Below are 72,089 nucleotides of genomic sequence, written 5' to 3'. Positions count from 1 at the left end.
CTGGATTTATGAAAAAGTTTCAAAATGTGAGTAAATGTTTTAAGGTGACTATATGTCTTCAATAGTTTATTAAAGATGTGTAATTCACATGCTAAAAACTCAACAGTGAATATTTGTTGAATCCGTGGTGCGTGTACCGTTTTCGGAACACGGAATGTTACGGTGATGGTATCTATGAAAATGAGATGTCTATTGGATAGAACATGCACCAAGAGAAATTCTCTGCGAAAACTGCCTGATTTTCGAAACTGATTTTAGGAAAAATCTGCAAAATCTGAGGAAATATTTCTAGGTGAAATTATGCCTCGTTTGGTGGACGAAAGTTCGGTAATCCACATGCTCATACTCCCTAAAGAATGTTTGTCGAATCCGTGATGCATGTAACTAGTTCAGATCACGGAATGTCATGGTGAGTGAAAGTATTTAACTTACATATCTTTTGGGTAGAACTCGCTCCAAGAGACTTTTTCTGTGAAATCTGCCTCATTACCAAACCTGGCGTCAGGAAAAACCTGAGAAATCTGAGAAAATACTTCTAAGTGTCAATATGCCTTGAATGGGGAATGAAAGTCCGGTAATCCACATGTGAACAACTAAGTCGTGAATAGTTTTTGAATCCGTGATTTATTTAGCGTGTCCGGAACATGGAATTTCATTGTAGTGAAACTTTGTAAATTACAATTCAATTGGGTAGAACTAGCTTGAATAGAATTTTTCAGCGAAAATTGCATGATTCTCGAATGGGATGTTTGGATAAAACTTCGAAAAGAGAGTAAATATTTCTAGGTGTAAATATGCCTTTATGTTGGAAAAAAGTTCGGTAATCCACATTTTCACAACATATTAAAGAATCTTTTTCTAATCCGTGATGCGTGTACCAAGTAGGGTACGTGGAATTTCACGGTGATTGAAACAATGTAAATTACTTCTCTATTGGGTAGAACTCGCTCCAAGAGAATTTTTCTGCGAAAACTGCTTCATTTTTGAAACTGTCTTTTGGAAAAGGCTGCAAAATATGAGAAAATATTTCTAAGTGTCAATATTCATGGTATAGTAATGAAAGTTCGGTAATCCACATGCTAACAAATCTGGAGTGAATATTTGTCGAATCAATCATGCATGTAGCATGTTCGGTACACGGAAATTCACGGCCAGGGAATTTATGTAAATTACATTTCTCTTGGTTAAAAATTGCTCCAAGAGTTTTTTCCCCAGAAAACTGCGTGATTTTAGAAACTGGTGTTAGGAAAACTATGCGAACTCAGATTAATAGATTCTCTGTGTAAATATGCCTGGTATGGTGGATCAAAGTCCTGTAATCCGCATGCTAACTACACTTTAGTGAATATTTCTCGAATCCGAGATACATGAAGCGTGTTCGGAACACAGAAAATCACGGTGAGCGAATCAATGTAAAATATATGTCCCTCGGGTAGAACTCGCTCCAAGAGATTGCTCTGCAAATTCTGCCTCATTTTCGAAACTGGCATTTGAAAATCTCTGCAAAATAAGAGAAAATTATTCAAAGAGTCAATATGCATTTATTGTGATAGAAGTTCGTAAAAACACATGCAAACAAATCTGTGGTGAATATTTGTAGGAAGCGTTATGCATGTAGCGTGATTGTATCACAGAAATTCCTGGCGATGGAATCTATGTAAATTACACGTCTACTGGTTAGAACTCGCTCCAAATTTTTTCCTGAGAAAACGGCCTGATTTTCGAAACTGGCATAAGGAAAAAGCTGCAAATTAACAATTAATGTTTCTAGGTGTAAATATGACATGTATGGTGGATGAAAGTTCTGTAATCTACATGTTCACAACTCATTGGGGAAAGTTTGTTGAAGCCTTGATGCATGTAGCGTGTTCAGAAATTGGAATGTCACTGTGAGGGAAACTATGTAAATTACAATTCTATTGGGAAGTACTCGCTCCACGAGAATTTTTCTGCAAATCTGCCTCATTTTCAAAACTGGCATGAGGAAAGTCATTCAAAATATGATAAAATGCTTCAAAGTGTCAATATGGTTTTATGGAGGATGAAATTTCGTTTATCCTTATGCTAACAAGTCTGTAGTGAATATTTGTCGAATCAGTGATGCATGTAACTTTTTCGGAACACAGAATGTCACGAAGATGATTTCTATGTAAATTGCATATCTATTGGGTAGAACACGCTAAAAGAGGATTTTTCTGCAATAGCTGCATGATTTTAGAAACTGACATTAGGAGAAATCTACTAAATCAGTATAAATCTTTCTATGTATAAATATGCATTGTAAGGTGGATGAGAATTCGGTAATACACATGTTCACAACTCATTAAAGAATGTTTGTTGAATCCATGATGCATGGAAGGTGTTCAGAACACGGAATGTCACAGTGAGTGAAACTAGGTAAATTACACATCTTTTGGGTAGAACTCGCTCCAAGAGCATTTTCCTGCCAAATCTGCCTCATTATCACAGCTGGCGTTAAAAATAAGTTTGAAATCTGAGAAAATCCTTCAAAGAGTCTGTAAGCCTTGTATGGTGTATGAAAGTGTGGTAATCCACATGCTAACAACTCCGTAGTGAATATTTCTCGAATCCAAGATGCATGTAGCGTGTTTGGAACACGGAATTTCACGGTGAATGAATCCATGTAAATGTCTATTGGTTAGAACCCGCTCCAAGTGTTTTTTGCCGTGAAATCTGCCTCATTTTCTAAATTGGCATTTGGAAAGCTCTGTGAAATCAGAGAAAATTCTTCTAAGCTACAATATGCCTTGTTTTGTGATGAAAGTCCTGTAATCCACATGCAAACAACTATGTAGTGTATTTTTTCGAATCCTTTCTGCATGTAGCATGTACGAAACAAGTAATTACAGAGCGGGGGAATGTATATAATTTACATATCTATTGGGTAGAACACGCTCCAACAGTTTTTTCCTTTGAAAACGGCCTGATTTTCGAAACTGCTATTAGGAAAAAGCTGCGAACTCAGAGTTAATGTTTCTAGGTGTAAATATGCCTTGTATGGTGGATGAAAGTTCTGTAATACACATGTACACAACTCATTAAAAAGGTTTGTCAAATCCGTGTTGTATGTAGAGTGTTTGTAACACGGACTGTCACGGTGATGGAAACTATTTAAATTACATATCTATTGGTTAGAACCCGCTACAGGAGCATTTTACTGAAAAATCTGCCTCAGTTAGGACACTGGATTTATGAAAAAGTTTCAAAATGTGAGTAAATGTTTTAAGGTGACTATATGTCTTCAATAGTTTATTAAAGATGTGTAATTCACATGCTAAAAACTCAACAGTGAATATTTGTTGAATCCGTGGTGCGTGTACCATTTTCGGAACACGGAATGTTACGGTGATGGTATCTATGAAAATGAGATGTCTATTGGATAGAACATGCACCAAGAGAAATTCTCTGCGAAAACTGCCTGATTTTCGAAACTGATTTTAGGAAAAATCTGCAAAATCTGAGTAAATATTTCTAGGTGAAATTATGCCTCGTTTGGTGGACGAAAGTTCGGTAATCCACATGCTCATACTCCCTAAAGAATGTTTGTCGAATCCGTGATGCATGTAACTAGTTCAGATCACGGAATGTCATGGTGAGTGAAAGTATTTAACTTACATATCTTTTGGGTAGAACTCGCTCCAAGAGACTTTTTCTGTGAAATCTGCCTCATTACCAAACCTGGCGTCAGGAAAAACCTGAGAAATCTGAGAAAATACTTCTAAGTGTCAATATGCCTTGAATGGGGAATGAAAGTCCGGTAATCCACATGTGAACAACTATGTCGTGAATAGTTTTTGAATCCGTGATTTATTTAGCGTGTCCGGAACATGGAATTTCATTGTAGTGAAACTTTGTAAATTACAATTCAATTCGGTAGAACTAGCTTGAATAGAATTTTTCAGCGAAAATTGCATGATTCTCGAATGGGATGTTTGGATAAAACTTCGAAAAGAGAGTAAATATTTCTAGGTGTAAATATGCCTTTATGTTGGAAGAAAGTTCGGTAATCCACATTTTCACAACATATTAAATAATCTTTTTCTAATCCGTGATGCGTGTACCAAGTAGGGTACGTGGAATTTCACGGTGATTGAAACAATGTAAATTACTTCTCTATTGGGTAGAACTCGCTCCAAGAGAATTTTTCTGCGAAAACTGCTTCATTTTTGAAACTGTCTTTTGGAAAAGGCTGCAAAATCTGAGAAAATATTTCTAAGTGTCAATATTCATGGTATAGTGATGAAAGTTCGGTAATCCACATGCTAACAAATCTGGAGTGAATATTTGTCGAATCAATCATGCATGTAGCATGTTCGGTACACGGAAATTCACGGCCAGGGAATTTATATAAATTACATTTCTCTTGGTTAAAAATTGCTCCAAGAGTTTTTTCCCCAGAAAACTGCGTGATTTTAGAAACTGGTGTTAGGAAAACTATGCGAACTCAGATTAATAGATTCTCTGTGTAAATATGCCTGGTATGGTGGATCAAAGTCCTGTAATCCGCATGCTAACAACACTTTAGTGAATATTTCTCGAATCCGAGATACATGAAGCGTGTTCGGAACACAGAAAATCACGGTGAGCGAATCAATATAAAATATATGTCCCTCGGGTAGAACTCGCTCCAAGAGATTGCTCTGCAAAATCTGCCTCATTTTCGAAACTGGCATTTGAAAATCTCTGCAAAATAAGAGAAAATGCTTCAAAGAGTCAATATGCATTTATTGTGATAGAAGTTCGTAAAAACACATGCAAACAAATCTGTGGTGAATATTTGTAGGAAGCGTTATGCATGTAGCGTGATCGTATCACAGAAATTCCTGGCGATGGAATCTATGTAAATTACACGTCTACTGTTTAGAACTCGCTCCAAATTTTTTCCTGAGAAAACGGCCTGATTTTCGAAACTGGCATAAGGAAAAAGCTGCAAATTCACAGTTAATGTTTCTAGGTGTAAATATGACATGTATGGTGGATGAAAGTTCTGTAATCTACATGTTCACAACTCATTGGGGAAAGATTGTTGAAGCCTTGATGCATGTAGCGTGTTCGGAAATTGGAATGTCACTGTGAGGGAAACTATGTAAATTACAATTCTATTGGGAAGTACTCGCTCCACGAGAATTTTTCTGCAAATCTGCCTCATTTTCAAAACTGGCATGAGGAAAGTCATTCAAAATATGATAAAATGCTTCAAAGTGTCAATATGGTTTTATGGAGGATGAAATTTCGTTTATCCTTATGCTAACAAGTCTGTAGTGAATATTTGTCGAATCAGTGATGCATGTAACTTTTTCGGAACACAGAATGTCACGAAGATGATTTCTATGTAAATTGCATATCTATTGGGTAGAACACGCTAAAAGAGGATTTTTCTGCAATAGCTGCATGATTTTAGAAACTGACATTAGGAGAAATCTACTAAATCAGTATAAATCTTTCTATGTATAAATATGCATTGTAAGGTGGATGAGAATTCGGTAATACACATGTTCACAACTCATTAAAGAATGTTTGTTGAATCCATGATGCATGGAAGGTGTTCAGAACACGGAATGTCACAGTGAGTGAAACTAGGTAAATTACACATCTTTTGGGTAGAACTCGCTCCAAGAGCATTTTCCTGCCAAATCTGCCTCATTATCACAGCTGGCGTTAAAAATAAGTTTGAAATCTGAGAAAATCCTTCAAAGAGTCTGTAAGCCTTGTATGGTGTATGAAAGTGTGGTAATCCACATGCTAACAACTCCGTAGTGAATATTTCTCGAATCCAAGATGCATGTAGCGTGTTTGGAACACGGAATTTCACGGTGAATGAATCCATGTAAATGTCTATTGGTTAGAACCCGCTCCAAGTGTTTTTTGCCGTGAAATCTGCCTCATTTTCTAAATTGGCATTTGGAAAGCTCTGTGAAATCAGAGAAAATTCTTCTAAGCTACAATATGCCTTGTTTTGTGATGAAAGTCCTGTAATCCACATGCAAACAACTATGTAGTGTATTTTTTCGAATCCTTTCTGCATGTAGCATGTACGAAACAAGTAATTACAGAGCGGGGGAATGTATATAATTTACATATCTATTGGGTAGAACACGCTCCAACAGTTTTTTCCTTTGAAAACGGCCTGATTTTCGAAACTGCTATTAGGAAAAAGCTGCGAACTCAGAGTTAATGTTTCTAGGTGTAAATATGCCTTGTATGGTGGATGAAAGTTCTGTAATACACATGTACACAACTCATTAAAAAGGTTTGTCAAATCCGTGTTGTATGTAGAGTGTTTGTAACACGGACTGTCACGGTGATGGAAACTATTTAAATTACATATCTATTGGTTAGAACCCGCTACAGGAGCATTTTACTGAAAAATCTGCCTCAGTTAGGACACTGGATTTATGAAAAAGTTTCAAAATGTGAGTAAATGTTTTAAGGTGACTATATGTCTTCAATAGTTTATTAAAGATGTGTAATTCACATGCTAAAAACTCAACAGTGAATATTTGTTGAATCCGTGGTGCGTGTACCATTTTCGGAACACGGAATGTTACGGTGATGGTATCTATGAAAATGAGATGTCTATTGGATAGAACATGCACCAAGAGAAATTCTCTGCGAAAACTGCCTGATTTTCGAAACTGATTTTAGGAAAAATCTGCAAAATCTGAGTAAATATTTCTAGGTGAAATTATGCCTCGTTTGGTGGACGAAAGTTCGGTAATCCACATGCTCATACTCCCTAAAGAATGTTTGTCGAATCCGTGATGCATGTAACTAGTTCAGATCACGGAATGTCATGGTGAGTGAAAGTATTTAACTTACATATCTTTTGGGTAGAACTCGCTCCAAGAGACTTTTTCTGTGAAATCTGCCTCATTACCAAACCTGGCGTCAGGAAAAACCTGAGAAATCTGAGAAAATACTTCTAAGTGTCAATATGCCTTGAATGGGGAATGAAAGTCCGGTAATCCACATGTGAACAACTATGTCGTGAATAGTTTTTGAATCCGTGATTTATTTAGCGTGTCCGGAACATGGAATTTCATTGTAGTGAAACTTTGTAAATTACAATTCAATTGGGTAGAACTAGCTTGAATAGAATTTTTCAGCGAAAATTGCATGATTCTCGAATGGGATGTTTGGATAAAACTTCGAAAAGAGAGTAAATATTTCTAGGTGTAAATATGCCTTTATGTTGGAAGAAAGTTCGGTAATCCACATTTTCACAACATATTAAAGAATCTTTTTCTAATCCGTGATGCGTGTACCAAGTAGGGTACGTGGAATTTCACGGTGATTGAAACAATGTAAATTACTTCTCTATTGGGTAGAACTCGCTCCAAGAGAATTTTTCTGCGAAAACTGCTTCATTTTTGAAACTGGCTTTTGGAAAAGGCTGCAAAATCTGAGAAAATATTTCTAAGTGTCAATATTCATGGTATAGTGATGAAAGTTCGGTAATCCACATGCTAACAAATCTGGAGTGAATATTTGTCGAATCAATCATGCATGTAGCATGTTCGGTACACGGAAATTCACGGCCAGGGAATTTATGTAAATTACATTTCTCTTGGTTAAAAATTGCTCCAAGAGTTTTTTCCCCAGAAAACTGCGTGATTTTAGAAACTGGTGTTAGGAAAACTATGCGAACTCAGATTAATAGATTCTCTGTGTAAATATGCCTGGTATGGTGGATCAAAGTCCTGTAATCCGCATGCTAACAACACTTTAGTGAATATTTCTCGAATCCGAGATACATGAAGCGTGTTCGGAACACAGAAAATCACGGTGAGCGAATCAATATAAAATATATGTCCCTCGGGTAGAACTCGCTCCAAGAGATTGCTCTGCAAAATCTGCCTCATTTTCGAAACTGGCATTTGAAAATCTCTGCAAAATAAGAGAAAATGCTTCAAAGAGTCAATATGCATTTATTGTGATAGAAGTTCGTAAAAACACATGCAAACAAATCTGTGGTGAATATTTGTAGGAAGCGTTATGCATGTAGCGTGATCGTATCACAGAAATTCCTGGCGATGGAATCTATGTAAATTACACGTCTACTGGTTAGAACTCGCTCCAAATTTTTTCCTGAGAAAACGGCCTGATTTTCGAAACTGGCATAAGGAAAAAGCTGCAAATTCACAGTTAATGTTTCTAGGTGTAAATATGACATGTATGGTGGATGAAAGTTCTGTAATCTACATGTTCACAACTCATTGGGGAAAGTTTGTTGAAGCCTTGATGCATGTAGCGTGTTCGGAAATTGGAATGTCACTGTGAGGGAAACTATGTAAATTACAATTCTATTGGGAAGTACTCGCTCCACGAGAATTTTTCTGCAAATCTGCCTCATTTTCAAAACTGGCATGAGGAAAGTCATTCAAAATATGATAAAATGCTTCAAAGTGTCAATATGGTTTTATGGAGGATGAAATTTCGTTTATCCTTATGCTAACAAGTCTGTAGTGAATATTTGTCGAATCAGTGATTCATGTAACTTTTTCGGAACACAGAATGTCACGAAGATGAATTCTTTGTAAATTGCATATCTATTGGGTAGAACACGCTAAAAGAGGATTTTTCTGCAATAGCTGCATGATTTTAGAAACTGACATTAGGAGAAATCTACTAAATCAGTATAAATCTTTCTATGTATAAATATGCATTGTAAGGTGGATGAGAATTCGGTAATACACATGTTCACAACTCATTAAAGAATGTTTGTTGAATCCATGATGCATGGAAGGTGTTCAGAACACGGAATGTCACAGTGAGTGAAACTAGGTAAATTACACATCTTTTGGGTAGAACTCGCTCCAAGAGCATTTTCCTGCCAAATCTGCCTCATTATCACAGCTGGCGTTAAAACTAAGTTTGAAATCTGAGAAAATCCTTCAAAGAGTCTGTAAGCCTTGTATGGTGTATGAAAGTGTGGTAATCCACATGCTAACAACTCCGTAGTGAATATTTCTCGAATCCAAGATGCATGTAGCGTGTTTGGAACACGGAACTTCACGGTGAATGAATCCATGTAAATGTCTATTGGTTAGAACCCGCTCCAAGTGTTTTTTGCCGTGAAATCTGCCTCATTTTCTAAACTGGCATTTGGAAAGCTCTGTGAAATCAGAGAAAATTCTTCTAAGCTACAATACGCCTTGTTTTGTGATGAAAGTCCTGTAATCCACATGCAAACAACTATGTAGTGTATTTTTTCGAATCCTTTCTGCATGTAGCATGTACGAAACAAGTAATTACAGAGCGGGGGAATGTATATAATTTACATATCTATTGGGTAGAACACGCTCCAACAGTTTTTTCCTTTGAAAACGGCCTGATTTTCGAAACTGCTATTAGGAAAAAGCTGCGAACTCAGAGTTAATGTTTCTAGGTGTAAATATGCCTTGTATGGTGGATGAAAGTTCTGTAATACACATGTACACAACTCATTAAAAAGGTTTGTCAAATCCGTGTTGTATGTAGAGTGTTTGTAACACGGACTGTCACGGTGATGGAAACTATTTAAATTACATATCTATTGGTTAGAACCCGCTACAGGAGCATTTTACTGAAAAATCTGCCTCAGTTAGGACACTGGATTTATGAAAAAGTTTCAAAATGTGAGTAAATGTTTTAAGGTGACTATATGTCTTCAATAGTTTATTAAAGATGTGTAATTCACATGCTAAAAACTCAACAGTGAATATTTGTTGAATCCGTGGTGCGTGTACCGTTTTCGGAACACGGAATGTTACGGTGATGGTATCTATGAAAATGAGATGTCTATTGGATAGAACATGCACCAAGAGAAATTCTCTGCGAAAACTGCCTGATTTTCGAAACTGATTTTAGGAAAAATCTGCAAAATCTGAGGAAATATTTCTAGGTGAAATTATGCCTCGTTTGGTGGACGAAAGTTCGGTAATCCACATGCTCATACTCCCTAAAGAATGTTTGTCGAATCCGTGATGCATGTAACTAGTTCAGATCACGGAATGTCATGGTGAGTGAAAGTATTTAACTTACATATCTTTTGGGTAGAACTCGCTCCAAGAGACTTTTTCTGTGAAATCTGCCTCATTACCAAACCTGGCGTCAGGAAAAACCTGAGAAATTTGAGAAAATACTTCTAAGTGTCAATATGCCTTGAATGGGGAATGAAAGTCCGGTAATCCACATGTGAACAACTATGTCGTGAATAGTTTTTGAATCCGTGATTTATTTAGCGTGTCCGGAACATGGAATTTCATTGTAGTGAAACTTTGTAAATTACAATTCAATTGGGTAGAACTAGCTTGAATAGAATTTTTCAGCGAAAATTGCATGATTCTCGAATGGGATGTTTGGATAAAACTTCGAAAAGAGAGTAAATATTTCTAGGTGTAAATATGCCTTTATGTTGGAAGAAAGTTCGGTAATCCACATTTTCACAACATATTAAATAATCTTTTTCTAATCCGTGATGCGTGTACCAAGTAGGGTACGTGGAATTTCACGGTGATTGAAACAATGTAAATTACTTCTCTATTGGGTAGAACTCGCTCCAAGAGAATTTTTCTGCGAAAACTGCTTCATTTTTGAAACTGTCTTTTGGAAAAGGCTGCAAAATCTGAGAAAATATTTCTAAGTGTCAATATTCATGGTATTGTGATGAAAGTTCGGTAATCCACATGCTAACAAATCTGGAGTGAATATTTGTCGAATCAATCATGCATGTAGCATGTTCGGTACACGGAAATTCACGGCCAGGGAATTTATGTAAATTACATTTCTCTTGGTTAAAAATTGCTCCAAGAGTTTTTTCCCCAGAAAACTGCGTGATTTTAGAAACTGGTGTTAGGAAAACTATGCGAACTCAGATTAATAGATTCTCTGTGTAAATATGCCTGGTATGGTGGATCAAAGTCCTGTAATCTGCATGCTAACAACACTTTAGTGAATATTTCTCGAATCCGAGATACATGAAGCGTGTTCGGAACACAGAAAATCACGGTGAGCGAATCAATGTAAAATATATGTCCCTCGGGTAGAACTCGCTCCAAGAGATTGCTCTGCAAAATCTGCCTCATTTTCGAAACTGGCATTTGAAAATCTCTGCAAAATAAGAGAAAATGCTTCAAAGAGTCAATATGCATTTATTGTGATAGAAGTTCGTAAAAACACATGCAAACAAATCTGTGGTGAATATTTGTAGGAAGCGTTATGCATGTAGCGTGATCGTATCACAGAAATTCCTGGCGATGGAATCTATGTAAATTACACGTCTACTGGTTAGAACTCGCTCCAAATTTTTTCCTGAGAAAACGGCCTGATTTTCGAAACTGGCATAAGGAAAAAGCTGCAAATTCACAGTTAATGTTTCTAGGTGTAAATATGACATGTATGGTGGATGAAAGTTCTGTAATCTACATGTTCACAACTCATTGGGGAAAGTTTGTTGAAGCCTTGATGCATGTAGCGTGTTCGGAAATTGGAATGTCACTGTGAGGGAAACTATGTAAATTACAATTCTATTGGGAAGTACTCGCTCCACGAGAATTTTTCTGCAAATCTGCCTCATTTTCAAAACTGGCATGAGGAAAGTCATTCAAAATATGATAAAATGCTTCAAAGTGTCAATATGGTTTTATGGAGGATGAAATTTCGTTTATCCTTATGCTAACAAGTCTGTAGTGAATATTTCTCGAATCAGTGATTCATGTAACTTTTTCGGAACACAGAATGTCACGAAGATGAATTCTTTGTAAATTGCATATCTATTGGGTAGAACACGCTAAAAGAGGATTTTTCTGCAATAGCTGCATGATTTTAGAAACTGACATTAGGAGAAATCTACTAAATCAGTATAAATCTTTCTATGTATAAATATGCATTGTAAGGTGGATGAGAATTCGGTAATACACATGTTCACAACTCATTAAAGAATGTTTGTTGAATCCATGATGCATGGAAGGTGTTCAGAACACGGAATGTCACAGTGAGTGAAACTAGGTAAATTACACATCTTTTGGGTAGAACTCGCTCCAAGAGCATTTTCCTGCCAAATCTGCCTCATTATCACAGCTGGCGTTAAAACTAAGTTTGAAATCTGAGAAAATCCTTCAAAGAGTCTGTAAGCCTTGTATGGTGTATGAAAGTGTGGTAATCCACATGCTAACAACTCCGTAGTGAATATTTCTCGAATCCAAGATGCATGTAGCGTGTTTGGAACACGGAACTTCACGGTGAATGAATCCATGTAAATGTCTATTGGTTAGAACCCGCTCCAAGTGTTTTTTGCCGTGAAATCTGCCTCATTTTCTAAACTGGCATTTGGAAAGCTCTGTGAAATCAGAGAAAATTCTTCTAAGCTACAATATGCCTTGTTTTGTGATGAAAGTCCTGTAATCCACATGCAAACAACTATGTAGTGTATTTTTTCGAATCCTTTGTGCATGTAGCATGTACGAAACAAGTAATTACAGAGCGGGGGAATGTATATAATTTACATATCTATTGGGTAGAACACGCTCCAACAGTTTTTTCCTTTGAAAACGGCCTGATTTTCGAAACTGCTATTAGGAAAAAGCTGCGAACTCAGAGTTAATGTTTCTAGGTGTAAATATGCCTTGTATGGTGGATGAAAGTTCTGTAATACACATGTACACAACTCATTAAAAAGGTTTGTCAAATCCGTGTTGTATGTAGAGTGTTTGTAACACGGACTGTCACGGTGATGGAAACTATTTAAATTACATATCTATTGGTTAGAACCCGCTACAGGAGCATTTTACTGAAAAATCTGCCTCAGTTAGGACACTGGATTTATGAAAAAGTTTCAAAATGTGAGTAAATGTTTTAAGGTGACTATATGTCTTCAATAGTTTATTAAAGATGTGTAATTCACATGCTAAAAACTCAACAGTGAATATTTGTTGAATCCGTGGTGCGTGTACCGTTTTCGGAACACGGAATGTTACGGTGATGGTATCTATGAAAATGAGATGTCTATTGGATAGAACATGCACCAAGAGAAATTCTCTGCGAAAACTGCCTGATTTTCGAAACTGATTTTAGGAAAAATCTGCAAAATCTGAGGAAATATTTCTAGGTGAAATTATGCCTCGTTTGGTGGACGAAAGTTCGGTAATCCACATGCTCATACTCCCTAAAGAATGTTTGTCGAATCCGTGATGCATGTAACTAGTTCAGATCACGGAATGTCATGGTGAGTGAAAGTATTTAACTTACATATCTTTTGGGTAGAACTCGCTCCAAGAGACTTTTTCTGTGAAATCTGCCTCATTACCAAACCTGGCGTCAGGAAAAACCTGAGAAATCTGAGAAAATACTTCTAAGTGTCAATATGCCTTGAATGGGGAATGAAAGTCCGGTAATCCACATGTGAACAACTATGTCGTGAATAGTTTTTGAATCCGTGATTTATTTAGCGTGTCCGGAACATGGAATTTCATTGTAGTGAAACTTTGTAAATTACAATTCAATTGGGTAGAACTAGCTTGAATAGAATTTTTCAGCGAAAATTGCATGATTCTCGAATGGGATGTTTGGATAAAACTTCGAAAAGAGAGTAAATATTTCTAGGTGTAAATATGCCTTTATGTTGGAAGAAAGTTCGGTAATCCACATTTTCACAACATATTAAATAATCTTTTTCTAATCCGTGATGCGTGTACCAAGTAGGGAACGTGGAATTTCACGGTGATTGAAACAATGTAAATTACTTCTCTATTGGGTAGAACTCGCTCCAAGAGAATTTTTCTGCGAAAACTGCTTCATTTTTGAAACTGGCTTTTGGAAAAGGCTGCAAAATCTGAGAAAATATTTCTAAGTGTCAATATTCATGGTATAGTGATGAAAGTTCGGTAATCCACATGCTAACAAATCTGGAGTGAATATTTGTCGAATCAATCATGCATATAGCATGTTCGGTACACGGAAATTCACGGCCAGGGAATTTATGTAAATTACATTTCTCTTGGTTAAAAATTGCCCCAGAAAACTGCGTGATTTTAGAAACTGGTGTTAGGAAAACTATGCGAACTCAGATTAATAGATTCTCTGTGTAAATATGCCTGGTATGGTGGATCAAAGTCCTGTAATCCGCATGCTAACAACACTTTAGTGAATATTTCTCGAATCCGAGATACATGAAGCGTGTTCGGAACACAGAAAATCACGGTGAGCGAATCAATGTAAAATATATGTCCCTCGGGTAGAACTCGCTCCAAGAGATTGCTCTGCAAAATCTGCCTCATTTTCGAAACTGGCATTTGAAAATCTCTGCAAAATAAGAGAAAATGCTTCAAAGAGTCAATATGCATTTATTGTGATAGAAGTTCGTAAAAACACATGCAAACAAATCTGTGGTGAATATTTGTAGGAAGCGTTATGCATGTAGCGTGATCGTATCACAGAAATTCCTGGCGATGGAATCTATGTAAATTACACGTCTACTGGTTAGAACTCGCTCCAAATTTTTTCCTGAGAAAACGGCCTGATTTTCGAAACTGGCATAAGGAAAAAGCTGCAAATTCACAGTTAATGTTTCTAGGTGTAAATATGACATGTATGGTGGATGAAAGTTCTGTAATCTACATGTTCACAACTCATTGGGGAAAGTTTGTTGAAGCCTTGATGCATGTAGCGTGTTCGGAAATTGGAATGTCACTGTGAGGGAAACTATGTAAATTACAATTCTATTGGGAAGTACTCGCTCCACGAGAATTTTTCTGCAAATCTGCCTCATTTTCAAAACTGGCATGAGGAAAGTCATTCAAAATATGATAAAATGCTTCAAAGTGTCAATATGGTTTTATGGAGGATGAAATTTCGTTTATCCTTATGCTAACAAGTCTGTAGTGAATATTTGTCGAATCAGTGATGCATGTAACTTTTTCAGAACACAGAATGTCACGAAGACGATTTCTATGTAAATTGCATATCTATTGGGTAGAACACGCTAAAAGAGGATTTTTCTGCAATAGCTGCATGATTTTAGAAACTGACATTAGGAGAAATCTACTAAATCAGTATAAATCTTTCTATGTATAAATATGCATTGTAAGGTGGATGAGAATTCGGTAATACACATGTTCACAACTCATTAAATAATGTTTGTTGAATCCATGATGCATTGAAGGTGTTCAGAACACGGAATGTCACAGTGAGTGAAACTAGGTAAATTACACATCTTTTGGGTAGAACTCGCTCCAAGAGCATTTTCCTGCCAAATCTGCCTCATTATCACAGCTGGCGTTAAAACTAAGTTTGAAATCTGAGAAAATCCTTCAAAGAGTCTGTAAGCCTTGTATGGTGTATGAAAGTGTGGTAATCCACATGCTAACAACTCCGTAGTGAATATTTCGCGAATCCAAGATGCATGTAGCGTGTTTGGAACACGGAACTTCACGGTGAATGAATCCATGTAAATGTCTATTGGTTAGAACCCGCTCCAAGTGTTTTTTGCCGTGAAATCTGCCTCATTTTCTAAACTGGCATTTGGAAAGCTCTGTGAAATCAGAGAAAATTCTTCTAAGCTACAATATGCCTTGTTTTGTGATGAAAGTCCTGTAATCCACATGCAAACAACTATGTAGTGTATTTTTTCGAATCCTTTCTGCATGTAGCATGTACGAAACAAGTAATTACAGAGCGGGGGAATGTATATAATTTACATATCTATTGGGTAGAACACGCTCCAACAGTTTTTTCCTTTGAAAACGGCCTGATTTTCGAAACTGCTATTAGGAAAAAGCTGCGAACTCAGAGTTAATGTTTCTAGGTGTAAATATGCCTTGTATGGTGGATGAAAGTTCTGTAATACACATGTACACAACTCATTAAAAAGGTTTGTCAAATCCGTGTTGTATGTAGAGTGTTCGGAACACGGACTGTCACGGTGATGGAAACTATTTAAATTACATATCTATTGGTTAGAACCCGCTACAGGAGCATTTTACTGAAAAATCTGCCTCAGTTAGGACACTGGATTTATGAAAAAGTTTCAAAATGTGAGTAAATGTTTTAAGGTGACTATATGTCTTCAATAGTTTATTAAAGATGTGTAATTCACATGCTAAAAACTCAACAGTGAATATTTGTTGAATCCGTGGTGCGTGTACCGTTTTCGGAACACGGAATGTTACGGTGATGGTATCTATGAAAATGAGATGTCTATTGGATAGAACATGCACCAAGAGAAATTCTCTGCGAAAACTGCCTGATTTTCGAAACTGATTTTAGGAAAAATCTGCAAAATCTGAGTAAATATTTCTAGGTGAAATTATGCCTCGTTTGGTGGACGAAAGTTCGGTAATCCACATGCTCATACTCCCTAAAGAATGTTTGTCGAATCCGTGATGCATGTAACTAGTTCAGATCACGGAATGTCATGGTGAGTGAAAGTATTTAACTTACATATCTTTTGGGTAGAACTCGCTCCAAGAGACTTTTTCTGTGAAATCTGCCTCATTACCAAACCTGGCGTCAGGAAAAACCTGAGAAATCTGAGAAAATACTTCTAAGTGTCAATATGCCTTGAATGGGGAATGAAAGTCCAGTAATCCACATGTGAACAACTATGTCGTGAATAGTTTTTGAATCCGTGATTTATTTAGCGTGTCCGGAACATGGAATTTCATTGTAGTGAAACTTTGTAAATTACAATTCAATTGGGTAGAACTAGCTTGAATAGAATTTTTCAGCGAAAATTGCATGATTCTCGAATGGGATGTTTGGATAAAACTTCGAAAAGAGAGTAAATATTTCTAGGTGTAAATATGCCTTTATGTTGGAAGAAAGTTTGGTAATCCACATTTTCACAACATATTAAATAATCTTTTTCTAATCCGTGATGCGTGTACCAAGTAGGGTACGTGGAATTTCACGGTGATTGAAACAATGTAAATTACTTCTCTATTGGGTAGAACTCGCTCCAAGAGAATTTTTCTGCGAAAACTGCTTCATTTTTGAAACTGTCTTTTGGAAAAGGCTGCAAAATCTGAGAAAATATTTCTAAGTGTCAATATTCATGGTATTGTGATGAAAGTTCGGTAATCCACATGCTAACAAATCTGGAGTGAATATTTGTCGAATCAATCATGCATGTAGCATGTTCGGTACACGGAAATTCACGGCCAGGGAATTTATGTAAATTACATTTCTCTTGGTTAAAAATTGCTCCAAGAGTTTTTTCCCCAGAAAACTGCGTGATTTTAGAAACTGGTGTTAGGAAAACTATGCGAACTCAGATTAATAGATTCTCTGTGTAAATATGCCTGGTATGGTGGATCAAAGTCCTGTAATCTGCATGCTAACAACACTTTAGTGAATATTTCTCGAATCCGAGATACATGAAGCGTGTTCGGAACACAGAAAATCACGGTGAGCGAATCAATGTAAAATATATGTCCCTCGGGTAGAACTCGCTCCAAGAGATTGCTCTGCAAAATCTGCCTCATTTTCGAAACTGGCATTTGAAAATCTCTGCAAAATAAGAGAAAATGCTTCAAAGAGTCAATATGCATTTATTGTGATAGAAGTTCGTAAAAACACATGCAAACAAATCTGTGGTGAATATTTGTAGGAAGCGTTATGCATGTAGCGTGATCGTATCACAGAAATTCCTGGCGATGGAATCTATGTAAATTACACGTCTACTGGTTAGAACTCGCTCCAAATTTTTTCCTGAGAAAACGGCCTGATTTTCGAAACTGGCATAAGGAAAAAGCTGCAAATTCACAGTTAATGTTTCTAGGTGTAAATATGACATGTATGGTGGATGAAAGTTCTGTAATCTACATGTTCACAACTCATTGGGGAAAGTTTGTTGAAGCCTTGATGCATGTAGCGTGTTCGGAAATTGGAATGTCACTGTGAGGGAAACTATGTAAATTACAATTCTATTGGGAAGTACTCGCTCCACGAGAATTTTTCTGCAAATCTGCCTCATTTTCAAAACTGGCATGAGGAAAGTCATTCAAAATATGATAAAATGCTTCAAAGTGTCAATATGGTTTTATGGAGGATGAAATTTCGTTTATCCTTATGCTAACAAGTCTGTAGTGAATATTTGTCGAATCAGTGATTCATGTAACTTTTTCGGAACACAGAATGTCACGAAGATGAATTCTTTGTAAATTGCATATCTATTGGGTAGAACACGCTAAAAGAGGATTTTTCTGCAATAGCTGCATGATTTTAGAAACTGACATTAGGAGAAATCTACTAAATCAGTATAAATCTTTCTATGTATAAATATGCATTGTAAGGTGGATGAGAATTCGGTAATACACATGTTCACAACTCATTAAAGAATGTTTGTTGAATCCATGATGCATGGAAGGTGTTCAGAACACGGAATGTCACAGTGAGTGAAACTAGGTAAATTACACATCTTTTGGGTAGAACTCGCTCCAAGAGCATTTTCCTGCCAAATCTGCCTCATTATCACAGCTGGCGTTAAAACTAAGTTTGAAATCTGAGAAAATCCTTCAAAGAGTCTGTAAGCCTTGTATGGTGTATGAAAGTGTGGTAATCCACATGCTAACAACTCCGTAGTGAATATTTCTCGAATCCAAGATGCATGTAGCGTGTTTGGAACACGGAACTTCACGGTGAATGAATCCATGTAAATGTCTATTGGTTAGAACCCGCTCCAAGTGTTTTTTGCCGTGAAATCTGCCTCATTTTCTAAACTGGCATTTGGAAAGCTCTGTGAAATCAGAGAAAATTCTTCTAAGCTACAATACGCCTTGTTTTGTGATGAAAGTCCTGTAATCCACATGCAAACAACTATGTAGTGTATTTTTTCGAATCCTTTCTGCATGTAGCATGTACGAAACAAGTAATTACAGAGCGGGGGAATGTATATAATTTACATATCTATTGGGTAGAACACGCTCCAACAGTTTTTTCCTTTGAAAACGGCCTGATTTTCGAAACTGCTATTAGGAAAAAGCTGCGAACTCAGAGTTAATGTTTCTAGGTGTAAATATGCCTTGTATGGTGGATGAAAGTTCTGTAATACACATGTACACAACTCATTAAAAAGGTTTGTCAAATCCGTGTTGTATGTAGAGTGTTTGTAACACGGACTGTCACGGTGATGGAAACTATTTAAATTACATATCTATTGGTTAGAACCCGCTACAGGAGCATTTTACTGAAAAATCTGCCTCAGTTAGGACACTGGATTTATGAAAAAGTTTCAAAATGTGAGTAAATGTTTTAAGGTGACTATATGTCTTCAATAGTTTATTAAAGATGTGTAATTCACATGCTAAAAACTCAACAGTGAATATTTGTTGAATCCGTGGTGCGTGTACCGTTTTCGGAACACGGAATGTTACGGTGATGGTATCTATGAAAATGAGATGTCTATTGGATAGAACATGCACCAAGAGAAATTCTCTGCGAAAACTGCCTGATTTTCGAAACTGATTTTAGGAAAAATCTGCAAAATCTGAGGAAATATTTCTAGGTGAAATTATGCCTCGTTTGGTGGACGAAAGTTCGGTAATCCACATGCTCATACTCCCTAAAGAATGTTTGTCGAATCCGTGATGCATGTAACTAGTTCAGATCACGGAATGTCATGGTGAGTGAAAGTATTTAACTTACATATCTTTTGGGTAGAACTCGCTCCAAGAGACTTTTTCTGTGAAATCTGCCTCATTACCAAACCTGGCGTCAGGAAAAACCTGAGAAATTTGAGAAAATACTTCTAAGTGTCAATATGCCTTGAATGGGGAATGAAAGTCCGGTAATCCACATGTGAACAACTATGTCGTGAATAGTTTTTGAATCCGTGATTTATTTAGCGTGTCCGGAACATGGAATTTCATTGTAGTGAAACTTTGTAAATTACAATTCAATTGGGTAGAACTAGCTTGAATAGAATTTTTCAGCGAAAATTGCATGATTCTCGAATGGGATGTTTGGATAAAACTTCGAAAAGAGAGTAAATATTTCTAGGTGTAAATATGCCTTTATGTTGGAAGAAAGTTCGGTAATCCACATTTTCACAACATATTAAATAATCTTTTTCTAATCCGTGATGCGTGTACCAAGTAGGGTACGTGGAATTTCACGGTGATTGAAACAATGTAAATTACTTCTCTATTGGGTAGAACTCGCTCCAAGAGAATTTTTCTGCGAAAACTGCTTCATTTTTGAAACTGTCTTTTGGAAAAGGCTGCAAAATCTGAGAAAATATTTCTAAGTGTCAATATTCATGGTATTGTGATGAAAGTTCGGTAATCCACATGCTAACAAATCTGGAGTGAATATTTGTCGAATCAATCATGCATGTAGCATGTTCGGTACACGGAAATTCACGGCCAGGGAATTTATGTAAATTACATTTCTCTTGGTTAAAAATTGCTCCAAGAGTTTTTTCCCCAGAAAACTGCGTGATTTTAGAAACTGGTGTTAGGAAAACTATGCGAACTCAGATTAATAGATTCTCTGTGTAAATATGCCTGGTATGGTGGATCAAAGTCCTGTAATCTGCATGCTAACAACACTTTAGTGAATATTTCTCGAATCCGAGATACATGAAGCGTGTTCGGAACACAGAAAATCACGGTGAGCGAATCAATGTAAAATATATGTCCCTCGGGTAGAACTCGCTCCAAGAGATTGCTCTGCAAAATCTGCCTCATTTTCGAAACTGGCATTTGAAAATCTCTGCAAAATAAGAGAAAATGCTTCAAAGAGTCAATATGCATTTATTGTGATAGAAGTTCGTAAAAACACATGCAAACAAATCTGTGGTGAATATTTGTAGGAAGCGTTATGCATGTAGCGTGATCGTATCACAGAAATTCCTGGCGATGGAATCTATGTAAATTACACGTCTACTGGTTAGAACTCGCTCCAAATTTTTTCCTGAGAAAACGGCCTGATTTTCGAAACTGGCATAAGGAAAAAGCTGCAAATTCACAGTTAATGTTTCTAGGTGTAAATATGACATGTATGGTGGATGAAAGTTCTGTAATCTACATGTTCACAACTCATTGGGGAAAGTTTGTTGAAGCCTTGATGCATGTAGCGTGTTCGGAAATTGGAATGTCACTGTGAGGGAAACTATGTAAATTACAATTCTATTGGGAAGTACTCGCTCCACGAGAATTTTTCTGCAAATCTGCCTCATTTTCAAAACTGGCATGAGGAAAGTCATTCAAAATATGATAAAATGCTTCAAAGTGTCAATATGGTTTTATGGAGGATGAAATTTCGTTTATCCTTATGCTAACAAGTCTGTAGTGAATATTTCTCGAATCAGTGATTCATGTAACTTTTTCGGAACACAGAATGTCACGAAGATGAATTCTTTGTAAATTGCATATCTATTGGGTAGAACACGCTAAAAGAGGATTTTTCTGCAATAGCTGCATGATTTTAGAAACTGACATTAGGAGAAATCTACTAAATCAGTATAAATCTTTCTATGTATAAATATGCATTGTAAGGTGGATGAGAATTCGGTAATACACATGTTCACAACTCATTAAAGAATGTTTGTTGAATCCATGATGCATGGAAGGTGTTCAGAACACGGAATGTCACAGTGAGTGAAACTAGGTAAATTACACATCTTTTGGGTAGAACTCGCTCCAAGAGCATTTTCCTGCCAAATCTGCCTCATTATCACAGCTGGCGTTAAAACTAAGTTTGAAATCTGAGAAAATCCTTCAAAGAGTCTGTAAGCCTTGTATGGTGTATGAAAGTGTGGTAATCCACATGCTAACAACTCCGTAGTGAATATTTCTCGAATCCAAGATGCATGTAGCGTGTTTGGAACACGGAACTTCACGGTGAATGAATCCATGTAAATGTCTATTGGTTAGAACCCGCTCCAAGTGTTTTTTGCCGTGAAATCTGCCTCATTTTCTAAACTGGCATTTGGAAAGCTCTGTGAAATCAGAGAAAATTCTTCTAAGCTACAATATGCCTTGTTTTGTGATGAAAGTCCTGTAATCCACATGCAAACAACTATGTAGTGTATTTTTTCGAATCCTTTGTGCATGTAGCATGTACGAAACAAGTAATTACAGAGCGGGGGAATGTATATAATTTACATATCTATTGGGTAGAACACGCTCCAACAGTTTTTTCCTTTGAAAACGGCCTGATTTTCGAAACTGCTATTAGGAAAAAGCTGCGAACTCAGAGTTAATGTTTCTAGGTGTAAATATGCCTTGTATGGTGGATGAAAGTTCTGTAATACACATGTACACAACTCATTAAAAAGGTTTGTCAAATCCGTGTTGTATGTAGAGTGTTTGTAACACGGACTGTCACGGTGATGGAAACTATTTAAATTACATATCTATTGGTTAGAACCCGCTACAGGAGCATTTTACTGAAAAATCTGCCTCAGTTAGGACACTGGATTTATGAAAAAGTTTCAAAATGTGAGTAAATGTTTTAAGGTGACTATATGTCTTCAATAGTTTATTAAAGATGTGTAATTCACATGCTAAAAACTCAACAGTGAATATTTGTTGAATCCGTGGTGCGTGTACCGTTTTCGGAACACGGAATGTTACGGTGATGGTATCTATGAAAATGAGATGTCTATTGGATAGAACATGCACCAAGAGAAATTCTCTGCGAAAACTGCCTGATTTTCGAAACTGATTTTAGGAAAAATCTGCAAAATCTGAGGAAATATTTCTAGGTGAAATTATGCCTCGTTTGGTGGACGAAAGTTCGGTAATCCACATGCTCATACTCCCTAAAGAATGTTTGTCGAATCCGTGATGCATGTAACTAGTTCAGATCACGGAATGTCATGGTGAGTGAAAGTATTTAACTTACATATCTTTTGGGTAGAACTCGCTCCAAGAGACTTTTTCTGTGAAATCTGCCTCATTACCAAACCTGGCGTCAGGAAAAACCTGAGAAATCTGAGAAAATACTTCTAAGTGTCAATATGCCTTGAATGGGGAATGAAAGTCCGGTAATCCACATGTGAACAACTATGTCGTGAATAGTTTTTGAATCCGTGATTTATTTAGCGTGTCCGGAACATGGAATTTCATTGTAGTGAAACTTTGTAAATTACAATTCAATTGGGTAGAACTAGCTTGAATAGAATTTTTCAGCGAAAATTGCATGATTCTCGAATGGGATGTTTGGATAAAACTTCGAAAAGAGAGTAAATATTTCTAGGTGTAAATATGCCTTTATGTTGGAAGAAAGTTCGGTAATCCACATTTTCACAACATATTAAATAATCTTTTTCTAATCCGTGATGCGTGTACCAAGTAGGGAACGTGGAATTTCACGGTGATTGAAACAATGTAAATTACTTCTCTATTGGGTAGAACTCGCTCCAAGAGAATTTTTCTGCGAAAACTGCTTCATTTTTGAAACTGGCTTTTGGAAAAGGCTGCAAAATCTGAGAAAATATTTCTAAGTGTCAATATTCATGGTATAGTGATGAAAGTTCGGTAATCCACATGCTAACAAATCTGGAGTGAATATTTGTCGAATCAATCATGCATATAGCATGTTCGGTACACGGAAATTCACGGCCAGGGAATTTATGTAAATTACATTTCTCTTGGTTAAAAATTGCCCCAGAAAACTGCGTGATTTTAGAAACTGGTGTTAGGAAAACTATGCGAACTCAGATTAATAGATTCTCTGTGTAAATATGCCTGGTATGGTGGATCAAAGTCCTGTAATCCGCATGCTAACAACACTTTAGTGAATATTTCTCGAATCCGAGATACATGAAGCGTGTTCGGAACACAGAAAATCACGGTGAGCGAATCAATGTAAAATATATGTCCCTCGGGTAGAACTCGCTCCAAGAGATTGCTCTGCAAAATCTGCCTCATTTTCGAAACTGGCATTTGAAAATCTCTGCAAAATAAGAGAAAATGCTTCAAAGAGTCAATATGCATTTATTGTGATAGAAGTTCGTAAAAACACATGCAAACAAATCTGTGGTGAATATTTGTAGGAAGCGTTATGCATGTAGCGTGATCGTATCACAGAAATTCCTGGCGATGGAATCTATGTAAATTACACGTCTACTGGTTAGAACTCGCTCCAAATTTTTTCCTGAGAAAACGGCCTGATTTTCGAAACTGGCATAAGGAAAAAGCTGCAAATTCACAGTTAATGTTTCTAGGTGTAAATATGACATGTATGGTGGATGAAAGTTCTGTAATCTACATGTTCACAACTCATTGGGGAAAGTTTGTTGAAGCCTTGATGCATGTAGCGTGTTCGGAAATTGGAATGTCACTGTGAGGGAAACTATGTAAATTACAATTCTATTGGGAAGTACTCGCTCCACGAGAATTTTTCTGCAAATCTGCCTCATTTTCAAAACTGGCATGAGGAAAGTCATTCAAAATATGATAAAATGCTTCAAAGTGTCAATATGGTTTTATGGAGGATGAAATTTCGTTTATCCTTATGCTAACAAGTCTGTAGTGAATATTTGTCGAATCAGTGATGCATGTAACTTTTTCAGAACACAGAATGTCACGAAGACGATTTCTATGTAAATTGCATATCTATTGGGTAGAACACGCTAAAAGAGGATTTTTCTGCAATAGCTGCATGATTTTAGAAACTGACATTAGGAGAAATCTACTAAATCAGTATAAATCTTTCTATGTATAAATATGCATTGTAAGGTGGATGAGAATTCGGTAATACACATGTTCACAACTCATTAAATAATGTTTGTTGAATCCATGATGCATTGAAGGTGTTCAGAACACGGAATGTCACAGTGAGTGAAACTAGGTAAATTACACATCTTTTGGGTAGAACTCGCTCCAAGAGCATTTTCCTGCCAAATCTGCCTCATTATCACAGCTGGCGTTAAAACTAAGTTTGAAATCTGAGAAAATCCTTCAAAGAGTCTGTAAGCCTTGTATGGTGTATGAAAGTGTGGTAATCCACATGCTAACAACTCCGTAGTGAATATTTCGCGAATCCAAGATGCATGTAGCGTGTTTGGAACACGGAACTTCACGGTGAATGAATCCATGTAAATGTCTATTGGTTAGAACCCGCTCCAAGTGTTTTTTGCCGTGAAATCTGCCTCATTTTCTAAACTGGCATTTGGAAAGCTCTGTGAAATCAGAGAAAATTCTTCTAAGCTACAATATGCCTTGTTTTGTGATGAAAGTCCTGTAATCCACATGCAAACAACTATGTAGTGTATTTTTTCGAATCCTTTGTGCATGTAGCATGTACGAAACAAGTAATTACAGAGCGGGGGAATGTATATAATTTACATATCTATTGGGTAGAACACGCTCCAACAGTTTTTTCCTTTGAAAACGGCCTGATTTTCGAAACTGCTATTAGGAAAAAGCTGCGAACTCAGAGTTAATGTTTCTAGGTGTAAATATGCCTTGTATGGTGGATGAAAGTTCTGTAATACACATGTACACAACTCATTAAAAAGGTTTGTCAAATCCGTGTTGTATGTAGAGTGTTTGTAACACGGACTGTCACGGTGATGGAAACTATTTAAATTACATATCTATTGGTTAGAACCCGCTACAGGAGCATTTTACTGAAAAATCTGCCTCAGTTAGGACACTGGATTTATGAAAAAGTTTCAAAATGTGAGTAAATGTTTTAAGGTGACTATATGTCTTCAATAGTTTATTAAAGATGTGTAATTCACATGCTAAAAACTCAACAGTGAATATTTGTTGAATCCGTGGTGCGTGTACCGTTTTCGGAACACGGAATGTTACGGTGATGGTATCTATGAAAATGAGATGTCTATTGGATAGAACATGCACCAAGAGAAATTCTCTGCGAAAACTGCCTGATTTTCGAAACTGATTTTAGGAAAAATCTGCAAAATCTGAGTAAATATTTCTAGGTGAAATTATGCCTCGTTTGGTGGACGAAAGTTCGGTAATCCACATGCTCATACTCCCTAAAGAATGTTTGTCGAATCCGTGATGCATGTAACTAGTTCAGATCACGGAATGTCATGGTGAGTGAAAGTATTTAACTTACATATCTTTTGGGTAGAACTCGCTCCAAGAGACTTTTTCTGTGAAATCTGCCTCATTACCAAACCTGGCGTCAGGAAAAACCTGAGAAATCTGAGAAAATACTTCTAAGTGTCAATATGCCTTGAATGGGGAATGAAAGTCCAGTAATCCACATGTGAACAACTATGTCGTGAATAGTTTTTGAATCCGTGATTTATTTAGCGTGTCCGGAACATGGAATTTCATTGTAGTGAAACTTTGTAAATTACAATTCAATTGGGTAGAACTAGCTTGAATAGAATTTTTCAGCGAAAATTGCATGATTCTCGAATGGGATGTTTGGATAAAACTTCGAAAAGAGAGTAAATATTTCTAGGTGTAAATATGCCTTTATGTTGGAAGAAAGTTTGGTAATCCACATTTTCACAACATATTAAATAATCTTTTTCTAATCCGTGATGCGTGTACCAAGTAGGGTACGTGGAATTTCACGGTGATTGAAACAATGTAAATTACTTCTCTATTGGGTAGAACTCGCTCCAAGAGAATTTTTCTGCGAAAAGTGCTTCATTTTTGGAACTGTCTTTTGGAAAAGAATGCAAAATCTGAGAAAATATTTCTAAGTGTCAATATTCATGGTATAGTAATGAAAGTTCGGTAATCCACATGCTAACAAATCTGGAGTGAATATTTGTCGAATCAATCATGCATGTAGCATGTTCGGTACACGGAAATTCACGGCCAGGGAATTTATGTAAATTACATTTCTCTTGGTTAAAAATTGCTCCAAGAGTTTTTTCCCCAGAAAACTGCGTGATTTTAGAAACTGGTGTTAGGAAAACTATGCGAACTCAGATTAATAGATTCTCTGTGTAAATATGCCTGGTATGGTGGATCAAAGTCCTGTAATCCGCCTGCTAACTACACTTTAGTGAATATTTCTCGAATCCGAGATACATGAAGCGTGTTCGGAACACAGAAAATCACGGTGAGTGAATCAATGTAAAATATATGTCCCTCGGGTAGAAATCGCTCCAAGAGATTGCTCTGCAAAATCTGCCTCATTTTCGAAACTGGCATTTGAAAATCTCTGCAAAATAAGAGAAAATGCTTCAAAGAGTCAATATGCATTTATTGTGATAGAAGTTCGTAAAAACACATGCAAACAAATCTGTGGTGAATATTTGTAGGAAGCGTTATGCATGTAGCGTGATCGTATCACAGAAATTCCTGGCGATGGAATCTATGTAAATTACACGTCTACTGGTTAGAACTCGCTCCAAATTTTTTCCTGAGAAAACGGCCTGATTTTCGAAACTGGCATAAGGAAAAAGCTGCAAATTCACAGTTAATGTTTCTAGGTGTAAATATGACATGTATGGTGGATGAAAGTTCTGTAATCTACATGTTCACAACTCATTGGGGAAAGTTTGTTGAAGCCTTGATGCATGTAGCGTGTTCGGAAATTGGAATGTCACTGTGAGGGAAACTATGTAAATTACAATTCTATTGGGAAGTACTCGCTCCACGAGAATTTTTCTGCAAATCTGCCTCATTTTCAAAACTGGCATGAGGAAAGTCATTCAAAATATGATAAAATGCTTCAAAGTGTCAATATGGTTTTATGGAGGATGAAATTTCGTTTATCATTATGCTAACAAGTCTGTAGTGAATATTTGTCGAATCAGTGATGCATGTAACTTTTTCGGAACACAGAATGTCACGAAGACGATTTCTATGTAAATTGCATATCTATTGGGTAGAACACGCTAAAAGAGGATTTTTCTGCAATAGCTGCATGATTTTAGAAACTGACATTAGGAGAAATCTACTAAATCAGTATAAATCTTTCTATGTATAAATATGCATTGTAAGGTGAATGAGAATTCGGTAATACACATGTTCACAACTCATTAAAGAATGTTTGTTGAATCCATGATTCATGGAGGTGTTCAGAACACGGAATGTCACAGTGAGTGAAACTAGGTAAATTACACATCTTTTGGGTAGAACTCGCTCCAAGAGCATTTTCCTGCCAAATCTGCCTCATTATCACAGCTGGCGTTAAAACTAAGTTTGAAATCTGAGAAAATCCTTCAAAGAGTCTGTAAGCCTTGTATGGTGTATGAAAGTGTGGTAATCCACATGCTAACAACTCCGTAGTGAATATTTCTCGAATCCAAGATGCATGTAGCGTGTTTGGAACACGGAATTTCACGGTGAATGAATCCATGTAAATGTCTATTGGTTAGAACCCGCTCCAAGTGTTTTTTGCCGTGAAATCTGCCTCATTTTCTAAACTGGCATTTGGAAAGCTCTGTGAAATCAGAGAAAATTCTTCTAAGCTACAATATGCCTTGTTTTGTGATGAAAGTCCTGTAATCCACATGCAAACAACTATGTAGTGTATTTTTTCGAATCCTTTCTGCATGTAGCATGTACGAAACAAGTAATTACAGAGCGGGGGAATGTATATAATTTACATATCTATTGGGTAGAACACGCTCCAACAGTTTTTTCCTTTGAAAACGGCCTGATTTTCGAAACTGCTATTAGGAAAAAGCTGCGAACTCAGAGTTAATGTTTCTAGGTGTAAATATGCCTTGTATGGTGGATGAAAGTTCTGTAATACACATGTACACAACTCATTAAAAAGGTTTGTCAAATCCGTGTTGTATGTAGAGTGTTCGGAACACGGACTGTCACGGTGATGGAAACTATTTAAATTACATATCTATTGGTTAGAACCCGCTACAGGAGCATTTTACTGAAAAATCTGCCTCAGTTAGGACACTGGATTTATGAAAAAGTTTCAAAATGTGAGTAAATGTTTTAAGGTGACTATATGTCTTCAATAGTTTATTAAAGATGTGTAATTCACATGCTAAAAACTCAACAGTGAATATTTGTTGAATCCGTGGTGCGTGTACCGTTTTCGGAACACGGAATGTTACGGTGATGGTATCTATGAAAATGAGATGTCTATTGGATAGAACAAGCACCAAGAGAAATTCCCTGCGAAAACTGCCTGATTTTCGAAACTGATTTTAGGAAAAATCTGCAAAATCTGAGTAAATATTTCTAGGTGAAATTATGCCTCGTTTGGTGGACGAAAGTTCGGTAATCCACATGCTCATACTCCCTAAAGAATGTTTGTCGAATCCGTGATGCATGTAACTAGTTCAGATCACGGAATGTCATGGTGAGTGAAAGTATTTAACTTACATATCTTTTGGGTAGAACTCGCTCCAAGAGACTTTTTCTGTGAAATCTGCCTCATTACCAAACCTGGCGTCAGGAAAAACCTGAGAAATCTGAGAAAATACTTCTAAGTGTCAATATGCCTTGAATGGGGAATGAAAGTCCGGTAATCCACATGTGAACAACTATGTCGTGAATAGTTTTTGAATCCGTGATTTATTTAGCGTGTCCGGAACATGGAATTTCATTGTAGTGAAACTTTGTAAATTACAATTCAATTGGGTAGAAATAGCTTGAATAGAATTTTTCAGCGAAAATTGCATGATTCTCGAATGGGATGTTTGGATAAAACTTCGAAAAGAGAGTAAATATTTCTAGGTGTAAATATGCCTTTATGTTGGAAGAAAGTTCGGTAATCCACATTTTCACAACATATTAAAGAATCTTTTTCTAATCCGTGATGCGTGTACCAAGTAGGGTACGTGGAATTTCACGGTGATTGAAACAATGTAAATTACTTCTCTATTGGGTAGAACTCGCTCCAAGAGAATTTTTCTGCGAAAACTGCTTCATTTTTGAAACTGGCTTTTGGAAAAGGCTGCAAAATCTGAGAAAATATTTCTAAGTGTCAATATTCATGGTATAGTGATGAAAGTTCGGTAATCCACATGCTAACAAATCTGGAGTGAATATTTGTCGAATCAATCATGCATGTAGCATGTTCGGTACACGGAAATTCACGGCCAGGGAATTTATGTAAATTACATTTCTCTTGGTTAAAAATTGCTCCAAGAGTTTTTTCCCCAGAAAACTGCGTGATTTTAGAAACTGGTGTTAGGAAAACTATGCGAACTCTGATTAATAGATTCTCTGTGTAAATATGCCTGGTATGGTGGATCAAAGTCCTGTAATCCGCCTGCTAACAACACTTTAGTGAATATTTCTCGAATCCGAGATACATGAAGCGTGTTCGGAACACAGAAAATCACGGTGAGCGAATCAATGTAAAATATATGTCCCTCGGGTAGAACTCGCTCCAAGAGATTGCTCTGCAAAATCTGCCTCATTTTCGAAACTGGCATTTGAAAATCTCTGCAAAATAAGAGAAAATGCTTCAAAGAGTCAATATGCATTTATTGTGATAGAAGTTCGTAAAAACACATGCAAACAAATCTGTGGTGAATATTTGTAGGAAGCGTTATGCATGTAGCGTGATCGTATCACAGAAATTCCTGGCGATGGAATCTATGTAAATTACACGTCTACTGGTTAGAACTCGCTCCAAATTTTTTCCTGAGAAAACGGCCTGATTTTCGAAACTGGCATAAGGAAAAAGCTGCAAATTCACAGTTAATGTTTCTAGGTGTAAATATGACATGTATGGTGGATGAAAGTTCTGTAATCTACATGTTCACAACTCATTGGGGAAAGTTTGTTGAAGCCTTGATGCATGTAGCGTGTTCGGAAATTGGAATGTCACTGTGAGGGAAACTATGTAAATTACAATTCTATTGGGAAGTACTCGCTCCACGAGAATTTTTCTGCAAATCTGCCTCATTTTCAAAACTGGCATGAGGAAAGTCATTCAAAATATGATAAAATGCTTCAAAGTGTCAATATGGTTTTATGGAGGATGAAATTTCGTTTATCCTTATGCTAACAAGTCTGTAGTGAATATTTGTCGAATCAGTGATGCATGTAACTTTTTCGGAACACAGAATGTCACGACTATGAATTCTATGTAAATTGCATATCTATTGGGTAGAACACGCTAAAAGAGGATTTTTCTGCAATAGCTGCATGATTTTAGAAACTGACATTAGGAGAAATCTACTAAATCAGTATAAATCTTTCTATGTATAAATATGCATTGTAAGGTGGATGAGAATTCGGTAATACACATGTTCACAACTCATTAAAGAATGTTTGTTGAATCCATGATGCATGGAAGGTGTTCAGAACACGGAATGTCACAGTGAGTGAAACTAGGTAAATTACACATCTTTTGGGTAGAACTCGCTCCAAGAGCATTTTCCTGCCAAATCTGCCTCATTTTCAAAACTGGCGTTAAAACTAAGTTTGAAATCTGAGAAAATCCTTCAAAGAGTCTGTAAGCCTTGTATGGTGTATCAAAGTGTGGTAATCCACATGCTAACAACTCCGTAGTGAATATTTATCGAATCCAAGATGCATGTAGCTTGTTTGGAACACGGAATTTCACGGTGAATGAATCCATGTAAATGTCTATTGGTTAGAACACGCTCCAAGTGGTTTTTGCCGTGAAATCAGCCTCATTTTAAAAACTGGCTTTTGGAAAGCTCTGTGAAATCAGAGAAAATTCTTCTAAGAAACAAGATGCCTTGTTTTGGGATGAAAGTCCTTTAATCCACATGCAAACAACTATGTAGTGTATTTTTCGGAACCTTTCTGCATGTAACATGTTCGAAACACGTAATTACAGAGCGGAGGAATCTATATAATTTACATATCTATTGGGTAGAACACGCTCCAACAGTTTTTTCCTTTGAAAACTTCCTGATTTTCGAAACTGCTATTAGGAAAAAGCTGCGAACTCAGAGTTAATGTTTCTAGGTGTAAATATGCCTTGTATGGTGGATGAAAGTTCTGTAATACACATGTACACAACTCATTAAAAAGGTTTGTCAAATCCGTGTTGTATGTAGAGTGTTCGGAACACGGACTGTCACGGTGATGGAAACTATTTAAATTACATATCTATTGGTCAGAACCCGCTACAGGAGCATTTTACTGTAAAATCTGCCTCAGTTAGGACACTGGATTTATGAAAAAGTTTCAAAATTGGAGTAAATATTTTAAGGTGACTATATGTCTTCAGTGGTTTATTAAAGATGTGTAATTCACATGCTAACAACTCAGCAGTGAATATTTGTTGAATCCGTGGTGCATGTACCGTTTTCGGAACACGGAATGTTACGGTGACGGTATCTATGAAAATGAGATGTCTATTGGATAGAACATGCACCAAGAGAAATTTTCTGCGAAAACTGCCTGATTTTCGAAACTGATTGTAGGAAAAATCTGCAAAATCGGAGTAAATGTTTCTAGGTGAAATTATGCCTTGTATGGTGGACGAAAGTTTGGTAATCCACATGCTCACACTCCCTAAAGAATGATTGTAAAATCCGTGATGCATGTAACTAGTTCAGATCACGGAATATCATGGTGAGTGAAAGTATTTAACTTACATATCTTTTGGGTAGAACTCACTCCAAGAGACTTTTTCTGTGAAATCTGCCTCATTACCAAACCTAGCGTCAGAAAGACCCTGAGAAATCTGAGAAAATACTTCTAAGTGTCAACATGCCTTGATTGGGGAATGAAAGTCCGGTAATCCACATCTGAACAACTATGTCGTGAATAGATTTCGAATTCGTGATTTATTTAGCGTGTTCAGAACTTGGAATTTCATGGTAGTGAAACTAAGTAAATTACAATTCACTAGGGTAGAACAAGCTTGAATAGAATTTTTCTGCAAAAATGCATGATCCTCGAATGGGATGTTTGGATAAAACTGTGAAATGAGAGTAAATATTTGTAGGTGTAAATATCCCTTTATTCTGGAATAAAGTTCAATAATCCACATTTTCAAAACATATTAAAGAATCTTTTTCTAATCCGTTATGCGTGTACCAAGTAGGGAACGTGGAATTTCACGGTGATTGAAACAATGTAAATTACTTCTCTATTCAGTAGAACACGCTCCAAGAGATTTTCCTGCGAAAACTGCTTCATTTTTTAAACTGGCTTTTGGAAAAGGCTGCAAAATCTGAGAAAATATTTCTAAGTGTCAATATTCATGGTATTGTGATGAAAGTTCGGTTATCCACATGCTAACAAATCTGGAGTGAATAATTGTCGAATCCATCATGCATGTATCATGTTCGGTACACGGAAAATCACGGCCAGGGAATTTATGTAAATTACATTTCTCTTGGTTAAAAATCGCTCCAAGAGATTTTTCCCCAGAAAACTGCATGATTTTAGAAACTGGCTTTAGGAAACCCTGCGAACTAAGATTCATAGATTCTCTGTGTAAATATGCCTAGTATGGTGGATCAAAGTCCTGTAATCCGCATGCTAAAAACTCTGTAGTGAATATTTCTCGAATCCGAGATACATGAAAAGTGTTCGGAACACAGAATATCATGGTGAGTGAATCAATGTAAAATATATATCCCTAGGGTAGTCCTCGCTCCAACAGATTTCTCTGCAAAATCTGCCTCATTTTCGAAACTGGCATTTGAAAATCTCTGCAAAATCAGAGAAAATGCTTCAAAGTGTCAATATGCCTTGTATTGTGATGGAAGTTCGTAAAAACACATGCAAACAAATCTGTGGTGAATATTTGTAGAAAGCGTTATGCATGTAGCGTGATCGTATCACAGAAATTCCTGGCGATGGAATCTATGTAAAATACATGTCTACAGGTTACAACACACACCAAAATTTTTTTCCTGGGAAAACGGCCTGATTTTCAAAACTGGCATAAGGAAAAACTGCAAATTCACAGTTAATGTTTCTAGGTGTAAATATGACATGTATGGTGGATGAAAGTTCTGTAATCTACATGTTCACAACTCATTGGGGAAAGTTTGTTGAAGCCTTGATGCATGTAGCGTGTTCGGAAATTGGAATGTCACTGTGAGGGAAACTATGTAAATTACAATTCTATTGGGAAGTACTCGCTCCACGAGAATTTTTCTGCAAATCTGCCTCATTTTCAAAACTAGCATGAGGAAAGAATTTCAAAAATGAGAAAATGCTTCGAAGTGTCAATATGGTTTTATGGAGGATGAAATTTCGTTTATCCCTTTGCTAACAAGTCTGTAGTGAATATTTGTCGAATCCGTGATGCATGTAGCTTTTTCAGAACGCGGAATATCACGAAGACGATTTCTACCTGAATTGCATGTCTATTGGGTAGAACAAGCTAAAAGAGGATTTTTCTGCAATAACTGCATGATTTTAGAAACTGACATTAGGAGAAATCTACTAAATCATTATAAATTTTTCTATGTATAAATATGCATTGTAAGGTGGATGAGAATTCGGTAATACACATTTTCACAACTCATTAAAGAATGTTTGTTGAATCCATGATGCATGGAAGTTGTTCAGAACACGGAATGTCACAGTGAGTGAAACTAGGTAAATTACACATCTTTTGGGTAGACCTCGCTCCAAGAGCATTTTCCTGCCAAATCTGCCTCATTATCACAGCTGGCGTTAAAACTAAGTTAGAAATCTGAGAAAATCCTTCAAAGTGTCTGTAAGCCTAGTATGGTGTATGAAAGTGTGGTAATCCACATGCTAACAACTCCGTAGTGAATATTTCTCGAATCCAAGGTGCATGTAGCGAGTTTGGAACACGGAATTTCACGGTGAATGAATCCATGTAAATGTCTATTGGTTAGAACCCGCTCCAAGTGTTTTTTGCCGTGAAATCTGCCTCATTTTCTAAACTGGCATTTGGAAAGCTCTGTGAAATCAGAGAAAATTCTTCTAAGCTACAATATGCTTTGTTTTGTGATGAAAGACCTGTAATCCACATGCAAACAAATATGTAGTGTATTTTTTCGAATCCTTTCTGCATGTAGCATGTACGAAACACGTAATTACAGAGCGGGGGAATGTATATAATTTACATATCTTTTGGGTAGAACACGCTCCAACAGTTTTTTCCTTTGAAAACGGCCTGATTTTCGAAACTGCTATAAGGAAAAAGCTGCGAACTCATAGTTAATGTTTCTAGGTGTAAATATGCCTTGTATGGTGGATGAAAGTTCTGTAATACACATGTACACAACTCATTAAAAATGTTTGTCAAATCCGTGTTGTATGTAGAGTGTTCAGAACACGGACTGTCATGGTGATGGAAACTATTTAAATTACATATCTATTGGTCAGAACCCGCTACAGGAGCATTTTACTGTAAAATCTGCCTCAGTTAGGACACTGGATTTATGAAAAAGTTTCAAAATGTGAGTAAATGTTTTAAGGTGACTACATGTCTACAATGGATTATTAAAGATGTGTAATACACATGCTAACAACTCAGCAGTGAATATTTTTTGAATCCGTGGTGCATGTACCGTTTTCGGAACACGGAATGTTACGGTGACGGTATCTATGAAAATGAGATGTCTATTGGATAGAACATGCACCAAGAGAAATTTTCTGCGAAAACTGCCTGATTTTCGAAACTGATTTTAGGAAAAATCTGCAAAATCTGAGTAAATGTTTCTAGGTGAAATTATGCCTCGTATGGTGGACGAAAGTTCGGTAATCCACATGCTCACACTCCCTAAAAAATGTTTGTCAAATCCGTGATGCATGTAACTAGTTCAGATCACGGAATGTCATGGTGAGTGAAAGTATTTAACTTACATATCTTTTGGGTAGAACTCGCTCCAAGAGACTTTTTCTGTGAAATCTGCCTCATTACCAAACCTGGCGTCAGGAAAAACCTGAGAAATCTGAGAAAATACTTCTAAGTGTCAATATGCCTTGAATGGGGAATGAAAGTCCGGTAATCCACATGTGAACAACTATGTCGTGAATAGTTTTCGAATCCGTGATTTATTTAGCGTGTCCGGAACATGGAATTTCATGGTAGTGAAACTTTGTAAATTACAATTCAATTGGGTAGATCTAGCTTGAATAGAATTTTTCAGCGAATATTGCATGATTCTCGAATGGGAAGTTTGGATAAAACTGCGAAATGAGAGTAAATATTTCTAGGTGTAAATATGCCTTTATGTTGGAAGAAAGTTCGGTAATCCACATTTTCACAACATATTAAAGAATCTTTTTCTAATCCGTGATGCGTGTATCAAGTAGGGAACGTGGAAATTCACGGTGATTGAAACAATGTAAATTACTTCTCTATTGGGTAGAACTCGCTCCAAGAGAATTTTTCTGCGAAAACTCCTTCATTTTTGGAACTGGCTTTTGGAAAAAGCTGCAAAATCTGAGAAAATATTTCTAAGTGTCAATATTCATTGTATTGTGATGAAAGTTTGGTAATCCACATGCTAATAAATCTGGAGTGACTATTTGTCGAATCCATCATGCATGTAGCATGTTCGGAAAACGGAAATTCACGGCCAGGGAATTTATGTAAATTACATTTGTCTTGGTTAAAAATCACTCCAAGAGGTTTTTCCCCAGAAAACTGCGTGATTTTAGAAACTGGCTTTAGGAAACCCTGCGAACTCAGATTAATAGATTCTCTGTGTAATTATGCCTGGTATGGTGTATCAAAGTCCTGTAATCCGCATGCTAACAACTCTGTAGTGAATATTTCTCGAATCCGAGATACATGAAGCGTGTTCGGAACACAGAATATCACGGTGAGCGAATGAATGTAAAATATATGTCCCTAGGGTAGTCCTCGCTCCAAGAGATTTCTCTGCAAAATCTGCCTCATTTTGGAAACTGGCATTTGAAAATCTCTGCAAAATCAGAGAAAATGCTTCAAAGTGTCAATATGCCTTGTATTGTGATGGAAGTTCGTAAAAACACATGCAAACAAATCTGTGGTGTATATTTGTAGAAAGTGTTATGCATGTAGCGTGATCGTATCACAGAAATTCCTGGCGATGGAATCTATGTATATTAAAAGTCTACAGGTTAGAACTCACACCAAAAATTTTTTCCTGAGAAAACGGCCTGATTTTCGAAACTGGCATAAGGAAAAACTGCAAATTCACAGTTAATGTTTCTAGGTGTAAATATGACATGTATGGTTGATGAAAGTTCTGTAATCTACATGTTCACAACTCATTGGGGAAAGTTTGTTGAAGCCTTGATGCATGTAGCGTGTTCGGAAATTGGAATGTCATTTTGAGGGAAACTATGTAAATTACAATTCTACTGGGAAGTACTCGCTCCACGAGAATTTTTCTGCAAATCTGCCTCAGTTTCAAAACTGGCATGAGGAAAGATTTCAAAGTATGAGAAAATGCTTCAAAGTGTCAATATGGTAATATGGAGTATGAAATTTCGTTTATCCCTTTGCTAACAAGTCTGTAGTGAATATTTCTCGAATCCGTGATTCATGTAGCTTTTTCGGAACACGGAATTTCACGAAGACGATTTCTACGTTAATTGCATGTCTATTGGATAGAACACGCTAAAAGAGGATTTTTCTGCAATAGCTGCATGATTTTAGAATCTGACATTAGGAGAAATCTACTAAATCAGTATAAATCATTCTATGTATAAATATGCATTGTAAGGTGGATGAGAATTCAGTAATTCACATGTTCACAACTCATTAAAGAATGTTTGTTGAATCTATGATGCATGGAAGGTGTTCAGAACACGGAATGTCACAGTGAGTGAAAATATGTAAATTACACATCTTTTGGGTAGAACTCGCTCCAAGAGCATTTTCCTGCCAAATCTGCCTCATTCTCTAAACTGGCTTTTGGAAAGCTCTGTGAAATCAGAGAAAATTCTTCTAAGCAACATTGTGACTTGTTTGTGATGAAAGTCCTGTAATCCACATGCAAACAACTATGTAGTGTATTTTTTCGATACCTTTCTGCATGTATCATGTTCGAAACACGTAATTACAGAGCGGGGGAATCTATATAATTTACATATCTATTGGGTAGAACACGCTCCAACAGTTTTTTCCTTTGAAAACTGCCTGATTTTCGAAACTGCAATTAGGAAAAAGCTGCGAACTCAGAGTTAATGTTTCTAGGTGTAAATATGCCTTGTATGGTGGATGAAAGTTCTGTAATACACATGTACACAACTCATTAAAAATGTTTTTCAAATCCGTGTTGTATGTAGATTGTTCAGAACACGGACTGTCACGGTGATGGGAACTATTTAAATTACATATCTATTGGTTAGAACCCGATACAGGAGAATTTTACTGTAAAATCTGCCTCAGTTAGGACACTGAATTTATGAAAATGTTTCAAAATCTGAGTAAATGTTTTAAGGTGACTACATGTCTTCAATGGTTTATTAAAGATGTGTAATTCACATGCTAACAACTCAGCAGTGAATATTTGTTGAATCCGTGGTGCATGTACCGTTTTCGGAACACGGAATGTTACGTTGATGGTATCTATGAAAATGAGATGTCTATTGGATAGAACATGCACCAAGAGAAATTTTCTGCGAAAACTGCCTGATTTTCGAAACTGATTTTAGGAAAAATCTGCAAAATCTGAGAACATGTTTCTAGGTGAAATTATGCCTCGTATGGTGGACGAAAGTTCGGTAATCCACATGCTCACACGCTCTAAAGAATGTTTGTCGAATCCGTGATGCATGTAACTTCTTCAGATCACGGAATGTCATGGTGAGTAAAAGTATTTAACTTACATATTTTTTGGTTAGAACTCGCTCCAAGAGACATTTTCTGTGAAATCTGCCTCATTACCAAACCTGGCGTCAGGAAAAACCTGAGAAATCTGAGAAAATACTTCTAAGTGTCAATATGACTTGAATGGGGAATGAAAGTCCGGTAATCCACATGTGAACAACTATGTCGTGAATAGTTTTCGAATCCGTGATTTATTTAGCGTGTCCGGAACATGGAATTTCATGGTAGTGAAACTTTGTAAATTACAATTCAATTGGGTAGAATTAGCTTGAATAGAATTTTTCTGCGAAAATTGCATGATTCTCGAATGGGATGTTTGGATAAACTTCGAAAAGAGAGTAAATATTTCTAGGTGTAAATATGCCTTTATGTTGGAAGAAAGTTTGGTAATCCACATTTTCACAACATATTAAATAATCTTTTTCTAATCCGTGATGCGTGTACCAAGTAGGGAACGTGGAATTTCACGGTGATTGAAACAATGTAAATTACTTCTCTATTCAGTAGAACTAGCTCCAAGAGAATTTTTCGGCGAAAACTGCTTCATTTTTGAAACTGGCTTTTGGAAAAGGCTGCAAAATCTGAAAAAATATTTCTAAGTGTCAATATTCATGGTATTGGGATTAAAGTTCGGTAATCCACATGCTAACAAATCTGGAGTGAATAATTGTCGAATCCATCATGCATGTTGCATGTTCAGTACACGGAAATTCACGGCCAGGGAATTTATGTAAATTACATTTCTCTTGGTTAAAAATCGCTCCAAGAGATTTTTCCCCAGAAAACTGCGTGATTTTAGAAACTGGTATTAGGAAAACACTGCGAACTCACATCAATAAATTCTCTGTGTAAATATGACTGGTATGGTGGATCAAAGTCCTGTAATCCGCATGCTAACAACTCTGTAGTGAATATTTCTCGAATCCGAGATACATGAAGCGTGTTCGGAACACAGAAAATCACGGTGAGCGAATCAATGTAAAATATATGTCCCTAGGGTAGAACTCGCTCCAAGAGTTTTCTCTGCAAAATCTGCCTCATTTTCGAAACTGGCATTTGAAAATCTCTGCAAAATCAGAGAAAATGCTTCAAAGTGTCAATATGCCTTTATTGTGATTGAAGATCGCAAAAACACATGCAAACAAATCTGTGGTGAATATTTGTAGAAAGCGTTATGCATGTAGCGTGATCGTATCACAGAAATTCCTGGCGATGGAATCTATGCAAATTACACGTCTACTGGTTAGAACTCGCTCCAAATTTTTTCCTGAGAAACCGGCATGATTTTCGAAACTGGCATAAGGAAAAAGCTGCAAATTCACAATTAATGTTTCTAGGTGTAAATATGACATGTATGGTGGATGAAAGTTCTGTAATCTACATGTTCACAACTCATTGGGGAAAGTTTGTTGAAGCCTTGATGCATGTAGCGTGTTCGGAAATTGGAATGTCACTGTGAGGGAAACTATGTAAATTACAATTCTATTGGGAAGTACTCGCTCCACGAGAATTTTTCTGCAAATCTGCCTCATTTTCAAAACTAGCATGAGGAAAGACTTTCAAAAATGAGAAAATGCTTCGAAGTGTCAATATGGTTTTATGGAGGATGAAATTTCGTTTATCCCTTTGCTAACAAGTCTGTAGTGAATATTTGTCGAATCCGTGATGCATGTAGCTTTTTCAGAACGCGGAATATCACGAAGACGATTTCTACCTGAATTGCATGTCTATTGGGTAGAACACGCTAAAAGAGGATTTTTCTGCAATAACTGCATGATTTTAGAAACTGACATTAGGAGAAATCTACTAAATCATTATAAATTTTTCTATGTATAAATATGCATTGTAAGGTGGATGAGAATTCGGTAATACACATTTTCACAACTCATTAAAGAATGTTTGTTGAATCCATGATGCATGGAAGTTGTTCAGAACACGGAATGTCACAGTGAGTGAAACTAGGTAAATTACACATCTTTTGGGTAGACCTCGCTCCAAGAGCATTTTCCTGCCAAATCTGCCTCATTATCACAGCTGGCGTTAAAACTAAGTTAGAAATCTGAGAAAATCCTTCAAAGTGTCTGTAAGCCTAGTATGGTGTATGAAAGTGTGGTAATCCACATGCTAACAACTCCGTAGTGAATATTTCTCGAATCCAAGGTGCATGTAGCGAGTTTGGAACACGGAATTTCACGGTGAATGAATCCATGTAAATGTCTATTGGTTAGAACCCGCTCCAAGTGTTTTTTGCCGTGAAATCTGCCTCATTTTCTAAACTGGCATTTGGAAAGCTCTGTGAAATCAGAGAAAATTCTTCTAAGCTACAATATGCTTTGTTTTGTGATGAAAGACCTGTAATCCACATGCAAACAAATATGTAGTGTATTTTTTCGAATCCTTTCTGCATGTAGCATGTACGAAACACGTAATTACAGAGCGGGGGAATGTATATAATTTACATATCTTTTGGGTAGAACACGCTCCAACAGTTTTTTCCTTTGAAAACGGCCTGATTTTCGAAACTGCTATTAGGAAAAAGCTGCGAACTCATAGTTAATGTTTCTAGGTGTAAATATGCCTTGTATGGTGGATGAAAGTTCTGTAATACACATGTACACAACTCATTAAAAATGTTTGTCAAATCCGTGTTGTATGTAGAGTGTTCAGAACACGGACTGTCATGGTGATGGAAACTATTTAAATTACATATCTATTGGTCAGAACCCGCTACAGGAGCATTTTACTGTAAAATCTGCCTCAGTTAGGACACTGGATTTATGAAAAAGTTTCAAAATGTGAGTAAATGTTTTAAAGTGACTACATGTCTTCAATGGATTATTAAAGATGTGTAATACACATGCTAACAACTCAGCAGTGAATATTTTTTGAATCCGTGGTGCATGTACCGTTTTCGGAACACGGAATGTTACGGTGACGGTATCTATGAAAATGAGATGTCTATTGGATAGAACATGCACCAAGAGAAATTTTCTGCGAAAACTGCCTGATTTTCGAAACTGATTTTAGGAAAAATCTGCAAAATCTGAGTAAATGTTTCTAGGTGAAATTATGCCTCGTTTGGTGGACGAAAGTTCGGTAATCCACATGCTCACACTCCCTAAAAAATGTTTGTCAAATCCGTGATGCATGTAACTAGTTCAGATCACGGAATGTCATGGTGAGTGAAAGTATTTAACTTACATTTCTTTTGGGTAGAACTCGCTCCAAGAGACTTTTTCTGTGAAATCTGCCTCATTATCAAACCTGGCGTCAGGAAAAACCTGAGAAATCTGAGAAAATACTTCTAAGTGTCAATATGCCTTGAATGGGGAATGAAAGTCCGGTAATCCACATGTGAACAACTATGTCGTGAATAGTTTTCGAATCCGTGATTTATTTAGCGTGTCCGGAACATGGAATTTCATGGTAGTGAAACTTTGTAAATTACAATTCAATTGGGTAGATCTAGCTTGAATAGAATTTTTCAGCGAATATTGCATGATTCTCGAATGGGAAGTTTGGATAAAACTGCGAAATGAGAGTAAATATTTCTAGGTGTAAATATGCCTTTATGTTGGAAGAAAGTTCGGTAATCCACATTTTCACAACATATTAAATAATCTTTTTCTAATCCGTGATGCGTGTATCAAGTAGGGAACGTGGAAATTCACGGTGATTGAAACAATGTAAATTACTTCTCTATTGGTTAGAACTCGCTCCAAGAGAATTTTTCTGCGAAAACTCCTTCATTTTTGGAACTGGCTTTTGGAAAAAGCTGCAAAATCTGAGAAAATATTTCTAAGTGTCAATATTCATTGTATTGTGATGAAAGTTTGGTAATCCACATGCTAATAAATCTGGAGTGACTATTTGTCGAATCCATCATGCATGTAGCATGTTCGGAAAACGGAAATTCACGGCCAGGGAATTTATGTAAATTACATTTGTCTTGGTTAAATATCACTCCAAGAGGTTTTTCCCCAGAAAACTGCGTGATTTTAGAAACTGGCTTTAGGAAACCCTGTGAACTCAGATTAATAGATTCTCTGTGTAATTATGCCTGGTATGGTGTATCAAAGTCCTGTAATCCGCATGCTAACAACTCTGTAGTGAATATTTCTCGAATCCGAGATACATGAAGCGTGTTCAGAACACAGAATATCACGGTGAGCGAATGAATGTAAAATATATGTCCCTAGGGTAGTCCTCGCTCCAAGAGATTTCTCTGCAAAATCTGCCTCATTTTGGAAACTGGCATTTGAAAATCTCTGCAAAATCAGAGAAAATGCTTCAAAGTGTCAATATGCCTTGTATTGTGATGGAAGTTCGTAAAAACACATGCAAACAAATCTGTGGTGTATATTTGTAGAAAGTGTTATGCATGTAGCGTGATCGTATCACAGAAATTCCTGGCGATGGAATCTATGTAAATTAAAAGTCTACAGGTTAGAACTCACACCAAAAATTTTTTCCTGAGAAAACGGCCTGATTTTCGAAACTGGCATAAGGAAAAACTGCAAATTCACAGTTAATGTTTCTAGGTGTAAATATGACATGTATGGTTGATGAAAGTTCTGTAATCTACATGTTCACAACTCATTGGGGAAAGTTTGTTGAAGCCTTGATGCATGTAGCGTGTTCGGAAATTGGAATGTCACTGTGAGGGAAACTATGTAAATTACAATTCTATTGGGAAGTACTCGCTCCACGAGAATTTTTCTGCAAATCTGCCTCATTTTCAAAACTGGCATGAGGAAAGATTTCAAAGTATGAGAAAATGCTTCAAAGTGTCAATATGGTAATATGGAGTATGAAATTTCGTTTATCCCTTTGCTAACAAGTCTGTAGTGAATATTTCTCGAATCCGTGATGCATGTAGCTTTTTCGGAACACGGAATTTCACGAAGACGATTTCTACGTTAATTGCATGTCTATTGGATACAGTCGAGCGCTGCGTGATTTTTCTGCAATAGCTGCATGATTTTAGAATCTGACATTAGGAGAAATCTACTAAATCAGTATAAATCATTCTATGTATAAATATGCATTGTAAGGTGGATGAGAATTCAGTAATTCACATGTTCACAACTCATTAAAGAATGTTTGTTGAATCTATGATGCATGGAAGGTGTTCAGAACACGGAATGTCACAGTGAGTGAAAATATGTAAATTAAACATCTTTTGGGTAGAACTCGCTCCAAGAGCATTTTCCTGCCAAATCTGCCTCATTCTCTAAACTGGCTTTTGGAAAGCTCTGTGAAATCAGAGAAAATTCTTCTAAGCAACATTGTGACTTGTTTGTGATGAAAGTCCTGTAATCCACATGCAAACAACTATGTAGTGTATTTTTTCGATACCTTTCTGCATGTATCATGTTCGAAACACGTAATTACAGAGCGGGGGAATCTATATAATTTACATATCTATTGGGTAGAACACGCTCCAACAGTTTTTTCCTTTGAAAACTGCCTGATTTTCGAAACTGCAATTAGGAAAAAGCTGCGAACTCAGAGTTAATGTTTCTAGGTGTAAATATGCCTTGTATGGTGGATGAAAGTTCTGTAATACACATGTACACAACTCATTAAAAATGTTTTTCAAATCCGTGTTGTATGTAGATTGTTCAGAACACGGACTGTCACGGTGATGGGAACTATTTAAATTACATATCTATTGGTTAGAACCCGATACAGGAGAATTTTACTGTAAAATCTGCCTCAGTTAGGACACTGAATTTATGAAAATGTTTCAAAATCTGAGTAAATGTTTTAAGGTGACTACATGTCTTCAATGGTTTATTAAAGATGTGTAATTCACATGCTAACAACTCAGCAGTGAATATTTGTTGAATCCGTGGTGCATGTACCGTTTTCGGAACACGGAATGTTACGTTGATGGTATCTATGAAAATGAGATGTCTATTGGATAGAACATGCACCAAGAGAAATTTTCTGCGAAAACTGCCTGATTTTCGAAACTGATTTTAGGAAAAATCTGCAAAATCTGAGAACATGTTTCTAGGTGAAATTATGCCTCGTATGGTGGACGAAAGTTCGGTAATCCACATGCTCACACGCTCTAAAGAATGTTTGTCGAATCCGTGATGCATGTAACTTCTTCAGATCACGGAATGTCATGGTGAGTAAAAGTATTTAACTTACATATTTTTTGGTTAGAACTCGCTCCAAGAGACATTTTCTGTGAAATCTGCCTCATTACCAAACCTGGCGTCAGGAAAAACCTGAGAAATCTGAGAAAATACTTCTAAGTGTCAATATGACTTGAATGGGGAATGAAAGTCCGGTAATCCACATGTGAACAACTATGTCGTGAATAGTTTTCGAATCCGTGATTTATTTAGCGTGTCCGGAACATGGAATTTCATGGTAGTGAAACTTTGTAAATTACAATTCAATTGGGTAGAATTAGCTTGAATAGAATTTTTCTGCGAAAATTGCATGATTCTCGAATGGGATGTTTGGATAAACTTCGAAAAGAGAGTAAATATTTCTAGGTGTAAATATGCCTTTATGTTGGAAGAAAGTTTGGTAATCCACATTTTCACAACATATTAAATAATCTTTTTCTAATCCGTGATGCGTGTACCAAGTAGGGAACGTGGAATTTCACGGTGATTGAAACAATGTAAATTACTTCTCTATTCAGTAGAACTAGCTCCAAGAGAATTTTTCGGCGAAAACTGCTTCATTTTTGAAACTGGCTTTTGGAAAAGGCTGCAAAATCTGAAAAAATATTTCTAAGTGTCAATATTCATGGTATTGGGATTAAAGTTCGGTAATCCACATGCTAACAAATCTGGAGTGAATAATTGTCGAATCCATCATGCATGTTGCATGTTCAGTACACGGAAATTCACGGCCAGGGAATTTATGTAAATTACATTTCTCTTGGTTAAAAATCGCTCCAAGAGATTTTTCCCCAGAAAACTGCGTGATTTTAGAAACTGGTATTAGGAAAACACTGCGAACTCACATCAATAAATTCTCTGTGTAAATATGACTAGTATGGTGGATCAAAGTCCTGTAATCCGCATGCTAACAACTCTGTAGTGAATATTTCTCGAATCCGAGATACATGAAGCGTGTTCGGAACACAGAAAATCACGGTGAGCGAATCAATGTAAAATATATGTCCCTAGGGTAGAACTCGCTCCAAGAGGTTTCTCTGCAAAATCTGCCTCATTTTCGAAACTGGCATTTGAAAATCTCTGCAAAATCAGAGAAAATACTTCAAAGTGTCAATATGCCTTTATTGTGATTGAAGATCGCAAAAACACATGCAAACAAATCTGTGGTGAATATTTGTAGAAAGCGTTATGCATGTAGCGTGATCGTATCACAGAAATTCCTGGCGATGGAATCTATGTAAATTACACGTCTACTGGTTAGAACTCGCTCCAAATTTTTTCCTGAGAAACCGGCATGATATTCGAAACTGGCATAAGGAAAAAGCTGCAAATTCACAATTAATGTTTCTAGGTGTAAATATGACATGTATGGTGGATGAAAGTTCTGTAATCTACATGTTCACAACTCATTGGGGAAAGTTTTTTGAAGCCTTGATGCATGTAGCGTGTTCGGAAATTGGAATGTCACTGTGAGGGAAACTATGTAAATTACAATTCTATTGGGAAGTACTCGCTCCACGAGAATTTTTCTGCAAATCTGCCTCATTTTCAAAACTGGCATGAGGAAAGAATTTCAAAATATGAGAAAATGCTTCAAAGTGTCAATATGGTTTTATGGAGGATGAAATTTCGTTTATCCCTTTGCTAACAAGTCTGTAGTGAATATTTGTCGAATCCGTGTTGCATGTAGATTTTTCAGAATGCGGAAAGTCACGAAGACGATTTCTACATGAATTGCATGTCTATTGGGTAGAACACACTAAAAGAGGATTTTTCTGCAATAGCTGCTTGATTTTAGAAACTGACAATAGGAGAAATCTACTAAATCAGTATAAATTTTTCTATGTATGAATATGCATTGTAATGTCTATGAGAATTCGGTAATACACATGTTCACAACTGATTAAAGAATGTTTTTTAATCCCTGATGCATGGAAGGTGTTCAGAAAACGGAATGTCACAGTGAGTGAAACTAGGTAAATTACACATCTTTTGGGTAGAACTCGCTCCAAGAGAATTTTTCTGCCAAATCTGCCTCATTTTCAAAACTGGCATTAAAACTAAATTTGAAATCTGAGAAAATCCTTCAAAGTGTCAGTAAGCCTGGTATGGTGTATGAAAGTGTGGTAATCCACATGCTAAGAACTCCGTAGTGAATATTTCTCAAATCCAAGATGCATGTAGCGTGTTTGGAACACGGAATTTCACGGTGAATGAATCCATGTAAATGTCTATTGGTTAGAACCCGCTACAAGTGGTTTTTGCCGAGAAATCTGCCTCAATTTCTAAACTGGATTTGGAAAGCTCTGTGAAATCAGAGAAAATTCTTCTAAGCAACAATATGCCTTGTTTTGTGATGAAAGTCCTGTAATCCACATGCAAACAACTATGTAGTGTATTTTTTCGAATCATTTATGAATGTAGCATGTTCGAAACACGTAATTACAGAGAGGGGGAATCTATATAATTTACATATCTATTGGGTAGAACACGCTCCAACAGTTTTTTCCTTTGAAAACGGCCTGATTTTTGAAACTGCTATTAGGAAAAAGCTGCGAACTCAGAGTTAATGTTTCTAGGTGTAAATATGCCTTGTATGGTGGATGAAAGCTCTGTAATACACATGTACACAACTCATTAAAAATGTTTTTCAAATCCGTGTTGTATGTAGAGTGTTTGTAACACGGACTGTCACGGTGATGGAAACTATTTAAATTACATATCTATTGGTTAGAACCCGCTACAGGAGCATTTTACTGTAAAATCTGCCTCAGGACACTGGATTTATGAAAAAGTTTCAAAACGTGAGTAAAAATTTTAAGGTGACTATACGTCTTCAATGGTTTATTAAAGATGTGTAATTCACATGCTAATATCTCAGCAGTGAATAATTGTTGAATCCGTGGTGCATGTACCGTTTTCAGAACACGGAATGTTACGGTGACGGTATCTATGAAAATGAGATGTCTATTGGATAGAACATGCACCAAGAGAAATTTTCTGCGAAAACTGCCTGATTTTCGAAACTGATTTTAGGAAAAATCTGCAAAATCTGAATAAGTTTTCTAGGTGAAATTATGCCTTGTATGGTGGACGAAAGTTCGGTAATCCACATGCTCACAATCCCTAAAGAATGTTTGTCGAATCCGTGATGCATGTAACTAGTTCAGATCACAGAATGTCATGGTGAGTTAAAGTATTTAACTTACATATCTTTTGGGTAGAACTCGCTCCAAGAGACTTTTTCTGTGAAATCTGCCTCATTACCAAACCTGGCGTAAAAAAAATCCTGAGAAATCTGAGAAAATAGTTCTAAGTGTCAACATGCCTTGATTGGGTTATGAAAGTTCGGTAATCCACATGTGAACAACTATGTCGTGAATAGTTTTCGAATCCGTGATTTATTTAGCGTGTCCGGAACATGGAATTTCATGGTAGTGAAACTATGTAAATTACAATTCAATTGGGTAGAACTAGCTTGAATAGAATTTTTCTGCAAAAATTGCATGATTCTCGAATGGGAATTTTGGATAAATCTGCGAAATGAGAGTAAATATTTCTAGGTGTAAATATGCCTTTATGTTGGAAGAAAGTTCGGTAATCCACATTTTCACAACATATTAAAGAATCTTTTTCTAATCTATGATGCGTGTACCAAGTAGGGAACGTGGAATTTCAAGGTGATTGAAACAATATAAATTAATTCTCTATTGGGTAGTACTTGCTCCAAGAGAATTTTTCTGCGAAAACTGCTTCAATTTTGAAACTGGCTTTTGGAAAAGGCTGCAAAATCTGAGAAAATATTTCTAAGTGTCAATATTCATGGTATTGTGATGAAAGTTCGGTAATCCACATGCTAACAAATCTGGTGTGAATATTTGTCGAATCCATCATGCAAGTAGCATGTTCGGAACACGGAAATTCACGACCAGGGAATTTATGTAAATTACATTTCTCTTGGTTACAAACCGCTCCAAGAGATTTTTCCCCAGAAAACTGCGTGATTTTAGAAACTGGCATTAGGAAAACCCTGCGAACTCAGATTAATAGATTCTCTGTGTAAATATGCATGGTATGGTGGATCAAAGTCCTGTAATCCGCATGCTAACAACTCTGAAGTGAATATTTCTCGAATCCGAGATACATGAAGCATGTTCGGAACACAGAATATCACGGTGAGCGAATCAATGTAAATATATGACCCTAGGGTAGAACTCGCTCCAAGAGGTTTCTCTGCAAAATCTGCCTCATTTTCGAAACTGGCATTTGAAAATCTCTGCAAAATCAGAGAAAATGCTTCAAAGTGTCAATATGCCTTTATTGTGATTGAAGATCGCAAAAACACATGCAAACAAATCTGTGGTGAATATTTGTAGAAAGCGTTATGCATGTAGCGTGATCGTATCACAGAAATTCCTGGCGATGGAATCTATGTAAATTACACGTCTACTGGTTAGAACTCGCTCCAAATTTTTTCCTGAAAAACCGGCATGATATTCGAAACTGGCATAAGGAAAAAGCTGCAAATTCACAATTAATGTTTCTAGGTGTAAATATGACATGTATGGTGGATGAAAGTTCTGTAATCTACATGTTCACAACCCATTGGGGAAAGTTTTTTGAAGCCTTGATGCATGTAGCGTGTTCGGAAATTGGAATGTCACTGTGAGGGAAACTATGTAAATTACAATTCTATTGGGAAGTACTCGCTCCACGAGAATTTTTCTGCAAATCTGCCTCATTTTCAAAACTGGCATGAGGAAAGAATTTCAAAATATGAGAAAATGCTTCAAAGTGTCAATATGGTTTTATGGAGGATGAAATTTCGTTTATCCCTTTGTTAACAAGTCTGTAGTGAATATTTGTCGAATCCGTGTTGCATGTAGATTTTTCAGAATGCGGAAAGTCACGAAGACGATTTCTACATGAATTGCATGTCTATTGGGTAGAACACGCTAAAAGAGGATTTTTCTGCAATAGCTGCTTGATTTTAGAAACTGACAATAGGAGAAATCTACTAAATCAGTATAAATCTTTCTATGTATAAATATGCATTGTAATGTCTATGAGAATTCGGTAATACACATGTTCACAACTGATTAAAGAATGTTTTTTAATCCCTGATGCATGGAAGGTGTTCAGAAAACGGAATGTCACAGTGAGTGAAACTAGGTAAATTACACATCTTTTGGGTAGAACTCGCTCCAAGAGAATTTTTCTGCCAAATCTGCCTCATTTTCAAAACTGGCATTAAAACTAAATTTGAAATCTGAGAAAATCCTTCAAAGTGTCAGTAAGCCTGGTATGGTGTATGAAAGTGTGGTAATCCACATGCTAAGAACTCCGTAGTGAATATTTCTCAAATCCAAGATGCATGTAGCGTGTTTGGAACACGGAATTTCACGGTGAATGAATCCATGTAAATGTCTATTGGTTAGAACCCGCTACAAGTGGTTTTTGCCGAGAAATCTGCCTCAATTTCTAAACTGGATTTGGAAAGCTCTGTGAAATGAGAGAAAATTCTTCTAAGCAACAATATGCCTTGTTTTGTGATGAAAGTCCTGTAATCCACATGCAAACAACTATGTAGTGTATTTTTTCGAATCATTTATGAATGTAGCATGTTCGAAACACGTAATTACAGAGAGGGGGAATCTATATAATTTACATATCTATTGGGTAGAACACGCTCCAACAGTTTTTTCCTTTGAAAACGGCCTGATTTTCGAAACTGCTATTAGGAAAAAGCTGCGAACTCAGAGTTAATGTTTCTAGGTGTAAATATGCCTTGTATGGTGGATGAAAGCTCTGTAATACACATGTACACAACTCATTAAAAATGTTTTTCAAATCCGTGTTGTATGTAGAGTGTTTGTAACACGGACTGTCACGGTGATGGAAACTATTTAAATTACATATCTATTGGTTAGAACCCGCTACAGGAGCATTTTACTGTAAAATCTGCCTCAGGACACTGGATTTATGAAAAAGTTTCAAAACGTGAGTAAAAATTTTAAGGTGACTATACGTCTTCAATGGTTTATTAAAGATGTGTAATTCACATGCTAATATCTCAGCAGTGAATAATTGTTGAATCCGTGGTGCATGTACCGTTTTCAGAACACGGAATGTTACGGTGACGGTATCTATGAAAATGAGATGTCTATTGGATAGAACATGCACCAAGAGAAATTTTCTGCGAAAACTGCCTGATTTTCGAAACTGATTTTAGGAAAAATCTGCAAAATCTGAATAAGTTTTCTAGGTGAAATTATGCCTTGTATGGTGGACGAAAGTTCGGTAATCCACATGCTCACAATCCCTAAAGAATGTTTGTCGAATCCGTGATGCATGTAACTAGTTCAGATCACAGAATGTCATGGTGAGTTAAAGTATTTAACTTACATATCTTTTGGGTAGAACTCGCTCCAAGAGACTTTTTCTGTGAAATCTGCCTCATTACCAAACCTGGCGTAAAAAAAATCCTGAGAAATCTGAGAAAATAGTTCTAAGTGTCAACATGCCTTGATTGGGTTATGAAAGTTCGGTAATCCACATGTGAACAACTATGTCGTGAATAGTTTTCGAATCCGTGATTTATTTAGCGTGTCCGGAACATGGAATTTCATGGTAGTGAAACTATGTAAATTACAATTCAATTGGGTAGAACTAGCTTGAATAGAATTTTTCTGCAAAAATTGCATGATTCTCGAATGGGAATTTTGGATAAATCTGCGAAATGAGAGTAAATATTTCTAGGTGTAAATATGCCTTTATGTTGGAAGAAAGTTCGGTAATCCACATTTTCACAACATATTAAAGAATCTTTTTCTAATCTATGATGCGTGTACCAAGTAGGGAACGTGGAATTTCAAGGTGATTGAAACAATATAAATTAATTCTCTATTGGGTAGTACTCGCTCCAAGAGAATTTTTCTGCGAAAACTGCTTCAATTTTGAAACTGGCTTTTGGAAAAGGCTGCAAAATCTGAGAAAATATTTCTAAGTGTCAATATTCATGGTATTGTGATGAAAGTTCGGTAATCCACATGCTAACAAATCTGGTGTGAATATTTGTCGAATCCATCATGCAAGTAGCATGTTCGGAACACGGAAATTCACGACCAGGGAATTTATGTAAATTACATTTCTCTTGGTTACAAACCGCTCCAAGAGATTTTTCCCCAGAAAACTGCGTGATTTTAGAAACTGGCATTAGGAAAACCCTGCGAACTCAGATTAATAGATTCTCTGTGTAAATATGCATGGTATGGTGGATCAAAGTCCTGTAATCCGCATGCTAACAACTCTGAAGTGAATATTTCTCGAATCCGAGATACATGAAGCATGTTCGGAACACAGAATATCACGGTGAGCGAATCAATGTAAATATATGACCCTAGGGTAGAACTCGCTTCAAGAGATTTCTCTGCAAAATCTGCCTCATTTTCGAAACTGGCATTTGAAAATCTCTGCAAAATCAGAGAAAATGCTTCAAAGTGTCAATATGCCTTGTATTGTGATGGAAGATCGTAAAACCACAAGCAAACAAATCTGTGGTTAATATTTGTAGAAAGCGTTATGCATGTAGCGTGATCGTATCACAGAAATTCCTGGCGATGGAATCTATGTAAATTACACGTCTACTGGTTACAACACGCTCCAAAAATTTTTCCTGAGATACCGGCCTGATTTTCGAAACTGGCGTTAGCAAAAAGCTGCAAATTCACAGTTAATGTTTCTAGGTGTAAATATGCCATGTATGGTGGATGAAAGTTCTGTAATCTACATGTTCACAACTCATTGGGGAAAGTTTTTTGAAGCCTAAATGCATGTAGCGTGTTTGGAAATTGGAATGTCACTGTGAGGCAAACTGTGTAAATTAAATTTCTATTGGGAAGTACTCGCTCCACGAGAATTTTTCTGCGAATCTGCCTCATTTTCAAAACTGACATGAGGAAAGACTTTCAAAATATGAGAAAATGCTTCAAAGTGTCAATATGGTTTTATGGAGGATGAAATTTCGTTTATCCCTTTGCTAACAAGTCTGTAGTGAATATTTGTCGAATCCGTGATGCATGTAGGTTTTTCAGAATGCGGAATGTCACGAAGACGATTTCTACATTAATTGCATGTCTATTGGGTAGAACACGCTAAAAGAGGATTTTTCTGCAATAGCTGCTTGATTTTAGAAACTGACATTAGGAGAAATCTACTAAATCAGTATAAATCTTTCTATGTATAAATATGCATTGTAATGTGGATGAGAATTCGGTAATACACATGTTCACAACTGATTAAAGAATGTTTTTTAATCCCTGATGCATGGAAGGTGTTCAGAACACGGAATGTCACAGTGAGTGAAACTAGGTAAATTACACATCTTTTGGGTAGACCTCGCTCCAAGAGCATTTTTCTGCCAAATCTGCCTCATTTTCAAAACTGGCGTTAAAACTAAATTTGAAATCTGAGAAAATCCTTCAAAGTGTCAGTAAGCCTTGTATGGTGTATGAAAGTGTGGTAATCCACATGCTAAGAACTCCGTAGTGAATATTTCTCGAATCCAAGATGCATGTAGCGTGTTTGGAACACGGAATTTCACGGTGAATGAATCCATGTAAATGTCTATTGGTTAGAACCCGCTACAAGTGGTTTTTGCCGAGAAATCTGCCTCAATTTCTAAACTGGATTTTGGAAAGCTCTGTGAAATCAGAGAAAATTCTTCTAAGCAACAATATGCATTGGTTTGTGATGAAAGTCCTGTAATCCACATGCAAACAACTATGTAGTGTATTTTTTCGAATCATTTATGAATGTAGCATGTTCGAAACACGTAATTACAGAGAGGGGGAATCTATATAATTTACATATCTATTGGGTAGAACACGCTCCAACAGTTTTTTCCTTTGAAAACGGCCTGATTTTCGAAACTGCTATTAGGAAAAAGCTGCGAACTCAGAGTTAATGTTTCTAGGTGTAAATATGCCTTGTATGGTGGATGAAAGTTCTGTAATACACATGTACACAACTCATTAAAAATGTTTTTCAAATCCGTGTTGTATGTAGAGTGTTTGTAACACGGACTGTCACGGTGATGAAAACTATTTAAATTACATATCTATTGGTTAGAAACCGCTACAGGAGCATTTTACTGTAAAATCTGCCTCAGGACACTGGATTTATGAAAAAGTTTCAAAAGGTGAGTAAAAATTTTAAGGTGACTATATGTCTTCAATGGTTTATTAAAGATGTGTAATTCACATGCTAACATCTCAGCAGTGAATAATTGTTGAATCCGTGGTGCATGTACCGTTTTCGGAACACGGAATGTTACGGTGACGGTATCTATGAAAATGAGATGTCTATTGGATAGAACATGCACCAAGAGAAATTTTCTGCGAAAACTGCCTGATTTTCGAAACTGATTTTAGGAAAACTCTGCAAAATCTGACTAAGAGTTTCTAGGTGAAATTATGCCTTGTATGGTGGACGAAAGTTCGGTAATCCACATGCTCACACTCCCTAAAGAATGTTTGTCGAATCCGTGATGCATGTAACTATTTCAGATCACGGAATGTCATGGTGAGTGAAAGTACTTAACTTACATATCTTTTGGGTAGAACTCGCTCCAAGAGACTTTTTCTGTGAAATCTGCCTCATTACCAAACCTGGCGTAAAAAAAATCCTGAGAAATCTGAGAAAATACTTCTAAGTGTCAACATGCCTTGATTGGGGAATGAAAGTCCGGTAATCCACATGTGAACAACTATGTCGTGAATAGTTTTCGAATCCGTGATTTATTTAGCGTGTCCGGAACATGGAATTTCATGGTAGTGAAACTATGTAAATTACAATTCAATTGGGTAGAACTAGCTTGAATAGAATTTTTCTGCAAAAATTGCATGATTCTCGAATGGGAAGTTTGGATAAAACTGCGAAATGAGAGTAAATATTTCTAGGTGTAAATATGCCTTTATGTTGGAAGAAAGTTCGGTAATCCACATTTTCACAACATATTAAAGAATCTTTTTCTAATCTATGATGCGTGTACCAAGTAGGGAACGTGGAATTTCAAGGTGATTGAAACAACATAAATTACTTCTCTATTGGTTAGAACTCGCTCCACGAGAATTTTTCTGCGAATCTGCCTCATTTTCAAAACTGGCATGAGGAAAGAATTTCAAAATATGAGAAAATGCTTCAAAGTGTCAATATGGTTTTATGGTGGATGAAATTTCGTTTATCCTTATGCTAACAAGTCTGTAGTGAATATTTGTCGAATCCGTGATGCATGTAGCTTTTTCGGAACACGGAATTTCACGAAGACGATTTCTATGTAAATTGCATGTCTATTGGGAAGAACACGCTAAAAGAGGATTTTTCTGCAAAAGCTGCATGATTTTAGAACCTGACATTAGGAGAAACCTTCTAAATCTGAATAAAACATTCTATGTATAAATATGCATTGTAAGGTGAATGAAAGTTCGGTAATACACATGTTCACAACTGATTAAAGAATGTTTTTGAATCCGTGATGCATGGAAGTTGTTCAGAACACGGAATGTCACAGTGAGTGAAACTAGGTAAATTACACATCTTTTGGGTAGACCTCGCTCCAAGAGCATTTTTCTGCCAAATCTGCCTCATTTTCAAAACTGGCGTTAAAACTAAATTTGAAATCTGAGAAAATCCTTCAAAGTATCAGTAAGCCTTGTATGGTGTATGAAACTGTGGTAATCCACATGCTAACAACTCCGTAGTGAATATTTCTCGAATCCAAGATGCATGTAGCGTGTTTGGAACACGGAATTTCACGGTGAATGAATGCATGTAAATGTCTATTGGTTAGAACACGCTCCAAGTGGTTTTTGCTGTGAAATCTGCCTCATTTTTTAAACTGCCTTTAGAAAGCTCTGTGAAATCAGAGAAAATTCTTCTAAGCAACAATATGCCTTGTTTTGTGATGAAAGTCCTGTAATCCACATGCAAAGAACTATGTAGTGTATTTTTTCGAATCCTTTCTGCATGTAGCATGTTCGAAACACGTAATTACAGAGCGGGCGAATGTATATAATTTACATATCTATTGGGTAGAACACGCTCCAACAGTTTTTTCCTTTGAAAACGGCCTGATTTTCGAAACTGCTATAAGGAAAAAGCTGCGAACTCATAGTTAATGTTTCTAGGTGTAAATATGCCTTGTATGGTGGATGAAAGTTCTGTAATACACATGTACACAACTCATTAAAAATGTTTTTCAAATCCGTGTTGTATGTAGAGTGTTTGTAACACGGACTGTCACGGTGATGAAAACTATTTAAATTACATATCTATTGGTTAGAACCCGCTACAGGAGCATTTTACTGTAAAATCTGCCTCAGTTAGGACCCTGGATTTATGAAAAAGTTTCAAAATGTGAGTAAATGTTTTAAGGTGACTATATGTCTTCAATGGTTTATTAAAGATGTGTAATTCACATGCTAACAACTCAGCAGTTTATATTTGTTGAATCCGTGGTGCATGTACCGTTTTCGGAACACGGAATGTTACGGTGACGGTATCTATGAAAATGAGGTCTATTGGATAGAACATGCACCAAGAGAAATTTTCTGCGAAAACTGCCTGATTTTCGAAACTGATTTTAGGAAAACTCTGCAAAATATGACTAAGAGTTTCTAGGTGAAATTATGCCTTGTATGGTGGACGAAAGTTCGGTAATCCACATGCTCACACTCCCTAAAGAATGTTTGTCGAATCCGTGATGCATGTAACTATTTCAGATCACGGAATGTCATGGTGAGTGAAAGTACTTAACTTACATATCTTTTGGGTAGAACTCGCTCCAAGAGACTTTTTCTGTGAAATCTGCCTCATTACCAAACCTGGCGTAAAAAAAATCCTGAGAAATCTGAGAAAATACTTCTAAGTGTCAACATGCCTTGATTGGGGTATGAAAGTCCTGTAATCCACATGTGAACAACTATGTCGTGAATAGTTTTCGAATCCGTGATTTATTTAGCGTGTCCGGAACATGGAATTTCATGGTAGTGAAACTATGTAAATTACAATTCAATTGGGTAGAACTAGCTTGAATAGAATTTTTCTGCAAAAATTGCATGATTCTCGAATGGGAAGTATGGATAAAACTGCGAAATGAGAGTAAATATTTCTAGGTGTAAATATGCCTTTATGTTGGAAGAAATTTCGGTAATCCACATTTTCACAACATATTAAAGAATCTTTTTCTAATCTATGATGCGTGTACCAAGTAGGGAACGTGGAATTTCAAGGTGATTGAAACAATATAAATTACTTCTCTATTGGTTAGAACTCGCTCCAAGAGAATTTTTCTGCGAAAACTGCTTCAATTTTGAAACTGGCTTTTGGAAAAGGCTGCAAAATCTGAGAAAATATTTCTAAGTGTCAATATTCATGGTATTGTGATGAAAGTTCGGTAATCCACATGCTAACAAATCTGGAGTGAATATTTGTCGAATCCATCATGCAAGTAGCATGTTCGGAACACGGAAATTCACGACCAGGGAATTTATGTAAATTACATTTCTCTTGGTTACAAACCGCTCCAAGAGATTTTTCCCCAGAAAACTGCGTGATTTTAGAAACTGGCATTAGGAAAACCCTGCGAACTCAGATTAATAGATTCTCTGTGTATATATGCATGGTATGGTGGATCAAAGTCCTGTAATCCGCATGCTAACAACTCTGAAGTGAATATTTCTCGAATCCGAGATACATGAAGCATGTTCGGAGCACAGAATATCACGGTGAGCGAATCAATGTAAATATATGACCCTAGGGTAGAACTCGCTCCAAGAGATTTCTCTGCAAAATCTGCCTCATTTTCGAAACTGGCATTTGAAAATCTCTGCAAAATCAGAGAAAATGCTTCAAAGTGTCAATATGCCTTGTATTGTGATGGAAGATCGTAAAACCACAAGCAAACAAATCTGTGGTTAATATTTGTAGAAAGCGTTATGCATGTAGCGTGATAGTATCACAGAAATTCCTGGCGATGGAATCTATGTAAATTACACGTCTACTGGTTACAACACGCTCCAAAAAATTTTTCCTGAGAAACCGGCCTGATTTTCGAAACTGGCGTTAGCAAAAAGCTGTAAATTCACAGTTAATGTTTCTAGGTGTAAATATGACATGTATGGTGGATGAAAGTTCTGTAATCTACATGTTCACAACTCATTGGGGAAAGTTTTTTGAAGCCTAAATGCATGTAGCGTGTTTGGAAATTGGAATGTCACTGTGAGGCAAACTATGTAAATTAAATTTCTATTGGGAAGTACTCGCTCCACGAGAATTTTTCTGCGAATCTGCCTCATTTTCAAAACTGGCATGAGGAAAGACATTCAAAATATGAGAAAATGCTTCAAAGTGTCAATATGGTTTTATGGAGGATGAAATTTCATTTATCCTTATGCTAACAAGTCTGTAGTGAATATTTGTCGAATCCATGATGCATGTAGCTTTTTCCGAACACGGAATTTCACGAAGACGATTTCTATGTAAATTGCATGTCTATTGGGAAGAACACGCTAAAAGAGGATTTTTCTGCAAAAGCTGCATGATTTTAGAACCTGACATTAGGAGAAACCTTCTAAATCTGAATAAAACATTCTATGTATAAATATGCATTGTAAGGTGAATGAAAGTTTGGTAATACACATGATTACCAATAACTGATTAAAGAATGTTTTTTGAATCCGTGATGCATGGAAGTTGTTCAGAACACGGAATGTCACAGTGAGTGAAACTAGGTAAATTACACATCTTTTGGGTAGACCTCGCTCCAAGAGCATTTTTCTGCCAAATCTGCCTCATTTTCAAAACTGGCGTTAAAACTAAATTTGAAATCTGAGAAAATCCTTCAAAGTGTCAGTAAGCCTTGTATGGTGTATGAAACTGTGGTAATCCACATGCTAACAACTCCGTAGTGAATATTTCTCGAATCCAAGATGCATGTAGTGTGTTTGGAACACGGAATTTCACGGTGAATGAATGCATGTAAATGTCTATTGGTTAGAACACGCTCCAAGTGGTTTTTGCTGTGAAATCTGCCTCATTTTTTAAACTGCCTTTAGAAAGCTCTGTGAAATCAGAGAAAATTCTTCTAAGCAACAATATGCCTTGTTTTGTGATGAAAGTCCTGTAATCCACATGCAAAGAACTATGTAGTGTATTTTTTCGAATCCTTTCTGCATGTAGCATGTTCGAAACACGTAATTACAGAGCGGGCGAATGTATATAATTTACATATCTATTGGGTAGAACACGCTCCAACAGTTTTTTCCTTTGAAAACGGCCTGATTTTCGAAACTGCTATAAGGAAAAAGCTGCGAACTCATAGTTAATGTTTCTAGGTGTAAATATGCCTTGTATGGTGGATGAAAGTTCTGTAATACACATGTACACAACTCATTAAAAATGTTTTTCAAATCCGTGTTGTATGTAGAGTGTTTGTAACACGGACTGTCACGGTGATGAAAACTATTTAAATTACATATCTATTGGTTAGAACCCGCTACAGGAGCATTTTACTGTAAAATCTGCCTCAGTTAGGACACTGGATTTATGAAAAAGTTTCAAAATGTGAGTAAATGTTTTAAGGTGACTATATGTCTTCAATGGTTTATTAAAGATGTGTAATTCACATGCTAACAACTCAGCAGTTTATATTTGTTGAATCCGTGGTGCATGTACCGTTTTCGGAACACGGAATGTTACGGTGACGGTATCTATGAAAATGAGATGTCTATTGGATAGAACATGCACCAAGAGAAATTTTCTGCGAAAACTGCCTGATTTTCGAAACTGATTTTAGGAAAACTCTGCAAAATATGACTAAGAGTTTCTAGGTGAAATTATGCCTTGTATGGTGGACGAAAGTTCGGTAATCCACATGCTCACACTCCCTAAAGAATGTTTGTCGAATCCGTGATGCATGTAACTATTTCAGATCACGGAATGTCATGGTGAGTGAAAGTACTTAACTTACATATCTTTTGGGTAGAACTCGCTCCAAGAGACTTTTTCTGTGAAATCTGCCTCATTACCAAACCTGGCGTAAAAAAAATCCTGAGAAATCTGAGAAAATACTTCTAAGTGTCAACATGCCTTGATTGGGGTATGAAAGTCCTGTAATCCACATGTGAACAACTATGTCGTGAATAGTTTTCGAATCCGTGATTTATTTAGCGTGTCCGGAACATGGAATTTCATGGTAGTGAAACTATGTAAATTACAATTCAATTGGGTAGAACTAGCTTGAATAGAATTTTTCTGCAAAAATTGCATGATTCTCGAATGGGAAGTATGGATAAAACTGCGAAATGAGAGTAAATATTTCTAGGTGTAAATATGCCTTTATGTTGGAAGAAATTTCGGTAATCCACATTTTCACAACATATTAAAGAATCTTTTTCTAATCTATGATGCGTGTACCAAGTAGGGAACGTGGAATTTCAAGGTGATTGAAACAATATAAATTACTTCTCTATTGGTTAGAACTCGCTCCAAGAGAATTTTTCTGCGAAAACTGCTTCAATTTTGAAACTGGCTTTTGGAAAAGGCTGCAAAATCTGAGAAAATATTTCTAAGTGTCAATATTCATGGTATTGTGATGAAAGTTCGGTAATCCACATGCTAACAAATCTGGAGTGAATATTTGTCGAATCCATCATGCAAGTAGCATGTTCGGAACACGGAAATTCACGACCAGGGAATTTATGTAAATTACATTTCTCTTGGTTACAAACCGCTCCAAGAGATTTTTCCCCAGAAAACTGCGTGATTTTAGAAACTGGCATTAGGAAAACCCTGCGAACTCAGATTAATAGATTCTCTGTGTATATATGCATGGTATGGTGGATCAAAGTCCTGTAATCCGCATGCTAACAACTCTGAAGTGAATATTTCTCGAATCCGAGATACATGAAGCATGTTCGGAGCACAGAATATCACGGTGAGCGAATCAATGTAAATATATGACCCTAGGGTAGAACTCGCTCCAAGAGATTTCTCTGCAAAATCTGCCTCATTTTCGAAACTGGCATTTGAAAATCTCTGCAAAATCAGAGAAAATGCTTCAAAGTGTCAATATGCCTTGTATTGTGATGGAAGATCGTAAAACCACAAGCAAACAAATCTGTGGTTAATATTTGTAGAAAGCGTTATGCATGTAGCGTGATCGTATCACAGAAATTCCTGGCGATGGAATCTATGTAAATTACACGTCTACTGGTTACAACACGCTCCAAAAAATTTTTCCTGAGAAACCGGCCTGATTTTCGAAACTGGCGTTAGCAAAAAGCTGTAAATTCACAGTTAATGTTTCTAGGTGTAAATATGACATGTATGGTGGATGAAAGTTCTGTAATCTACATGTTCACAACTCATTGGGGAAAGTTTTTTGAAGCCTAAATGCATGTAGCGTGTTTGGAAATTGGAATGTCACTGTGAGGCAAACTATGTAAATTAAATTTCTATTGGGAAGTACTCGCTCCACGAGAATTTTTCTGCGAATCTGCCTCATTTTCAAAACTGGCATGAGGAAAGCCTTTCAAAATATGAGAAAATGCTTCAAAGTGTCAATATGGTTTTATGGAGGATGAAATTTCATTTATCCTTATGCTAACAAGTCTGTAGTGAATATTTGTCGAATCCATGATGCATGTAGCTTTTTCCGAACACGGAATTTCACGAAGACGATTTCTATGTAAATTGCATGTCTATTGGGAAGAACACGCTAAAAGAGGATTTTTCTGCAAAAGCTGCATGATTTTAGAACCTGACATTAGGAGAAACCTTCTAAATCTGAATAAAACATTCTATGTATAAATATGCATTGTAAGGTGAATGAAAGTTTGGTAATACACATGATTACCAATAACTGATTAAAGAATGTTTTTTGAATCCGTGATGCATGGAAGTTGTTCAGAACACGGAATGTCACAGTGAGTGAAACTAGGTAAATTACACATCTTTTGGGTAGACCTCGCTCCAAGAGCATTTTTCTGCCAAATCTGCCTCATTTTCAAAACTGGCGTTAAAACTAAATTTGAAATCTGAGAAAATCCTTCAAAGTGTCAGTAAGCCTTGTATGGTGTATGAAACTGTGGTAATCCACATGCTAACAACTCCGTAGTGAATATTTCTCGAATCCAAGATGCATGTAGCGTGTTTGGAACACGGAATTTCACGGTGAATGAATGCATGTAAATGTCTATTGGTTAGAACACGCTCCAAGTGGTTTTTGCTGTGAAATCTGCCTCATTTTTTAAACTGCCTTTAGAAAGCTCTGTGAAATCAGAGAAAATTCTTCTAAGCAACAATATGCCTTGTTTTGTGATGAAAGTCCTGTAATCCACATGCAAAGAACTATGTAGTGTATTTTTTCGAATCCTTTCTGCATGTAGCATGTTCGAAACACGTAATTACAGAGCGGGCGAATGTATATAATTTACATATCTATTGGGTAGAACACGCTCCAACAGTTTTTTCCTTTGAAAACGGCCTGATTTTCGAAACTGCTATAAGGAAAAAGCTGCGAACTCATAGTTAATGTTTCTAGGTGTAAATATGCCTTGTATGGTGGATGAAAGTTCTGTAATACACATGTACACAACTCATTAAAAATGTTTTTCAAATCCGTGTTGTATGTAGAGTGTTTGTAACACGGACTGTCACGGTGATGAAAACTATTTAAATTACATATCTATTGGTTAGAACCCGCTACAGGAGCATTTTACTGTAAAATCTGCCTCAGTTAGGACACTGGATTTATGAAAAAGTTTCAAAATGTGAGTAAATGTTTTAAGGTGACTATATGTCTTCAATGGTTTATTAAAGATGTGTAATTCACATGCTAACAACTCAGCAGTTTATATTTGTTGAATCCGTGGTGCATGTACCGTTTTCGGAACACGGAATGTTACGGTGACGGTATCTATGAAAATGAGATGTCTATTGGATAGAACATGCACCAAGAGAAATTTTCTGCGAAAACTGCCTGATTTTCGAAACTGATTTTAGGAAAACTCTGCAAAATATGACTAAGAGTTTCTAGGTGAAATTATGCCTTGTATGGTGGACGAAAGTTCGGTAATCCACATGCTCACACTCCCTAAAGAATGTTTGTCGAATCCGTGATGCATGTAACTATTTCAGATCACGGAATGTCATGGTGAGTGAAAGTACTTAACTTACATATCTTTTGGGTAGAACTCGCTCCAAGAGACTTTTTCTGTGAAATCTGCCTCATTACCAAACCTGGCGTAAAAAAAATCCTGAGAAATCTGAGAAAATACTTCTAAGTGTCAACATGCCTTGATTGGGGTATGAAAGTCCTGTAATCCACATGTGAACAACTATGTCGTGAATAGTTTTCGAATCCGTGATTTATTTAGCGTGTCCGGAACATGGAATTTCATGGTAGTGAAACTATGTAAATTACAATTCAATTGGGTAGAACTAGCTTGAATAGAATTTTTCTGCAAAAATTGCATGATTCTCGAATGGGAAGTATGGATAAAACTGCGAAATGAGAGTAAATATTTCTAGGTGTAAATATGCCTTTATGTTGGAAGAAATTTCGGTAATCCACATTTTCACAACATATTAAAGAATCTTTTTCTAATCTATGATGCGTGTACCAAGTAGGGAACGTGGAATTTCAAGGTGATTGAAACAATATAAATTACTTCTCTATTGGTTAGAACTCGCTCCAAGAGAATTTTTCTGCGAAAACTGCTTCAATTTTGAAACTGGCTTTTGGAAAAGGCTGCAAAATCTGAGAAAATATTTCTAAGTGTCAATATTCATGGTATTGTGATGAAAGTTCGGTAATCCACATGCTAACAAATCTGGAGTGAATATTTGTCGAATCCATCATGCAAGTAGCATGTTCGGAACACGGAAATTCACGACCAGGGAATTTATGTAAATTACATTTCTCTTGGTTACAAACCGCTCCAAGAGATTTTTCCCCAGAAAACTGCGTGATTTTAGAAACTGGCATTAGGAAAACCCTGCGAACTCAGATTAATAGATTCTCTGTGTATATATGCATGGTATGGTGGATCAAAGTCCTGTAATCCGCATGCTAACAACTCTGAAGTGAATATTTCTCGAATCCGAGATACATGAAGCATGTTCGGAGCACAGAATATCACGGTGAGCGAATCAATGTAAATATATGACCCTAGGGTAGAACTCGCTCCAAGAGATTTCTCTGCAAAATCTGCCTCATTTTCGAAACTGGCATTTGAAAATCTCTGCAAAATCAGAGAAAATGCTTCAAAGTGTCAATATGCCTTGTATTGTGATGGAAGATCGTAAAACCACAAGCAAACAAATCTGTGGTTAATATTTGTAGAAAGCGTTATGCATGTAGCGTGATCGTATCACAGAAATTCCTGGCGATGGAATCTATGTAAATTACACGTCTACTGGTTACAACACGCTCCAAAAAATTTTTCCTGAGAAACCGGCCTGATTTTCGAAACTGGCGTTAGCAAAAAGCTGTAAATTCACAGTTAATGTTTCTAGGTGTAAATATGACATGTATGGTGGATGAAAGTTCTGTAATCTACATGTTCACAACTCATTGGGGAAAGTTTTTTGAAGCCTAAATGCATGTAGCGTGTTTGGAAATTGGAATGTCACTGTGAGGCAAACTATGTAAATTAAATTTCTATTGGGAAGTACTCGCTCCACGAGAATTTTTCTGCGAATCTGCCTCATTTTCAAAACTGGCATGAGGAAAGACATTCAAAATATGAGAAAATGCTTCAAAGTGTCAATATGGTTTTATGGAGGATGAAATTTCATTTATCCTTATGCTAACAAGTCTGTAGTGAATATTTGTCGAATCCATGATGCATGTAGCTTTTTCCGAACACGGAATTTCACGAAGACGATTTCTATGTAAATTGCATGTCTATTGGGAAGAACACGCTAAAAGAGGATTTTTCTGCAAAAGCTGCATGATTTTAGAACCTGACATTAGGAGAAACCTTCTAAATCTGAATAAAACATTCTATGTATAAATATGCATTGTAAGGTGAATGAAAGTTTGGTAATACACATGATTACCAATAACTGATTAAAGAATGTTTTTTGAATCCGTGATGCATGGAAGTTGTTCAGAACACGGAATGTCACAGTGAGTGAAACTAGGTAAATTACACATCTTTTGGGTAGACCTCGCTCCAAGAGCATTTTTCTGCCAAATCTGCCTCATTTTCAAAACTGGCGTTAAAACTAAATTTGAAATCTGAGAAAATCCTTCAAAGTGTCAGTAAGCCTTGTATGGTGTATGAAACTGTGGTAATCCACATGCTAACAACTCCGTAGTGAATATTTCTCGAATCCAAGATGCATGTAGTGTGTTTGGAACACGGAATTTCACGGTGAATGAATGCATGTAAATGTCTATTGGTTAGAACACGCTCCAAGTGGTTTTTGCTGTGAAATCTGCCTCATTTTTTAAACTGCCTTTAGAAAGCTCTGTGAAATCAGAGAAAATTCTTCTAAGCAACAATATGCCTTGTTTTGTGATGAAAGTCCTGTAATCCACATGCAAAGAACTATGTAGTGTATTTTTTCGAATCCTTTCTGCATGTAGCATGTTCGAAACACGTAATTACAGAGCGGGCGAATGTATATAATTTACATATCTATTGGGTAGAACACGCTCCAACAGTTTTTTCCTTTGAAAACGGCCTGATTTTCGAAACTGCTATAAGGAAAAAGCTGCGAACTCATAGTTAATGTTTCTAGGTGTAAATATGCCTTGTATGGTGGATGAAAGTTCTGTAATACACATGTACACAACTCATTAAAAATGTTTTTCAAATCCGTGTTGTATGTAGAGTGTTTGTAACACGGACTGTCACGGTGATGAAAACTATTTAAATTACATATCTATTGGTTAGAACCCGCTACAGGAGCATTTTACTGTAAAATCTGCCTCAGTTAGGACACTGGATTTATGAAAAAGTTTCAAAATGTGAGTAAATGTTTTAAGGTGACTATATGTCTTCAATGGTTTATTAAAGATGTGTAATTCACATGCTAACAACTCAGCAGTTTATATTTGTTGAATCCGTGGTGCATGTACCGTTTTCGGAACACGGAATGTTACGGTGACGGTATCTATGAAAATGAGATGTCTATTGGATAGAACATGCACCAAGAGAAATTTTCTGCGAAAACTGCCTGATTTTCGAAACTGATTTTAGGAAAACTCTGCAAAATATGACTAAGAGTTTCTAGGTGAAATTATGCCTTGTATGGTGGACGAAAGTTCGGTAATCCACATGCTCACACTCCCTAAAGAATGTTTGTCGAATCCGTGATGCATGTAACTATTTCAGATCACGGAATGTCATGGTGAGTGAAAGTACTTAACTTACATATCTTTTGGGTAGAACTCGCTCCAAGAGACTTTTTCTGTGAAATCTGCCTCATTACCAAACCTGGCGTAAAAAAAATCCTGAGAAATCTGAGAAAATACTTCTAAGTGTCAACATGCCTTGATTGGGGTATGAAAGTCCTGTAATCCACATGTGAACAACTATGTCGTGAATAGTTTTCGAATCCGTGATTTATTTAGCGTGTCCGGAACATGGAATTTCATGGTAGTGAAACTATGTAAATTACAATTCAATTGGGTAGAACTAGCTTGAATAGAATTTTTCTGCAAAAATTGCATGATTCTCGAATGGGAAGTTTGGATAAAACTGCGAAATGAGAGTAAATATTTCTAGGTGTAAATATGCCTTTATGTTGGAAGAAATTTCGGTAATCCACATTTTCACAACATATTAAAGAATCTTTTTCTAATCTATGATGCGTGTACCAAGTAGGGAACGTGGAATTTCAAGGTGATTGAAACAATATAAATTACTTCTCTATTGGTTAGAACTCGCTCCAAGAGAATTTTTCTGCGAAAACTGCTTCAATTTTGAAACTGGCTTTTGGAAAAGGCTGCAAAATCTGAGAAAATATTTCTAAGTGTCAATATTCATGGTATTGTGATGAAAGTTCGGTAATCCACATGCTAACAAATCTGGAGTGAATATTTGTCGAATCCATCATGCAAGTAGCATGTTCGGAACACGGAAATTCACGACCAGGGAATTTATGTAAATTACATTTCTCTTGGTTACAAACCGCTCCAAGAGATTTTTCCCCAGAAAACTGCGTGATTTTAGAAACTGGCATTAGGAAAACCCTGCGAACTCAGATTAATAGATTCTCTGTGTATATATGCATGGTATGGTGGATCAAAGTCCTGTAATCCGCATGCTAACAACTCTGAAGTGAATATTTCTCGAATCCGAGATACATGAAGCATGTTCGGAGCACAGAATATCACGGTGAGCGAATCAATGTAAATATATGACCCTAGGGTAGAACTCGCTCCAAGAGATTTCTCTGCAAAATCTGCCTCATTTTCGAAACTGGCATTTGAAAATCTCTGCAAAATCAGAGAAAATGCTTCAAAGTGTCAATATGCCTTGTATTGTGATGGAAGATCGTAAAACCACAAGCAAACAAATCTGTGGTTAATATTTGTAGAAAGCGTTATGCATGTAGCGTGATAGTATCACAGAAATTCCTGGCGATGGAATCTATGTAAATTACACGTCTACTGGTTACAACACGCTCCAAAAAATTTTTCCTGAGAAACCGGCCTGATTTTCGAAACTGGCGTTAGCAAAAAGCTGTAAATTCACAGTTAATGTTTCTAGGTGTAAATATGACATGTATGGTGGATGAAAGTTCTGTAATCTACATGTTCACAACTCATTGGGGAAAGTTTTTTGAAGCCTAAATGCATGTAGCGTGTTTGGAAATTGGAATGTCACTGTGAGGCAAACTATGTAAATTAAATTTCTATTGGGAAGTACTCGCTCCACGAGAATTTTTCTGCGAATCTGCCTCATTTTCAAAACTGGCATGAGGAAAGCCTTTCAAAATATGAGAAAATGCTTCAAAGTGTCAATATGGTTTTATGGAGGATGAAATTTCATTTATCCTTATGCTAACAAGTCTGTAGTGAATATTTGTCGAATCCATGATGCATGTAGCTTTTTCCGAACACGGAATTTCACGAAGACGATTTCTATGTAAATTGCATGTCTATTGGGAAGAACACGCTAAAAGAGGATTTTTCTGCAAAAGCTGCATGATTTTAGAACCTGACATTAGGAGAAACCTTCTAAATCTGAATAAAACATTCTATGTATAAATATGCATTGTAAGGTGAATGAAAGTTTGGTAATACACATGATTACCAATAACTGATTAAAGAATGTTTTTTGAATCCGTGATGCATGGAAGTTGTTCAGAACACGGAATGTCACAGTGAGTGAAACTAGGTAAATTACACATCTTTTGGGTAGACCTCGCTCCAAGAGCATTTTTCTGCCAAATCTGCCTCATTTTCAAAACTGGCGTTAAAACTAAATTTGAAATCTGAGAAAATCCTTCAAAGTGTCAGTAAGCCTTGTATGGTGTATGAAACTGTGGTAATCCACATGCTAACAACTCCGTAGTGAATATTTCTCGAATCCAAGATGCATGTAGCGTGTTTGGAACACGGAATTTCACGGTGAATGAATGCATGTAAATGTCTATTGGTTAGAACACGCTCCAAGTGGTTTTTGCTGTGAAATCTGCCTCATTTTTTAAACTGCCTTTAGAAAGCTCTGTGAAATCAGAGAAAATTCTTCTAAGCAACAATATGCCTTGTTTTGTGATGAAAGTCCTGTAATCCACATGCAAAGAACTATGTAGTGTATTTTTTCGAATCCTTTCTGCATGTAGCATGTTCGAAACACGTAATTACAGAGCGGGCGAATGTATATAATTTACATATCTATTGGGTAGAACACGCTCCAACAGTTTTTTCCTTTGAAAACGGCCTGATTTTCGAAACTGCTATAAGGAAAAAGCTGCGAACTCATAGTTAATGTTTCTAGGTGTAAATATGCCTTGTATGGTGGATGAAAGTTCTGTAATACACATGTACACAACTCATTAAAAATGTTTTTCAAATCCGTGTTGTATGTAGAGTGTTTGTAACACGGACTGTCACGGTGATGAAAACTATTTAAATTACATATCTATTGGTTAGAACCCGCTACAGGAGCATTTTACTGTAAAATCTGCCTCAGTTAGGACACTGGATTTATGAAAAAGTTTCAAAATGTGAGTAAATGTTTTAAGGTGACTATATGTCTTCAATGGTTTATTAAAGATGTGTAATTCACATGCTAACAACTCAGCAGTTTATATTTGTTGAATCCGTGGTGCATGTACCGTTTTCGGAACACGGAATGTTACGGTGACGGTATCTATGAAAATGAGATGTCTATTGGATAGAACATGCACCAAGAGAAATTTTCTGCGAAAACTGCCTGATTTTCGAAACTGATTTTAGGAAAACTCTGCAAAATCTGACTAAGAGTTTCTAGGTGAAATTATGCCTTGTATGGTGGACGAAAGTTCGGTAATCCACATGCTCACACTCCCTAAAGAATGTTTGTCGAATCCGTGATGCATGTAACTATTTCAGATCACGGAATGTCATGGTGAGTGAAAGTACTTAACTTACATATCTTTTGGGTAGAACTCGCTCCAAGAGACTTTTTCTGTGAAATCTGCCTCATTACCAAACCTGGCGTAAAAAAAATCCTGAGAAATCTGAGAAAATACTTCTAAGTGTCAACATGCCTTGATTGGGGTATGAAAGTCCTGTAATCCACATGTGAACAACTATGTCGTGAATAGTTTTCGAATCCGTGATTTATTTAGCGTGTCCGGAACATGGAATTTCATGGTAGTGAAACTATGTAAATTACAATTCAATTGGGTAGAACTAGCTTGAATAGAATTTTTCTGCAAAAATTGCATGATTCTCGAATGGGAAGTATGGATAAAACTGCGAAATGAGAGTAAATATTTCTAGGTGTAAATATGCCTTTATGTTGGAAGAAATTTCGGTAATCCACATTTTCACAACATATTAAAGAATCTTTTTCTAATCTATGATGCGTGTACCAAGTAGGGAACGTGGAATTTCAAGGTGATTGAAACAATATAAATTACTTCTCTATTGGTTAGAACTCGCTCCAAGAGAATTTTTCTGCGAAAACTGCTTCAATTTTGAAACTGGCTTTTGGAAAAGGCTGCAAAATCTGAGAAAATATTTCTAAGTGTCAATATTCATGGTATTGTGATGAAAGTTCGGTAATCCACATGCTAACAAATCTGGAGTGAATATTTGTCGAATCCATCATGCAAGTAGCATGTTCGGAACACGGAAATTCACGACCAGGGAATTTATGTAAATTACATTTCTCTTGGTTACAAACCGCTCCAAGAGATTTTTCCCCAGAAAACTGCGTGATTTTAGAAACTGGCATTAGGAAAACCCTGCGAACTCAGATTAATAGATTCTCTGTGTATATATGCATGGTATGGTGGATCAAAGTCCTGTAATCCGCATGCTAACAACTCTGAAGTGAATATTTCTCGAATCCGAGATACATGAAGCATGTTCGGAACACAGAATATCACGGTGAGCGAATCAATGTAAATATATGACCCTAGGGTAGAACTCGCTCCAAGAGATTTCTCTGCAAAATCTGCCTCATTTTCGAAACTGGCATTTGAAAATCTCTGCAAAATCAGAGAAAATGCTTCAAAGTGTCAATATGCCTTGTATTGTGATGGAAGATCGTAAAACCACAAGCAAACAAATCTGTGGTTAATATTTGTAGAAAGCGTTATGCATGTAGCGTGATCGTATCACAGAAATTCCTGGCGATGGAATCTATGTAAATTACACGTCTACTGGTTACAACACGCTCCAAAAAGTTTTTCCTGAGAAACCGGCCTGATTTTCGAAACTGGCGTTAGCAAAAAGCTGTAAATTCACAGTTAATGTTTCTAGGTGTAAATATGACATGTATGGTGGATGAAAGTTCTGTAATCTACATGTTCACAACTCATTGGGGAAAGTTTTTTGAAGCCTAAATGCATGTAGCGTGTTTGGAAATTGGAATGTCACTGTGAGGCAAACTATGTAAATTAAATTTCTATTGGGAAGTACTCGCTCCACGAGAATTTTTCTGCGAATCTGCCTCATTTTCAAAACTGGCATGAGGAAAGACATTCAAAATATGAGAAAATGCTTCAAAGTGTCAATATGGTTTTATGGAGGATGAAATTTCATTTATCCTTATGCTAACAAGTCTGTAGTGAATATTTGTCGAATCCATGATGCATGTAGCTTTTTCCGAACACGGAATTTCACGAAGACGATTTCTATGTAAATTGCATGTCTATTGGGAAGAACACGCTAAAAGAGGATTTTTCTGCAAAAGCTGCATGATTTTAGAACCTGACATTAGGAGAAACCTTCTAAATCTGAATAAAACATTCTATGTATAAATATGCATTGTAAGGTGAATGAAAGTTTGGTAATACACATGATTACCAATAACTGATTAAAGAATGTTTTTTGAATCCGTGATGCATGGAAGTTGTTCAGAACACGGAATGTCACAGTGAGTGAAACTAGGTAAATTACACATCTTTTGGGTAGACCTCGCTCCAAGAGCATTTTTCTGCCAAATCTGCCTCATTTTCAAAACTGGCGTTAAAACTAAATTTGAAATCTGAGAAAATCCTTCAAAGTGTCAGTAAGCCTTGTATGGTGTATGAAAATGTGGTTATCCACATGCTAACAACTCCGTAGTGAATATTTCTCGAATCCAAGATGCATGTAGCGTGTTTGGAACACGGAATTTCACGGTGAATGAATGCATGTAAATGTCTATTGGTTAGAACACGCTCCAAGTTGTTTTTGCCGTGAAATCTGCCTCATTTTTTAAACTGCCTTTAGAAAGTTCTGTGAAATCAGAGAAAATTCTTCTAAGCAACAATATGCCTTGTTTTGTGATGAAAGTCCTGTAATCCACATGCAAAGAACTATGTAGTGTATTTTTTCGAATCCTTTGTGCATGTAGCATGTTCGAAACACGTAATTACAGAGCGGGGGAATGTATATAATTTACATATCTATTGGGTAGAACACGCTCCAACAGTTTTTTCCTTTGAAAACGGCCTGATTTTCGAAACTGCTATTAGGAAAAAGCTGCGAACTCAGAGTTAAGGTTTCTAGGTGTAAATATGCCTTGTATGGTGGATGAAAGTTCTGTAATACACATGTACACAACTCATTAAAAAGGTTTGTCAAATCCGTGTTGTATGTAGAGTGTTTGTAACACG

Source organism: Camelus dromedarius, unplaced genomic scaffold, assembly GCF_036321535.1.
Source record: "Camelus dromedarius isolate mCamDro1 unplaced genomic scaffold, mCamDro1.pat HAP1_SCAFFOLD_37, whole genome shotgun sequence".
Lineage (NCBI taxonomy): Eukaryota > Metazoa > Chordata > Mammalia > Artiodactyla > Camelidae > Camelus > Camelus dromedarius.
The sequence above is the reverse complement of the archived record's forward strand: the minus strand, read 5'-3'. Positions refer to the sequence as shown.